This window comes from Rhipicephalus sanguineus, unplaced genomic scaffold, assembly GCF_013339695.2.
Source record: "Rhipicephalus sanguineus isolate Rsan-2018 unplaced genomic scaffold, BIME_Rsan_1.4 Seq169, whole genome shotgun sequence".
In the NCBI taxonomy this organism is placed as follows: domain Eukaryota; kingdom Metazoa; phylum Arthropoda; class Arachnida; order Ixodida; family Ixodidae; genus Rhipicephalus; species Rhipicephalus sanguineus.
Genome location: NW_023614670.1, coordinates 426 through 72514, shown reverse-complemented (window position 1 = coordinate 72514; position 72089 = coordinate 426). Strand labels below are relative to the sequence as shown.

General features: G+C 46.3%; 2 protein-coding genes across 4 annotated transcripts in view; both read left to right on the top strand.

The window, feature by feature from the left end:
* The window catches only part of LOC119376609 (CRISP/Allergen/PR-1-like), a 15280-nt gene extending 5682 nt beyond the window's left edge, over positions 1–9598 (top strand). The window contains exons 2-5 of the mRNA XM_037646391.2: positions 1566–1650; positions 5771–5925; positions 8381–8475; positions 9364–9598. Coding sequence (XP_037502319.2) covers positions 1566–1650; positions 5771–5925; positions 8381–8475; positions 9364–9598 — 570 coding nt within the window. The remainder of the gene's footprint in view (positions 1–1565; positions 1651–5770; positions 5926–8380; positions 8476–9363) is intronic.
* A 7485-nt stretch (positions 9599–17083) lies between these two features.
* LOC119376612 (sulfide:quinone oxidoreductase, mitochondrial) lies at positions 17084–42731 on the top strand. Of its 3 annotated transcripts, none has more exons than XR_007414604.1 (10): positions 17084–17265; positions 25031–25219; positions 25879–26049; positions 28202–28255; positions 28737–28931; positions 29984–30202; positions 31292–31478; positions 36069–36135; positions 40596–40774; positions 42340–42731. XR_007414604.1 is itself a non-coding variant. In XM_037646392.2 (10 exons), exons 1-10 carry the CDS (start codon positions 18773–18775, stop codon positions 42398–42400), a joined length of 1383 nt encoding a protein of 460 aa, XP_037502320.2. In that variant the 5' UTR covers positions 18758–18772; the 3' UTR covers positions 42401–42731. The 3 variants fall into 3 exon arrangements, 1 of the variants encoding a protein (XP_037502320.2); XR_005180609.2 differs by lacking the exon at positions 17084–17265 and adding an exon at positions 18758–18829; XM_037646392.2 differs by lacking the exon at positions 17084–17265 and adding an exon at positions 18758–18829 and having other exon boundaries at positions 36069–36139.
* The last annotated feature ends 29358 nt before the right edge of the window (positions 42732–72089 follow it).

Below are 72089 nucleotides of genomic sequence, written 5' to 3'. Positions count from 1 at the left end.
GGAAAAAAAGAAAAAAAAAAAGAACCGCCTTTCCCTTCTCTTTTCCTTCCTTTACCTAATGAGATCTAAATCAATTGTGCTTGCTATCCGGATTACATCAGATGTTTCATCTTTGCGCGCAAGAATTTTTCCTCCACTTGACCATACAAATTTCCATTTGGCAGATTTCTTTTTCGCTAAGGCTGCGCCAAGAAGCTGCTTGTTCTGTCGCGTCAGGTGCTCGTTAACATAAATAACGCTTTCCGCTCCCTCGTAATCGAGGTGACTAGAAAGGATCCTCTGTTTCTTTGCTTTTGCGAGCACCGCATTACGTTTGTTGCGCGAGATGAGCCTGACAACAATGTTCCGTTCATTCCTTTTTGCCGTCGACACCCTGTGACAGATGTCGATGTCATTGTCAGATATTGGCTCGCCCACAAGCTCACCTATCTTTTTCACGACGACAGTTGAGTCAAGTTCCTCTGGTACACCCTTTATCTCAAGATTGTTACTTCTTTGATATTGCTCAAGTTCTTCAACTTTCTTTTCAAGCCGATGGTTCTCGGCTTTTAGTTTTTCGTTCTGAGAAACCAGTTCTTTTATTTCCGCTCTTAGTGCCTTGATATCGGTTCCTATTTCCTTTACTTCATCACATGTATCGCAGCAAAATTTCAGGCTATCTTTTAGTGACCTTATCTCGGCTCGTACTTCCCGTTGAAAATCAGAGATTAACGTTGCGATTTCTTTCTTGTCACCCTTATTCATTATAGGAACTTCCGCTAACAAGTTTCAAAGCAAAAATGTTTGTCCGGCAGCAGTGCAAAAAAGCAAGGAAAGTAGTAGAGGGAGACCTCTTCCTTACCTGCAAAGAATTGCAGATGTGTTTTAGCCGTCAGATCGCTTTGTGCACTGCTGCCGGACTGTGCGGGAGACGAGAATCCCAGCGCTTATAAAGCCAGCCGAGAATCAGCTGACAGCCTTCTGCGCCGACTCCGTGATAGCTTGTTCCAGCAATCAGGCTAGCAGCGTCAAGATGCCGGTTCTCGATGCGTTGCAGGCCATACGTCGATGAAGGGTGGTTTTGCTGTAGCGTGCAACCGAAGCGTACACGTGGAAATTTCCTGCAAAGAATTGCAGATGTGTTTTAGCCGTCAGATCGCTTTGTGCACTGCTGCCGGACTGTGCGGGAGACGAGAATCCCAGCGCTTATAAAGCCAGCCGAGAATCAGCTGACAGCCTTCTGCGCCGACTCCGTGATAGCTTGTTCCAGCAATCAGGCTAGCAGCGTCAAGATGCCGGTTCTCGATGCGTTGCAGGCCATACGTCGATGAAGGGTGGTTTTGCTGTAGCGTGCAACCGAAGCGTACACGTGGAAATTTCCTGCAAAGAATTGCAGATGTGTTTTAGCCGTCAGATCGCTTTGTGCACTGCTGCCGGACTGTTACACAAGGAAAGCAACCCGAGTTAGTTGTACCGGCTTTTTTTAATTTTTACTGGCTGAAAGCTCTGAACCACGCTTCTGAACCCGTTGTCATTTGTATCCACTTAATTTGAGCGATGTAAGCATATATGCGTGCTGCATGCAGAGCTACAGTAATGAGCTGGAGGAGCTTGCCAAGACCCACTTGGAGAACTGCGTGTTCGAGCCTGGCTGCATTGGCTGCAACATCGGTGAGTTGGCCATATTTCTTTCTTGGGGAACTTAAACGCAGAAATTTTGGTCTGTCTTTCTGTCTGTCTGTCTTTCTGTTTGTCGGCACGTCCCTCGATTCAGCCACTCGGCCAAAGTTGAACCACTTGCCCAAGGGCCAGCCGTCTTGAACTGGTACGGCTGTTCATACTTGTGAACGTTGTCGATCAAAAAGTAAATATCATGCATATCTGAGGTGCAACATCACTAGTTAAGTATTAGGTGGCGTGTTCCTTCAATAGAAAATGCATACATACGTAATTTTAAGGACCCTAGTTTCTTAAGCTGCGCTGAAAATGCATAAGAATGGAAGCTTGAGCGAGTTGGTATGCGTTCATCTTTGTTGAAACAGCGCTCACTAGACGACGACGAAGTAAAAGAAGGCACAGGACAGGCGCTGCCTGTCGTGTGCCTTCTTTTACTTCGTCGTCGTCTAGTGAGCGCTGTTTCAACAAAGCTGGAAATGCGATGGCGCTGAAATTTGCCTGCCTCCGTGCCCTTCGCACGAGCTCATTGTTGTGTTTCGGTTTCGGTTCTGTATTGCACTGTACGAACGCCATGGGTTGGTGTTGAAAAACTTTAGTTTTGAGAAGGCCAAGAAGGTGAAAAAAAATATTTAAAAAATGAAAGAGCAGCGTTGTGGGCGGCCTTCAGGCTGCCGGTTGTGGGCGCCGCTCTGGCGTTCCTGTTTTACCCAGGCGACGTGTAAATAAAAGAGTGTGTGGAGAGTACTCGTTGAGTGCGGACGTTTCACTGCTTCAGCGATTCGCGCCAAACCGCGTTTTCGGGCTGGCTGGCGTCCCCGCCGGTCGCGTTGGTCACCGCCGGTCTTCGCCTGCTGCTGCGCCGGGACTACCAGCACGCAACACAGCACTCATGTTTCCCGACATATTGCCAGATGGCGTCCATATCTCACACAGCGCCTCTTCTATCGTCTTTACACGACATTTGCAGCGAAGCACGCAGATACGCGGCCAATTTTTAGTTCCTGTTTCTATATTGTGCAGTGGTGCATAATAATGCCTGCTTATGGATTTTGTGCGCACTATAAAATAACGAACTCGATAAAATCTGACAGTTTCGAGCTTTGAGATTTTACGAATTCCCTGTTGTCACCGAGTTCAGAAGATGAGAGCTTGTACTACGAGACAGTATCCGTTTGCCTAGCCGAATCTAGCGTGGTGCGGATCCTTTTTTTTTAAGGGGGGGGGGGGGGGGTGATTGAGGCGGTCGGGCTATATTTCAGTTGCCTACTAGCGAACAGAACGAAAGTCCTCTGTTAAATTCTGCAAGCGAAGAATGGCGATATGTCGTTAGCAGAGGCTCAGCGAGAAACTTTTTCGGGAGAGAGGAGTTTAACCACCCTATATGTATGTTCGTGCGTGTGTTTGCATGTGGGCCTCTATATGTACGTGCAAAATTGAAAATTTCGGGAGGGGCGGGTGGGCCCACTTGAACCCCCCACCCCCCTTGGCTACGCCAATGGTGGTTGGCCAATTAGTACAGGACGTTGTGGACTTCGACGTATTGTCGCACGTTCAAGATGCACGGGTTCAGAAGAGCGTACTAACGGGGCCGTATTCACAGAGCATGTAGTTTTTACTTACTATGTTTTAGAGTGTTTTCTGGGGGTTTCTTTGAGTATCTTTTGTTGCCGTCAGCTGGTCGCCCTTGCTATAGGAAAATCGCTATCTCTAGATTGACTGAGATTTTTTCTTATGCGATATTAAAGTGACATCACTTTCTAAGTTTTTTTAATACACGCTCTAGGCCTCGCCTTTGATTACAGCACATTGTTATCCTTTGTTGTCAATAAATTATTGATACAGTCCTTAGATGGCCTCCCGAAATCTTGCAGCGTTACGAAGAGATACGTTTCTCGCTTGACAAGCACGCAACTTATTAAATCTAGCCGAGTGTGCTCTTCCTTATCGTGCCTTTTAAGGGCAAGCACGACACCGTTTTCGCTTATCGGACGCGTGCAGTGCCGATACGCTGATGTCGTGTTTGCACTGTGTCAACACGAGAACTCAGGGGTGGTGGAGGCGGGCTGGTATCGCTGGTTCTCTTGAACCTTGCACGATCCCTTAAGATTACATTTCCAGCCGTTCTTTACAGCTACTTTTGCTTGCTTTAAAATGCTCCTTTCTTCCTTTCTTTTTTCGTTTTGCCAAAGTGCCACGCTTCGCATTTCGAGCACGGGTCTACCCTAAATTTCGTAATACGTCCTTGAAATAATGTGCTGGATAATTTCCTTACCTGCACGCAAGTATAGAGCTACAGTCGTGGGCACGCGGTCGTCGATGTCGGCAACAGTGAAAAAATTCGACGCAGTACGCTTTAATTTTCTTCTAATTCTTAACGAGCAAAGGCAAAGAAAGTAAAGAAGACGGTAGGCTTTGGTCTAAAGCACAGAACTCAAGCTATCAGTTGTGCCATGGGTGTGGTTCACAATCTTCCGCTGTCCTGCGGCTCTGAGGCCAGACTGGTATAGGTGTGTAAATGTCAGATTAAAGAAGCATGAGGCTGGCCTACGGTGTGATGGCCTATCGCAGATTGCTCAGCACTGCGAGAAATGCGGCTGCGCGCCCCAGTTCAACCTAACAAGTAATATTGCAAACCATCATGACGAGATAGCTCGCGAGGTTATCGAGACATGACATAACCAAAATCAGAAAAGAAGAATGTATCAGTTTTTCTTCGGTTGCGTTGCAGGATAAAATAAATCTTGTATCTTAATTTTCCTTTTGATTTCCGCTGGCTTTCTTTTTCTTTGTTTTGTGTAGCCACGTGTGTGTATATATTTGGTCAGCGCTTTTGAATAAAGCTTTAGTCTGCGCTTGTGTTCGCGTAGTTAAAAAGTCTTTTCGTCTTCTCTGTTGCGCCGTTTTCTCAAACAATGGTCTTAAACCTCCGCTACTGTTCTCCCTCTTCAGCAGCCGTACGAATCTGCAGTTTTGAACACTCCGCTAGGGTCGCAGCTTCCTGCAAGCACAATATTGTTGCGAGCTTTTCCACTTCGTTAGTATATTAATATGTACGTTAATGCTGCCTGCATCTGATGTCCTGCCCAAGTTCTCGTTTCCCGTAAAGTTTTAGCTATCGAAGACAAGCAGTTCCTGTGAACTATTAATCACAGTGTATGTATTTGTGTATGTATTTGTATCACAGCGTATGTATTTGACAACGCTTTTGCGAGATGATAGGGGGAAAAAACTCACAGGGTCCCTTTTGCATTCGCCTAAGAGGACTCGAAGGCGAAAGCCATCTTCTCAGTCGATATATTGATGCCCCCCCTCCCCGCGCTCTTACTATAGCTTTCTGCATTAACGTGGCTTTGCACTGCCTCCAAGATCGGAGGCATTGCAGGCTTTCTGCACTTCACCTGGTTTTACACTGCCTCCGTGATCGGCCCACCTTTGACCAAGCGACGATGTCAAGTGATGGCTTTCTTGCCTCACTCGTGTTGACGCCGACGTTGACGGTCAATTTTCGCATTTGATGAGGCATATAAGGCTTTCGCCTTAAGACAGCAGCAGAGGATGAAACAAGGATAGCTTCGCTGCCCCTAGTCCGCCGCGGTGGTATAGCGGTTACGGTGCTCGGCTGCTGACCCGAAAGTCGCGTATTCGATCCCGGCCGCGGTGGTCGCATTTCGATGGAGGCGAAATGGTAAAGGCCCGTGTACTTAGATTTAGGTGCACGTTAAAGAACACCAGATGGTCGAAATTTCCGGAGCCCTCCACTACGGCGTCTCTCATAATCATAGCGTGGTTTTGGGACGTAAAACCCCAGATATTATTATTCGCTCCCCCTATGTGGCTCCTAGCTGTCTTTACCACGACGGCAAAAGATACGTGTGACCCCTGTCAACGACAGAATGTCGATGAGCTGTGTGTGTACTAAGTATAGGATGAAACATATATGAATGTCTTTAAAATCTGTTGTGCCTGTAGCACCAAACTGACATAAGTACTGTGTTCACGAGCCTTTCTGTGCCAAAATGTCTTGCGAGAACTTCCCTCCAGCGTAAGCTGTATGTTATGTGAATAACGAAGCATCCGTGACATATCGTCGGGACGCGCGCCCGCGACCTTCCAGGTCTCGACAACAGGCCGGGACAGAACTTGTACGCCATGGCTGGTCCCGCCAACTGGACCCGTGCGGTTAACTTCTGGGGCCAGGCTCCCATCGACTTCGTGATGCCCAGCGGCCCCGGTATGCCCGTGCGCATGAAGGTCTCCGTGCTCAGCCAGGTAATTACATCGCCTGTCAGCCAACAGTTGCGTAAGGTGCGCAGACCCACGCCTCCGGGCTGCTGTTGCTAAGGCGAAATGCCACTGGCATATGCACGTGATAATAACAGTAATTGTTAAGGTTTTACGTGCGAAAAAGGCTCATGCACGCGAATGCCTAAGCATGATGGACGGTGCAAGAATGACATTGAGAACGCGCTCACTGTAGAGTGCAAAGCGAATAGCAGAGATGGAAACACGATTGTGCAGAACCAACCGCCAGGGGCGTAGCCAAGGGGGGGGGGGGTTCAAACCGCCCCGAAATTTTTCAAGTTTGCTTGCGTATATATACACGCACACATACAAACGCACGCACGAACATACATAAAGTATGGTTGACCCCCCCCCCCGAAAAAAATTTCTGGCTACGCCCCTGCCAACCGCTGTAGTAGAAATTGTTTATTTATTTTCATACATTGTCGTATTTAAAGCCCTAGAAATACATATGAGGCAACGATAACAGAATGCCACGCTTCCTTTTTGTGAAACCGAAGCCAAATGTGTTTATACATTAAAAAAACTAACAGTCGAATGTTCTCAACTTTTACATGAGCCAAGTCGCTCCGATTATTGCGACACTAAGTTCTTCAACAGTACGTGTTCGGCAGGTCTTCAGGAACTACGCTTCAAGCTACGTGTTGCTTGGTTGTACCTTTTTTCTTTGGTACGGTCGAAGAGACAGATTCCCAGCACCGTCACGACAGAGCGCCGTCAGTTTAAGACGAAAACCTTAGATTCCTCGTGAAAGGCGAAAATTGACCGTCAGCGGCGTCCCGCGGCGTCTTCGTCAACACGAGTGAGGCAAAAAATCATCATCACATGATGACGTCCCCCGTACGACGTCATCATGGCGTCACAGATCGCCAAGCACTGTGACGTCATTATGACGTCAGCGTCACGTCATCGTGACGTGGTGACGCTGCATCATTACATCATCACAAACGACGACGCTTGGTCGAAGGTGTGCCGATCACGGAAGCAGGGCAAAACCAGCTGAGGTGCAGAAAGCTTGCAATGCCTCCGATCCTGGAGGCAGCGCAAAACCACGGTAGGTGCAGAAATATTTCGGAGGGGGGCGGGGCAGACAGTACATCTACTGAGAAGAAAAAGATGGCTTTCGCCTTCGAGTCGTCCTAGGCGAATGCGCAAGGGACCCTGTGAGTGTTTGTTTTCTGAAGAAAAAAAATCGTAGCACAAAACGACACAAGGGCCGTGTGTTTATATCCGCATGCTTCTTCAAAAAACAACAGTTCGAAGTTAGCGCCAGTCCAGTGTGCCTGGCTTTCCCTGTGTCGTTTTGCTCTACGATTTTTTTCTTCAGAAGTCATGAACCAACTAGCCCAAAAAACGTTTTGTTTTTTTTTTTGGTTTGTTTGTTTGTTCGCATGCACGTAAATTCAACTTAAACGCCAGAAACACAACAAAAAAGAAAGCCGTCCTGTCTGGCATTCATATATTCGTGCTCACGCGTGCGTTTTCATTGTCCGCTATGCGTAGGGACCGTACTATGCGGGCCAACTTCCTGCTTTCACTGGCAGTGACGACCCTCGCCCGTCCGCATCGGGCCTTCGGATAGACAACGTTCGGCCTTGAGACATAAACGCGCTTGAGCGCTTGTCGCTAACGCAAACACGGACGGCTCGTGCGGCCGCCTGGGGATCATCTATGAGGTTAAGGACTTCTCTGTGGGTCCTTCCCTAACAAGAAGCTCACTAGTACTATACCTCACTTCCTAATTAGCAGACCAAGCCGCTGAAGTTACAGCGGCGTTCTGCCCGGCTTAGATAAACTGTAGATATACCATAGATATACTATACACCGAAGACTATAGATATAAGAAGAATCCTTGCCAGCTAGCTCAACTTTCTGTCACTCTACTGTACCAGAGCGTCGAATCATATTCAACATCATGAAATGATATATACCTTGGCGTATAACAAAGACTCGCTGTAAAGAAACATAGAAAGCGTGCTGCTAAGTAAAGGACAGATGATGTGAGGTTTATTATTGAAAGGTAAAACTAATGTGTTTCTCAAAATCCTAGTTTATTCGTCGGTATGTTTTGTAATTATAATGCAGAAGAAATGCAATAGCTCTTATATAGGTATATATGAAAATGTTCAAAACAACTGGCGATTAAAGGGGCACATATTTAAAACCGCATTGTACTTGCATGACTTTCGCAGCACTAATGTATAATTTTCTCCCGTTCTTTCTCTTGTTTTGTGTGCTTGCGTTTTGTGTGCTCGTGACCTCGTGACGGTTAGTTGTGCTATCAAAGCTGACAGTATAGGATATATTGAAATAAATGCACTTTTTATACGATTGTCCAATATTGTTTACGCCAACGGGTGTCCGTAATGTATATTGTCGCGTTTCGCTCACGTAGTCAAACTGCGGCGTTTGTCCTGCGCAGCTTCTCTGGAGCAAATCGAACAAGGTCGGCTGTGCCTGGAAAGACTGTTATGCCAAGACCGGCAACAGCTTGTACCTCTGCAACTACATGCCAGCGTGCGTTTGTGTTTGTTTTATCTTGTTAATTTTGCTTACAGCGGTATACTACGACAGCGTAACCATGAATCCCAGGTAGGATGTCGCGAATCACGTTCTACATATTACCAATTGAACGAAGAAGCGCTAATAATATTTTGCGGCAGGTTGTACTCACTCATCTCTGCGGCATCACAGCTAGTGTAGACGCATGAGATATGGTCGTTTGAGAAATTATTGTATTTGGTCACTGCTCACTCGTCCTACTTGAGCTGACCTGTGCGGAATGATCAGCATATAGATGTTCTCGGTTCATTGACATTGGGCAGGTTTAGCTTTTTGCCTTAATGTTGCAGCGCCTGCTGCAGATCAAGGTTATGCAAGCGGAGACGCGAATTTTTTTGTGAGCGCCAACCCCTCACCCAGCGTTGCCCTGACAACTGCCACTATTACAGTGCCACACGCAAGACGCTTACGTATAGTTCCTAACGAGTAACATGCAGAAGAAAGGGTAAATCAGATTTAATGGCTGACTCACAGCTTGCCGCTTCTTCTTACAAGTGTAAAATGAGTCATCGCGCCACCTAGGCTGGCTGGCAGTACCCACAGAGTCCCGATAGTTGTCTGCAGTGGGAGGTACGTACGGGTGGGGTAAATGAGTTGTAATTGCCTGGAATGTTCAATGCAAGGAATTCGACAGGATATCCCTAATGAAATATTACGTATGTCATTTCAATAACAAATTGCAACAATGTTTCCGTAAGACCATTACGGAAACATATGGACCATACATGGATTCCGTACGAAAACATGCGGAGCTGTTGGAATGACATAGGGAACTTTTCAGTGGGGGAGTGCCGTATGGTTGCGCGATTAAACCTTACTGAAATACATTTGGCGACAACGCAGGGGTAACGAGTACGGAGGTCACGTGTACATGAGTGGTCAGGCGTGCAGCCGCTGTCCCAAGGGCACCTGCTGTTCGAATAGCTGCCCGCACAAGCCGCAACCTGCCTACGAGGGTCTGTGCGGTGAGTTGACAGCCTGTTTATGCACAGTCAAGCACAGATGTTTACGAAGGACGAGGCTTATTATCTTGGCAGCTTCGGACCCGAGTCGGGTATTTTGGGATTCTAATCTTTGAGCATATACGCATACACTAGATTTATGCGGTTTTACTGCATAAACTCATGAATTGCTCAGAATTGAACGCTTTCGGAGAACCCGGTGTCTGAAAACTTACTTATGAGAATGTATGTGTAATTATGTAGAATCGTGTAACTTGGAAAGTCTGTTTTGTTCGTAGGCTTCATCGATATTATAGACATCGGAATAGGATGAGTAACAATGAAAGGAAACAAGCATCGACACTTACCAGTCCATTCTCGGCACAGATTTGTATAACTTGATTATTCGGCATCGGAAGGTGCATATTTGCTTATCATTGCGCGTATATGTTATATGTATATGTTATATGTTATACAGTTTGGACTCAATCTAAGGAAACTCGATTTTAAGTATTTCTCCATCTAACGAAGAAATTTTCAGTCCTCCGGCAGGTGCTCATAGGGTCCAATGTTGTCATCAACTCGAACTAACAGATTTACCATAGAACTAAACCCGATTTAACAAAGTTTTTTCTGAAATAAATGAGTGAAAATGCGGTACTTCTTTCTAATTTTGACACAGACGTGTTCTTCTTCGGACGTACATGCATTGTAATGCTATCGCATTAAAACATCTAGCAGCCCTAACTACTGCCCTAGTTTTATTTTGACAAGGCCGCGCCAGGCCCGTGCCCGTAACAACGGACTTAACATGGGAGGCTCGACGTGGGAGGTTCTCCGTCCGGGTTGCCCTCGCGGACATGCGCAGGCATGTGTTAGCGGCAAATAAAATGCCGTGGTAGCTTTCGTGTGTCCCTACGTTACAACCTTAGATTTCGAAGGACCGAAAAATTCCTTCATCGATATTACGAACTTCCCGGTTTAACGAAGTTATTCGAGCGCGCTCATCACTTCGTTAGATGGAGTTTCAACTGTATTCGCCTTCTTTAATAACGGGGAGAAGAAACGGTGAAAAGCTAATCACTAGGTCCACCGACATGTACTACAATGCATTAGCACAAGGTGGTTGAACTAAGTCTCGTATGTGAAAACCAGATAGAGGATAATGTGGTCTGTAATTTGCTCTGCACAAACGTGTAGCGCGCTGGTGGAACCACTCAAATGAGTAATAACACAGCCATTCGTACAAGCTGTTGTACGATACCTTTTATTAAAGGAAAATAAACAACATAGAAAGTACATCGCGAACAATACCACCTTCACGATAACGGCGATGGCGTGACCGACACTGAGTGATATGTCACCTATTGCGATGTCAGAATTGCTCATATACCGAACAAACGTCACCGGGATTTCCTATCTCCACCGTGGTCCTTGCACTCCTGTATGGCGAAGTATCATCGCAGTCTGGCGTACGTGAGTCGCAGGGGTGAGGCAAGAAAAGAGGCGCCCGCCGTCGACAAGGAAAACACAGCGCTGTGAACAGCACCCTCCTTCGTTGACTCCTTGGTATAGCTAGGCAAACACGCTGCCTCTCAAGAGTGCTTTGCATGCAAGGTTGCCAGCAGAAGGTGCAAGGGTCACATTACAAACAACGCAGTAATGCTACTGCCGAATGTATCCGAGGTCTTCACCGAGTATGTGTACGTTGCGATCTTATACTGGAAGGACAAGCCACCTAGGTGATTATTTTCTTTGGCAGTTATCTCGCGAATTAAGCAAAGAGACTGCCACAAACTGCACCGTACCCGTAGGGGTTACTCAAGTCTAATGTCCCCTGTAATGCACGCGCACATATGTGTCAGACATGGCTCCATGCGTTTATTTGGACCAGGGTTGGCTGTTTGGCCAGTTGGTGCACGTTAACGGATGTTACATCTGAGCGGCAGGAGATGGATCACAAAACGAAGAAAGATGATGTAGGGGACTAAGCTGGAACTATGATAACTAAACTTTCTTGAGGAAAAATAATGCGAACTGTCCAGCATCCTCATCGAACACGTATATACACGTGAACTATTGCGCAGAAATTCAAGCGCTTCTGCTCCTAAAAAGTTCCATAAGGCACAAGTATGAAAAGTTAGCTTTTGTTTATTTTTCAAGCTCACAGATGTGTCACTAACGAACGTGTATTATCGCCTAATTATATGGGGAGCCGAAACGATTTCCTCTTCTGGCCCTTTCACGGCCCATGACGTCTTCGTCACGTGCTCCGTGTATCACTGATGAATTTACAGCGATCTACTTGGTGTCCTATTTTATTTATTTTTTTATTATACATGCCTTGGCGGCAGATCCGCAGAGTGAAAAGAAAATTACGTCTTGCTCATGCATCGTCCATTTACTATCTGATTTATAATTAAATAATGCTTTAGTAACAGTGAACGAAAGAAGGGGAATGTATCAAGGAGGCTGTTTGTTTGTTGGCTACAATGTAATGAAGACAATAGAAAATGAACCCATGGCAAGCTAGGGCGTTAGTTGTAGGTTTTAGCTGAAGTCCAGTAAACTTGACATTGAAAGAAAATTAGTTAAGGTAGACAAAAAAAAAATAACTCGCCGCTGGTGGGGACCGAACACACTACTTTCACATTGCTCGTGTGATGCTCTAGGAAATACTGCTAATATTGTGGGATTCGTTATGTTTTTTTTTTGTCGTTCACTGTAACTTATTCTCTCTTTACCTTATAATTACTACCATTCAATTGAACACTACAAATGACAGCCTAGCTTTCCTTTGGCGCCGTGATTGCTCAGTGGCCATGGCGTTATACACTCCTGAAAACTGGGTTCTGCGCCCGCCGCATTTTGATAGGTACATCGGGTGCACGTTCAAAAAGAAAAGGTGGTCAAAATCTTTCTACAGGGTCATCCACTACTGTATGCCCCATAATCATGTTGTGCGCAACCTGGCATGTGAAAGCGCAGAACTCAATTTAAAAGGACACTAAAGGGAAACAATGAATTAGTTTATACGGGTAAATTAACCTCTGAAAACTCTAGTGTCGTCAATTTAACCACCATAGCTCAATTATCGATGAGAAAATAAATGTCAAAAGTATCCCTTTTAAGTTTCTCGCCGAAATCTCCGATGGTGACGTCACGAATTTCGAAGTGTTCTTTTTTTCGTATTTTCGCCACATTGGCTCAACGAAATTTCCTGAAACTGGGTGTGTTGAGTCTCTGTCTCCCTTAGAAGACAGAGTACTTACTTTTTACCGATTAGGACATCCTATAGGCCTTAGTGGACGCCGTCAAAGTCTATGACTTCACAGCGACTGCTGCGGCAGCTTCAAGGTTCCGTCGCCACCCGAATTTTCTTTTTGCGCCTTTTCTCTCTTCCTAAGCGTCTTCTTGAAGCAAGCGTGGTGTTTTCGCTATTGTTAAGGAGCAGTTTACAAATGCGAGAAAAATCGTTTTTCTGTTTGGTGCCCCTTTAATTCAATGCCTTACCAATGTCGATGATAATCAAAGGGTGGTGAAAACTTTTCCTCGCTGGAATGCCTCGGGCACCGTGGCCTCGGGGGTGATTTTCCGAGCGCGAAGTCAGTGAAAACTAGTTTTGCGTCCAAATTAATAACCGAACTTCCAGATGCCAAAAAAATGTGAAAAAGCTCGCAACACAGCGAGGGCTTGCGCTAGTCGGCACATGGCCCGCCGCGGTGGTGTAGCGGTTGCGGTGCTCGGATGCTGACCCGAAAGTCCGCGGGTTGGATCCCGGCCGCGGCGGTCGCATATCGATGGAGGCGAAATGCCAGAGGCCCGTGTGCTGTGCGATGTCAGTGCATGGTAAAGAACACCAGATGGTCTAAATTTCTGGAGCCCTCCACTACGGTGTCCCTCATAATCATATCGTGGTTTTGGGAAGTAAAGCACCAGATAATATTATTAGTCGGTACATGCTTCTAATGGAACGTGAGACAAAGAAGAGGAACATCGCTGTTGTTCCTTCCTCTTCTTCGTCTTACGTCTTTGCGTGATGTTCTCCTTAGAAGTGAAGAAGCTTAGTAAGCTTGAATGCATTTTTTTCTTCTAGCAATGCATGAAAAGCGTCGTCTTTTAATTTTCATTTTGACAGTGAGATAAAGAGAGCAACAGCAACGCAGATACTTCGGTCACTCAAATTGCCGATATATGTTACACATTTCCCACGGTGGCCTGTGTCAAACAGAAAACAGCATAACAAATTGAATTATTGGCGTTGTTTTCTTTTCAAGCTGCGATTTTAGTTTCAAACAGTGACAGTAGAAATGAGCAGTGGTCACAGCATTAACTGTACTTGTTAGTACTTTAAACCTTTCTGTGCTTTTTCACATTACTTGGTGGCACATTTTCAGGATTTTTTTTCACTGAATTAAGCGTATGATTTCACTACAGATGGAGTTTTTACGCGCCAAAACCATCATATGATTATGAAGCACGCCGTGGTGGAGGGTTCTAGAAATTTCGACCATCTGGTGTTCTTTAACATGAACTAACATCGCATCGAAATGCAGCCGCCGCGGCCGGGATTCGATCCCGCGACCGATTTTGCTACATCTTGCGTTTGACAGAAGAAAGAAAGAAAAAAGTAAGAAAAGACGCTTGAGGTGATAAAGGACTCGTGCAATACCGCGTCGTCAAGGACAAATTGCTGTGAAAGGAACAGACACGTTGCAATGCGGAACAATTTCCGAAACATGTGGAAATATGTACACATTGTTTCACACGACACAGCTGAATTGTGCAAGACTACTTGCGTGGTAAGTGGAAATACGGTGGAACAGCGAAATATTCCTTCTTTTTTGCGTTTTTTTTTTTCTTTTATTGCAACGGCATTTCTTCTCTCTCTCTGTCTCTCTTTCGGAACGACTCACAGCAGGAACTGAAAAAGCACAAGTGCGCGATAGCGTAATCTCGGCAGCGACTGCGGTAGAGGTTGACTTGGATGGGGAATTCCGCGCGTTTCCCTTCAGATACGCTTGTGCGACTGTTTTATCCATACCCGGTCACTGACATTGACATTAGGCTAGCACCGCTCGAAAGAAGAAGTCAAGTGTCCATGTAGCAGGCGAATTGAAAATTTTGGCAACGTATCGAGTGGGTAACAGTTCGAAAGATTTATGTGTCGACATTACTGAAAATAACTCGAACAGTTGCTAGACCTTTATATTCGCGACATTTATTTGAAGACTGATGGCGTCCGGAAGGGTGAAATTTCAGGCGCGTTTATTTATATTCTTCGTTTTTTCACTCTACCATGAAAGATGTCTTTTGCTATGAATGATAAGAATGCAGAACTTGGGACATCACTTCATATATCTTAAGAGGCTGACATTAATACAAAAAAAAAAATGTTTCAGGTTCCGCGTTCGAAATATAAGGCGTTTCGCGTGGCGTCTAGGTGTTAGGTGTTGGTTAAAATTTATGTCATCGAATTATTTACTTTCCTTTAATAATACTTCAATTCCCATAAGCAGTCTTTGCAGGGTGGAAATACACACATATCTTTCTAACGCAGTCGCAAAAGGCAGACCCAAGGGAAAGACGCACAAATTTCAGGAAATGAAACTATAAAAAATAGAACAAGTAACATAGTATATAATACACTACGATTCTCACTATCACATATATATAAATACAGTACTATGATTCTTACAATCACATACTAGCCCAAGAAGACGTGCTTGCGAGCTTTATAGTGTAATTATATGTCTGGATAACCTAGCTGATGGTTTACAGCGTAGTTTTACATACAGCGAGCAAACTTGTACATACACGTGTACATAACTATTAGGCCCTAACTTCCGTGAAACAGCCGTATTCGAAGTTGAGTCGGACTCTCTTGCATTGGTATCGACGCAAATTTTGTGTCAAGAAAATTACAAATATAAATAAGTCTTTCGAGTCTGCTAGTGCCGTCGGGATGGAGCTTATCTCCACATACCGATGCAAACGCTGAGTATGTGCCGAGTTTCCACGAGTTCTGTCTAGGTTGTGTAGTGCCCTGAACAAGCAGATAGCACGTTGTCAAAGAGACTCCGTGGAGATTTTGGGACCCTGAGTAGCACGTGTATAATAATGTCTGGGGTTTTACGCGTCCAGTTATGAGACACGCCGTAGTGGATGGCTCCGGAAATTTCGATGTTCTGGTGTTCTTTAACGTGCATTGACATAGCACAATGCACGGCCCTCTATAGCATTTCGCCTCCATCGAAATGCGAGCCGCGGCCGGGATCAAACTCGCGACCTTCGGCCCAGCAGCCGAGCGCCGTAACCACTGTACCACCGCGGCGGACGTTGTGTCACTGTTAAATCTGGCAGCTTGGTCCGTATTCACAAAAAAAAGCTATTACGGTAAAATCTTTCGTAATTGGAAACTTCCGACAACTTTGATGCTCACGTATTACTAACCACGCCGGCTACGCCAGCTGAGTCAGCCGGAGTGGTTAGTAATACGCCTTTAGGTTATTAATGCGCCTAGCGATTGTCCACCTGTTTTTGTCATTGGTAGAGTCTAGCAAGCAGCTGGAAGTTGAATGTGCTTTAAGGAAGGACATATGGAACGACAAGTTAGTGGTCTGACTGCTCATATAGTTAAACAACAATATTAAATTATAGGGTTTTGCGAGCAGGATTACGATATGATTATTGGGCGTGCCATTGTGGGTAATCCTGACTAAGTTTGTCCAGTTGAGGTTTGTCACAAAGCGCCCAGTGCATAATACACACGTAATTTTTTGGAATGGAATATCTTCGTGTATTGTGCACTACCTTTCTTTATTTCTTTAGATACCATGCACGTCTTGAAATGATCTAAGACTTAAGTGTAGAGCTCTTGATATTTCTTTTTTTCTCTCTCTCTCTCTTTTTCTTTTTCAGCTCCCGAGTAGGACGACGGCGAAGCTGTGGCTGCCTTTGATTTAAAGAATTGGAACTGGACAATAAAACACCTTTTCGGTGATAATATGGGGAGCACGTAAGGAAGAGTAAATAGTCACTGGATGGCCTAATGGAAGTAACGAAATCTTAATTTTTTTTTTGTCGTTTACTGGCTAGATTAGCGACACAATGAAAAAAGGAAGTCTTTATTAAGAACTGTAGGTGTTCGAATAACACGTTTCTTCTAAAAATTAAGAAAATAGGTGAGCTAAGCGAGAACTACAGATACATCAACAGCACAATAAAGGTATAGTAGACATAGTCACTAAAATTAATTGTATATATAGTCAATGAAATAATAAAAGCTGCTGCAGTCTCCCGTGCTGCTGGGTTCTTTACCGCTGGTTATTTTTTAAACCATCTTTCCCACATTTTCTTATTTCCCTACGTTCATATCGTCTAGATTAGGACAAGTTCGGCACTATTCACACGATGGCTGTTACCCGACTGATATCAGGCCGTCGAATAACAGCGAGACGGGCCTTTCCCTTTCGAAATATCCCGCTCGAGCTGTTTTTACTGAGCGGAAAACGCGGCGCGCGGTTAGGTTATCTGCGGATGTCTGACTATGACCTCCGAGATAAACATCGTGCAGGAGGCAATCACGGAAGGCCGCTTCCCGCCGGCAGTAGCTCCCTGTAATGCCACCAGATGGCAGCTAAGGCATCATTGTTTTCTTTTATACTTTAAATGCGCTTTCCATCTGCCGCTAGCGCGTCTGCCAGCGGCTGCAACGAAGACGACGACGCTGCGCTCCGCTAGCGTTGCCGGCGGCATTCACGATTTCCTCCTCTGCTCGGCGTTGGATCGGGCGCATATCAAGGTAAGCGTCTGCTGCCGCGGCCGGCTTTTATAGACAGCCCCATTAGATGACATGACATGATGCCGCGCTTTTCGTGATGTCACTACTGGCAGCGTAACAGGAGCACACAGAGAGCAAATTGTGCTAGGCGAGGAGATCAAAGTGTGCGCAATTGACGTGGTGCTGCACGACGCGTTGGCCGGAGCTAAAATAACGCGGCACTTCCTTTCCGCCCTCCGTCGCTGCGGCACAAGGAAACACCGGCAGTGAATGTCACGAGCGTTGTTAGCCAAACTGAACAAACCCTGCATGGCGGATAGGCCAACGCGCGCAGCATTTTGCTTTCTGTACGGCGCGAGCTGTTTTCATTGCTGTTGCAGCTGCTGCTGCTATCCTTTATTCACACAATGCATGCGCTGCGGGTTATTTTCGTAAAGCTTATTGATTCACGCGGCTTAACGTTCCCGAGCGACACCGACAATACGCGAGGCGCACCAATTTATGGGTCTGAACTGTCACTACATGGCACGGAGGTCTAAGCGCGCAGATTTTCTTCGCGTTTCATCTCATCAATATGCGGGATTTTAACCTGTCACGGTGTCTTCTGCAGCACGGAAAACACCAGTTGGTCAAAATTTCGGGAGCCCTTCACTACGGCGTCCCTCATAATAATACTGTGATTTTGGGACATAAAACCCTAACGATTATTATATTATTAGATCAGAAAACCATAGGTGCTGAGGTTTCGTCTTGTGACGGTTATGTCTTGAAAAATATTGGAATCTTGCCAAAAAGCGCTGCGAGGTTAGCCAAAGTATTCTTTACCCGCGACGACAGAACAGTAGCTTTGTCACTGCTATCTGCGATGTCGTGAATTCGACTCCAGCTTTCGACAAACGGCATGCAAAATCGCTTGCGCGTGATGCTCTGGATGTAAGGTAATAATGTTTAGTGGTGGAAATTTATACGGAGCCTTCCATTACGCGATCTCGTAGCGTCGATGCGGCTTTTGATGATGAATTCCAAGATTAATTATTTCAGTTATTCGATTAAGATACACTTTGGCTACATATAAATATTGGCCAAATGCCACCCACATACGAGAGAGATATTAGGCCACAGCGACGATACATACCGTTTTTTTTTTCTTAACAAGAATAATTTCATTGCAGGCATATTCCGTCTTAGAATGACAATCCCCGCAAAAGCGTTGTGTTTCTTTTTTGAGCGGGGGGGGGGGGGGGGGGAACAAAAAATTAAGCTAACTTCGTGGAATGTTTGTGTTAGTCGGCTTTCCTGAGCTGTGGAAGAAGCGTGACCGTCTCGTTGAGATTGCCCAGTAGTGATGCGGCTGTTTTCACGTCTTTTTGTTGCGAGGAAACTGCCATTTCGTGACCATCCGTTTAACTTTTCCAAGGACGCCTCTCCTGGCATGGTACTCGCTTCGGCTCGCATGACGCTTGACATTGTACGCTGGGAACGCGCGAGGAGGAATCATTTGATAACGCCATATTTTGAAACGCCAGCGATGGAATCTGACGCCGTCGGCGCATCAACATTGGTCGACGGAGTAGACATTGAACATGTGAGTTTACCGGGTGTAACGTATCAGCCAGTATAACACGGCTCGCATCACCTCTCTCACGCTGTATAACAGATGACAATGTGCTGTCTACCTCTAAATACACGGCTACGTGGCCATGTGACGAAAACTGACATTAGGCCGCCTGCGAGGTCTACTATCGTAGTGCCAGCTTCCACAAACCTTCCTTTTTTCATCTCTCTTTCTCTCTCTCTCTCTCTCCAGAAACAAGTTTCAGAGTGCAAGCCGAAAGAGTGTTTGCGTTTCAAGGTAGAACTTTCAAGTGATGTGGGGTTAGAACATTTGGAGCAATAAGCACAAGCGTGCGCTGGGCCCTCCATTAGGGGGAGCGAAGTTTCACAGCAGTCGTTTGCCCCTCCCCTCCCCCTTCTTTTTGGTAATGAAAATGAAAGGACGACCTGCCTCTGGTGCGCTGCTCTCCGGAGGTAAAGTTGGGAAGCAAACAGTCCTTGCATCGCAATATCAGGGTTCCTCGGCCGCCATTGTCATCAAAAAGTCAGTTTCACCGCAACGGCGAAGCAATGCATACGATAGCAGCAAAGTGCAGTGTTATACGAAGTGAGGCTGGCAGCTAACTCAGGTTCGAGTGAGAATCGAACCCAGGCCGTCTGCGTGGCAAGCACGTGTTCTACCACAGAGCGACGCTATTGCTTGAAACTGCATCGACAAAAAAAAAAAAGAACACTATATGAATCTCATAATATTAATGAGAACCTATATACCCCATAAAGGGGACAAGAGGATGACTGCCGCCGTAGCTCAGTGGTATAGCATCGGACGCGTTATTCGAAGGTCGCAGGTTCGGTACCTGCCGGCGGCAAGTTATCTTTTCGTCCACTTTACTTTCTTCACATTTATATTCTAATTACTACAAATAACACCTCCTATACTTTCCTTTGCATTATTGTCTGTTAATTCTCATTAATATTTTGTCTAACAAAGAAGAAAACGAGCCCTTAAAAGTCACCTTCTTTCCTTTATATGAATGTCATGTATAGCGGAAGGAGTCTCCTTACCGCATGTAGTGGCAGAAGCGTAAAATCGCGCCTGGCGTCAAAACATATGAATGTCATGTATAGCGGAAGGAGTCTCCTTACCGCATGTAGTGGCAGAAGCGTAAAATCGCGCCTGGCGTCAAAACATATGTGGATTGCGCAAAGAGTGGGAGTTTTAAAGGCCCACCCATTGCAAAGCGCTCAGACATACTTAATCACCATCAGCTCCAACAGCAGCAACAATGTGAGCAGCTGCGTAGGTTCGCGTGTTGCCATACGGACGCGTAGTGGGCCCTTCGCTGATTCGAAAAAGGAAGAATTATGGCGTAGTGGGCATTGCGCAACTGTACTTGCAGTTGGTATTCTAGGATAGTTTCAAACGGCCAATGTTACGCACACAGTCGTTCGTTTCCTTACGGCATGGTTGAGGCATGCACCGATACCCGAAGCAAGGCTAGCAGTTCAGAATGCGATGCGCACGGGGCTCGATTACGCTATCGCGTTCTACTCTTGAAGGCGAAGCTCAAGCGTCCTTCAAGTTTTTTCACATCGAAGCTGTTTAAGCAGTTTCCGACCCTATCTCGCAAAATAAACGGGTATGTGCCACAGAAATTGGGCAAATCCTACTACTCACCACTGGTTCACTAAAAATTAAGAAAACAACAGTTCGCCGAACAAGTGGGTATCTTAGAAATTCGGGCGGCCTGTCAGAAAACTTTCATCATCATAAATGAGTATGTGCCAAAGAAAGTGGATAAATCCCACTACTCACCACTGGTCCACTAAAAAAAGAAGGCAACAGTCAGCCCAACACTGGGGAACGGGAAAGGCTACGGCGGCTACAAGAAGACACCGAAGCGATGGATGGCCTACGCCAAAGACGACGTGCCCGTAGATCTATGAGAGGTGCGAACGCTTGGTTTCAACGCGAGTTTATACCTCTGGAGTTTGGACATCTGTGTCGCGTCTATGACTGTCTGTGGTTTAACTCGAACCTCTCTGCGCTGAGAATCAACGTACAAACAACCTAGCATCACTTAGCTAAATCCTGGCAACGACCTAGAAGCAACCTAGAAACAACCATCATCACCTAGCTAAGGCCTAGAAACAACCTAGAAGCAACCAGATTAGTGTTCAGAATCGTCCAGTTTCGCTGTTTCAAGGCTTTCGCGGCTTAGTGCTTAGCACAAGCTTCGCCAGTTTTTTTCTCTTTCTTCTTCTCTTTCTTTTCCTTGTTCTGTTTGTTGTATCTCTCTTTTGTATCTGTTTCTTTCTATTTCTTTCTCTTTCTTTCTTCTCTCTCTCTCTCTCTCTCTATTTGTCGCTTCCTCTTTATTCCTGTCTCTTTCTCTCTCTGTTTTTCTGTCTTTTTATCTTTTTATACCTTTATTCCCATTATTTCAATATTTTTTTCTCTCTTCGTCTTCTTTGTAATAGATTGAGCGCAAATGGACGGGACACAAGAAGACAGGACGACTAGAACTTCTTTCTATCGCTTTTTGTCTCTATCTTTCTCTTTATTTCTCTATATTTTCTATCTGTTTCTATATCCTTCTTTCTCTCACTTTTTAACGTGTTCGTTTCCGTTTGACACTCGTACCTGCTGTACACGGTATACTATAGTGGCGCTTGCCCAATTCCTGTGGCGCATACCCACCTGAGGAGTTTTGCACGACGGAGTTCAAGTTACCGATAGCTTAAACAGAGAATGAAGAGAACGAGTGCCGGTTCATGATGATGATAATTCTTTACGACGGAGCACAGGTTACCGACAGCTTAAACGTCTTCGTTGTTAAAACATTCAAAATGAAGACTTCAGCTAGAGTTCGTACTTGAATTTGAACTAACGTTGGCTGCAATCTATAGCGGCACCGCGCTTGGGGGAAACGGCGAGATTGCCACGTGGGTTGCAATAAAGATAGGGTTTATCCAGTGTGGCTTAGTCCTCTCGCTGTCGCAGTCTTAGTGAGCACTCAAACTAAGCTCAGTTTATCGGTAAGTTGGGGAGGGTGAGACATTGTTTGAAAGCGCGCCTGACTTCAGATGCAGGGACTGGCGTCCAATCTGCCGACGCACGAGTTTACTTCTCGGTAGATTGTGCACTTCCTCTTGGGACAGCCTGCCTTCTCGTAAATGGTTATTTGTGCCGACACTATAGCAATGAGCGTATGTTAGAGGTTGAGTGGTCGACACTCGTAAAGGTGGCGTTCAGAAGTGGCCGGCCCATTTGGGGGTGGAGCTTAAAGCAGAAGTTTATACTGTGTGTTCCACAGTCTATTTATTTATTTATTTATTTATTTATTTATTTATTTATTTATTTATTTATTTATTTATTTATTTATTTAGGACAATATTGAAATTGTCCTAGGCCACACGGCTGATGGTAATCATTGCCCAACTGGGCCGCGCCCGTCACATAGCCATTCACAAATGCATTTACAAAGCATAAAAGCACACATGGAAATCAATCAGGTCACTTATTTTAGACGTATGAAATGTACGATTCATGAAAATTAAGGGCAATAAACAAACATGGACAAGAACATCAACGTTATACAGTTTGCTGAGCATTTGCTAAGCATTCCAGAAGTTGAAGCAAAAAATGATTAGAAAGATATGGATGAAAGGCAACCAAAAAAAAAAAGAAAAGAAAGAAACCTTATAAAGCTCGCAAGCCACTTGCGGCAAAAAAAAAGAAGAAAAGATGCGAGATAATATGCCTGGTAGGTTAACTCTACCTTTAGTGTTTTGATAGCGATAATTATCGTTTTCTTTTTTTTAAGTTTGTAAGTACACTCCTTCCCGGCATTCATTCAGACGAATAGGGACAACCGCGCCAAGAACAAGCCACTTAGATCAGAACATTGTTACGCCTAAATTCGTAATGTGCGGGTTCGGTTTCCACTTGGAACAAGTTTCTTTGTGCACTATCATTTCTTTAATCTTATCATTTGCACATTACAGTTAACGCAAGAGCCTGTTTACTCCTACGCCTAGTTTGACTTCCCGTTCTATTGACTTCATTTGGTCGTCAATATAAGACATCGCAGCGTTACATTCCAACTTTTCTGGTCTTAGCAATAGGACTGTCAGCTCGGAAAAATCGTGCGTTGAGTCGATCCGAAGCCGATAGCGCGTGCGCAGTTAGGAATGAGGCATGAGCGCAGGCTAGTGATGCAAAACTATCGTCAAATCGACTATCTACAGCATCGATGGATTTCTTTGAACTATCGATAGTGTAAAGAAACTATCGATAATACTACTATCGATAAACCATCGGTAGTATTACCGATAGTGCAATCGACAGTACAGTCGGTAGTATTATTACCGACATTACTATAATTACTACACTGTGAATAATTATGCTATTGCTGGCTGGCGATATTGCCAAAAAGCATTTGCGATAACCTACTATCAGCAATACTCAGTTTACTCACTTCATGAGAATTTTATGGCGAAATAAAAATTATTTCAACAGTGAAAATGCAGGAATATATCCCTCAATAAATTCACGTTCAAGAGTAACCACTTGCACCTTACAATTCACAAAGCTAGTTCTTGATAATTTTATTTTGAAATCACAAAATGCAATGTAAATTTGAAGCTGCACAGTACCGTCAAATGTAACGATCTCGTTTCCTGTACACCTGAACAAATTCAACTGAATTGTCATGTGTCAGCCAAGAATTCCTGGTGAAGGAGCGCAAGCAGGTCAACTTTCTTGCTCTTCGGCCTGCTCCTCCTGTTCCACACACTTGAGGAACAAGTTTATGCTGCAATGAGTTCGCGCGGTTGATTTTATGCTATGGGTAGTACTATAATACTTATTATCGATAGCGCTATCGATAGTTCTTTTTTACCATAGGTAGTTCAACAGTGACTGAACTATCGATAGTATCGATAGTAACATCGATAGTTCTTCATCACTAGCGCAGGCCCCAGCTACGCAACCGCCGCCCCCCTTCCCCACCTTTCTCAGGTGGGGGATGGTGTTGCAGGGGGGCAGGCGGCACGCAGCCGACCGGAGGGGCGGTTGCGTGCCTCTGGTAGCACTTCCGTAATTTTATCAACCGGGCACGGTCGCGCGTGCTTTTATCTTGACAGGAATTAGCAGGCGGCTAATACCTTTGTACTGTCGGCCGCAAAAAAATGCGGAATCTGCAGCGCGTAGCGTATCGACGGAAAACTCCACTGCTGCTGCGCCGCCTACCGTCACACGGCGTGGTGTTGAGGTTATCGGCCATGGCCTCCGTGATTAGTTCCGGCAGCGGTGCGTTGGCGGAGCTAATCGCAGAGGCCACGGCGGAAGCCTCGACACCACGCTGTATGACGAGAGCTGGCGCAACAGTGTAGTTTTTCGTCGCTCCGCCACTCGCTGCAGATCCCGCAAACTTTTGCGGCCGACAGTACGTGCTGTCTCCTCACCGCTAAGCTTGCGTTCAAGCGATAGACAGCACAAAAGGTCGCTTCGCTCGCTGCAGTGGCCACGTTTTCGTAAGCCGGCGTTTTGTTGAGCTTAGCTATATATACGCCAGATTGGATGCTTAAGGAGTTATCTGCCGGCCTTACACTCTAAGAAAAAGTCGAGTACTTGGGGAGTATTTCTGCTACACAACAATAATCGTCATCCGACTGCTCGCGTTTCCTTTCTTGAAAACCCGGCTCTCGTCACTTTCCTATTGAATGCTATGCCACGCTGGTAATGCGCGCACCGTTTGTGACCGGGAAGTACCGAGACCGCGGTGATAACGCTAGGAAAGTATGCGAGGTCGATGACGATTATCGTTGTGTAGCAGAAATACTCCCCGAATACTCGATTTTTTCTCACAGTGTACAGTCTGAAAAAAAAAGCAAAAAGGGTGTATTTTTGTTCCAAAACAATAATCGCCATCTATCTTGTGTGTCTTTCCTTGCATTATCGCCGCGCGCCCGGCATTTCGTGGTCACGAACGACATGCGGATTATCATCGTGACATAGCATTCTTGACGGGGAAAGTGGCGAGCGCCGAGTTTTCAAGAAAGGAAACTCGAGCAAGCCAGATTACGATTAATGTTGTGGGACAAAAAGACGCCCTTTTTAGTTGATGTTTTCTTATAATGCAATTACTTAGTACAGCATTCCAGTTTGGTTTATCGCACTGATAGCTTCGTGCTTGCGGCGAAAGTCTGACTTTTCTTACTTTCGCAGATGATGCGCCGCTCCTCCCTGAGGCGCTTTATGCGCCAAGTCCGTCTCTGCTCCTCCAAGGCGTCCGACGGCGGAGAACGAAGCTACAAGCTACTCGTTGTCGGGGGCGGATCGGGCGGCATCGCCACGGCAGCGAAGTTCGCATCCAAGCTGGGCAAGGGAAAAGTCGGCGTGATCGAGCCGCACGATGTAAGAGGAACTGTTTTTGGCCTGTCAAACAATCCGCGTACGCACAAGTATCGGTATTTGAATGACAAGGGGCTACTGAGGACATCGATCAAGTCCGTGAACGACTTGAAGTAGCGCAGTGTACAGTGATTACAAAACAGAACAAGAAGCAGAATAAACGTACGACTAGTATATACAGAACACACGAGTTCCACAAGACGGCGAGATGTATTGCTTTCTACCATGCTACCCGGTTGCCATACACTGAATGGCAGTACTGTGTTTTGCCTACTTCTTCCATTCTCTAATGCTAAGTTTTCCAAAACGAGAAAGGTGCCTATTGCAGTAGGATACTTAAAAATGTGATCTAACATCTCCAATAAGATGTGAACACCACAGTGCCGGTATATAGTTCCCATGCCTTCGTGTGGTGCATGTTGGTTTATCAATTATCCAATCGCTAAAGTGTCTTAAAGTCAATGCGCATTAATGCAAGTATGCACTTAGCTGATCACCTCGTTTTGCGGCAAGTAATTATCTCATTTACACGAGTAGTCAAAATCTTCGAATGACTTCGCTTATCTTTTCCATCACCCACGTGCTCCTGAACTGCGCGGTGAAGAGGTGTGCGAATGAAAAATATATCTCGTTCTCGGTGTTTGCTTCTTCTTCGTCTCAAGACGCACTGCTACCAACCCCTGTGGACGCTGGTCGGCGGTGGCATAAAGCAGGTGTGCAGCTCCACCAAGCCGATGTCCGAAGTAATCCCAAGCCAGGCCGAATGGATACAGGATGCGGCCCAGACCTTTGCGCCGCAGGAGAACACCGTGGTCACCAAGCATGGGCTCAAGGTACAGGGTGCGATAGCCTCGCATTCAGCACAGCTTTGAAGATAAAAGTGGACACTCCTTAAACCCTAACCACACGTACGCGTTACAGCGCGTCAGCACGTGGCCCGTAGACTCGGCATCGCGTCGCGTTCCTATGGAGGGAGAGTATTAATAAGGGCGCGCGTAGTGAGAGGGCATGGCACGCGCTGACGCGTTGTAACGCGTACGTGCGGTTAGGGCTTTACTCATGCACTCGAATACCCTGACGGCATTACATTGGAGGGGGGAGATGAGACGGTGTAATTATAGACGTAAATGATGCGAAAAGCTTACAGCAGGCAGATACAGAGAATATGCCCCAGGGCTCAGAAATATATGTACGCAGAGATAACTACGCTACTTCCGTAATGCTCGTGGAAACTGAATGGGGCTGCATACAAAATAAGCATTTTTATGGACATAAGCGCCTGGTCACACAGCATGCGCTCTTTTTGTCGCTTAAACATTTCGCTTGCTCTTACACTCTCGCATGAAGTTCACAACACTTCCTCAGAGTGCAATGGGCCCTTACAGTAACAGTTTAATATCGGTGATACGATTCTGCGTAATACGTTCTTTTCGATAATCTACGAGCGTAGCGATGAGGGCTTGCTGGTGCATAATGGAAAGGCAATTTCTTAGCGCTAGTGTCTCTTCCTATGTGTCCTCGTCTACACCAGCGCTAAGAAATTGCCTTTTCGATAATGCTTTTTTTTTCCTGGCTCACGTCACACAGGCGCAATGTAGTTTCGAGCGGTTAATGTGATCATGTTTTCATTTAAAATGGATAATGCGAACGCAGAAGTGGGCCTTTACGTGTATTTTTAAAATTGGTAGCTGTATATTGCAGTGCTCTGGCTATAAATAACCTGCCAACGACCCACATCGTGTTACACGCCCGTAGCCTTGCAGATTCTGCACCGAGTGCTGATGCTCCGCAATAAGCGTTATGCTGAGCAGTATCACATAATGCCACACGTACCTTTGACACTAAGTACGGCTGTTTCATTAGCGTAGCCAGAAGGTGTGGGGATTCAGTGCCCCCCCCCCCTCAAAAAAAAAACTTTTCAATCTTTAAATGCAAATGTATAAATGAACACATGCAAACGCACGCACGAACATACATAGAAGTTGGTTGAACTTCCCCCGAAAAGTTTGTCTACACCCCTGGCCTACACTGTAAGAAAAAAAGGTGTCTTTTGACTCTGTTTTGCTACACATGTGACTCTCCCATGTATAACTCTCTTGAGAGAGTCACGTTGACTCTCTTTAGGAGGGTCGTGGGAGGCGCCACTCCCCAAAAGATAGCGTGCCTTTTAAAGAGAGTATAGCATTTCTTTTTAAAGAGAGTCATACATCCCACAACTCTATTAAAGAGAGTCAGCATGCCTCTCTAAAGAGAGTTATACACGGGAGAGTCACATGTGTAGCAAAGAAGAGTCAACGGACACCCTTTTTTTAGAGTACATCTTCATACTTGTTGGAGCTCGTTTTAGATACCACTGAGCTATAATCTAATGATACGCTTTGCTTTCCGGTTACCTTGCGCGTTTAAATCGTATCAACGAGACTCGACTGTACTGTTTCTTTTTCAACAACAATCAAAGGAACGCAGGAGGTTGAGTTTTCTTCTTATCCTTTGATTCATATGTATTTACGTTGTCAGCGCTGTTTATGCATAAAATGTATTTTAATTTTTCTGACACTTTACCTGGCTTCATTGCGTATTATATCCATATTTTTAGATTTTACTGTTTCCTGCAGTATGCTCTATGAATTGGCCGAAATTGCAAGCTTTACTGTCTTCTTTCCTTTCCTTTCTTTTTTTTTCTGTAATGCGATAGGCTTTGTCATCTCACGCAAAAGCTGTTGTATTGAAACCAACAGTGTGTTCTGCCGTTGTCGTCGTCGAAGCGTCAGTTAGGCAGCTCTACACTTCTAATGATTTACTCAAATTAAGGAGAACAGTTGTTTGTGAAGCTGCACTTCGCAGAATTCTTCCATTATTCATATAATATACACGTAATTAAAATGTGAAATTTGGAAAGCCAATGGACCGCGTTAGCCGATATATACCACTCGTGTCTTACTGGTTTCATAGGTCTTACGCCTTTTTTTCTCTCTTTTCTTTTAGATCAAGTACGATTTCCTCGTTGTAGCAATGGGAATCCAAGTGCGGTTTGACATGGTAAGAGCTAGGTAAATTCTTACTTTTGTGTGTAACCATAATTTGCCGCTGCTTCATGGCTTTGTTGAATACGTCAGTGCCATGAAGGCTAATTGTGAGGTGCTCGTGGGTGATAGGTGAAAGAGTGGAACGCTGTGTTATGCCGCATACTGATAGCGACACTTCTATATGCTACTTAGAAACGTACATTCTTGGAATGTCGCGGCCCATGTGTTTCACTGTACAGGTCATTCGAAACATTCAGCGGCTGTAAAATGGCGCGCGCAGATAGCGTGTATTGCAGTTAATTTCTGCTGATTACGGATTCAGGCTGCGAACTTTCTCAAGAAAGGAACGTTACATCTTACGCCTGCCCAACGTTTCGTTTTGTTTAAATCTCTTGCTCGGCTTAATTGCTTCATTTATGGAATTCATTCGTGGATTTGATTGCACGCTGCTAAATTGGCTGATGTCTTGGCGTTTCCTTGCCGACGTTGCACAGATCGAAGGCCTGGTGGAAGCGTTAGAGACGCCCTACGTGTGTTCCAACTACTCGTACAACACGGTTACCAAGACGTACCAGGCGATGCAGGCGCTGAAGGAAGGCAACGCCATCTTCACCTACCCGGCCACGCCCATCAAGTGTCCCGGCGCAGCGCAGAAAATAATGTACCTCACCGATGCATACCTCCGAAAAGTGCGTACTCGCCTTTCGCAGTAATCTTCAGTGCCTGCCGCATGTCCTCGTCATTCGAACTGTCATCTGTTAGCGTGAAGCAGCAAGATTTGACGATTTTTGCACCGCGAAACTCTGGTACGAGTGTGACATGGCTCAGAGCACACAGGTTGCAGAGTGGAAAGTATACAGGTGTATGCGAGGTTGTGTGTTCGTGTGACATATCACTGCAGGAAGACCCAGGGTAAAGGCCAGTTGGTTGTTCATAGTGTAAACTTTATCGCGCTGAGAGTAGACGAAAGCTACGTAGAAGGAACGACTTCTAGTAGCTTTCGTCTACTGTCAGCGCGATAAAGTTTACGCCATATTACTGCACTCTGCCTTTGGGTAGCTGCAGACCTAAAGTGAGTTAAAATGGATTTCCACATCTTAGCCTTACGTTGTGATCATGCGGTCTCAGCACAGCCCGTAGCCAACGCGAATCCGCCCTTTTTTCACGTTCCCGCCCTCTGCTGCCCTCTGCCGTTTTGGTAGGGGGGTAGAGCTTTGCGGAGGTGATTCGGGACAACAGGGATCTCCAAAACAGCCTCCGAGATCGAAAGGCGTGCGGAGACCCTACCAAATCGTTTCGCGACTTTCCCGCCTGGGGAAAGGCACATGCACCGTGGCATCTTGAGAAAAGCGGATTAGCATAGCAGCAGCATGGTGTACAGTGAAGCGTACACACAGCGTATACACATTGTGCGCACAGCGTAGCGCTGAGAACTGAAGCACAGTACTTGCTTGTCAGGTAAATACAGTGTTGCTACGTAATAATTATTCATTCGATCCAGGGCAGATTCAATGTGGTACTAGCTGATAATCTTAAGTTCGAATGGTAAGGCTCACGCTAACTGCGTTTAACTGTTATCCACGAAATAGTCTGTCCTCTTATTTTTTTTGTCCGCGTTAAGAACACTCACATGTGGTACTTAGCTTTTTCGACCCTGCTACGACGATTCTACCAACTCCGCTTGCACCACCCGAGAGTTTCATTAGATCACCTAACTTGTGTTGTCCTGCTTGCTGTTCAGGAAGGTCGACGCGATAAGGTGGACATCATCTTCAATACATCCATGGGTGTCATCTTCGGCGTGCGAAAGTACGCCGATGCCCTCTGGGATGTAGTGAAAGGACGTGGAATCACCGTAAACATGAAGCACGAGTTGGTCCAGGTGTTGCCGAACAAAAGGGAGGCTGTCTTCCGCCTGCTAGACAGCACTGCTAATCCGAAGGAGACAGTCACGTTCAAAGTGAGTACATTCAGTCTACGCGGCAGTGGAGGGAAAGCTTTGTTTTCAGTGTGAATATCTCCGTGAGCGAAATTCACTTATGGTATCTTCGACGAGTAGCACCGGTGCGCACCAGAACACCCAGGTGCGTCGATGATTGGACAAGCGAAGAACCATCGGACCACGAAGAAGGAAGTGAGACTTCCATCTTCGTGCCCCGTCCCGCCACGCAGTTTGACCAAGATTCAACTTATTATAGAGATTGTGATGCGAACTAGCCAGCAGCTGTTGTTACCAGAATCTGCAGCGCTTGTAGAGTGACAGCTGTCGTTGCAGAAGCCGTGAGAACTGCCGAAAAAGAGAGAACCCTGGCAGCACTTTTAAAGAAGCCCGCTTTTAGACCAGGTTTGCTTCCAGTGTCTACTAGTTATGGCACTGTACTCGTCTTGATCCTCTCTCTCACGGCTTTTCGCACGTATTCCTCATTGACATGAGACATTACTCCATTATTCAACTCTCGAGAGCAGACAGCGGACCCCTACTGCCATACGCGTGGGTCAGTTATGAGCCGCGCTGTACATGCGTGCTGTTAATGTCCCCGAGCTCTCGCTTCATTTCATATCGCTCGCGCGAGATCATCCCATTCATCATATACACATTAGTGAACTGCCCCTGCCCCTTCCCCTAATCTTTGCCCTTCTCACATCACCACTTTCGTCACTGGCGTAGCCATGAAAAGAGACCCCCCACTCCCCGAAATTGTTCAGCTCACTCCGTTCACGTTGTTTACATCTTCATGCGCAGGGCGACTGCGCCGTTGCCGTTCTCCATCACCAGTGAACAACTAGATAAGCCACTAGCCAGGCTTGAAGTTTCCTTCTTCGCTATTCACAGCTCTGAATCCTATTCATATGCACAAATGTTCCTCAAATTTATGCAAACACGCCACTTGACGTTCCACACGTTTCTTTTGCACACTTTGACAGGTCAACCACCGCGCACGTGCCGTTACTCTTTCTAACATGTCTATAACGAGCCGGCGATTTCGCACGAGCCCCAGTTACCACCGGAAACGAATACTGTCATTATCTCCTCGCCATCGATGTGCAGTACAACATGCTCCACGTGGTGCCCCCGATGACGCCCTCGGCGATCCTCAAGACGGGACCCTCATTCACCGATAATACTGGGTACCTGGACGTCGACGGCGAGACGCTGCAGCACAAGCGCTACCCCAACGTGTTCGGCATCGGTGACTGCACCAACGTGCCCACGTCCAAGACAGCGGCCGCCGTTGGTCAGTCTCGCTCCATTTGTAGCGCTAATTTGCTGACAAATTCACTTGTATAGACGTTTTCTTTTAAGGCGAAAGCCTTAAGTGTCCCGTTGCGTGGCTCCTTGAGCGAAACACGCCCCGCCACGGTGGTCTAGTGGTTATGGCGCTCGGCTGCTGATCCGAAGGTAGCGGGATCGAATCCCGGCCGCGGCGGCTGCATTTCGATGGAGGCGAAAATGTTTGAGGCCCGTGTACTTAGATTTAGGTGCACGTTAAAGAACCCCAGGTGGTCGAAATTTCCGGAGCCCTCCACTACGGCGTCTCTCATAATCATATCGTGGTTTTGGGACGTTAAACCTCAGATATTATTATTATTGAGCGAAACACGGCAGGCGAACGATGTGGTACAAAAACCCACGTGGCCTACGTTGCTAATGACGTCAGTTTTGACGTCACAGATCGCAGAAATGATGACGTCATATGATGACTACATAAGTGCACCTTGCGCTTTCTCTGGGGTTTTGGGGCGCGCGCACTTCAAGCAAGCGAACGAGCAGTCTGGCAGGTAAAAAAGGACGCGTGCGCGCAGTGCTCGCTCTCGAACTTTGCAACCGGCCTCAGAAGGCGCCGCGGTGCTGTTTGCCAGGCGCTCCCGGGATCTCTAGAATTTTGACTGCGGCTGTGTCTGCGGAATAAACTGCGAAAATTGAAAAACAGAAGAAGCTTCCACCAAACACATTTAGAAGAGTTTCCTGGCATGTGTACGCTTTTGTAGCACATCCCGAATTCCACGAGGTCCATGAAAAAAAAAAAATCTGTAATTCTACGTTAGGGTGGCTTTGCTGCGGAGCGTCTGTGCTAACAGAAAAACAGCGCTTATGTTAAAGTAGGCTGGCCAACTAGTTATTGAGAGATCTTGTGCCCAGAAAAAGGAAGACAAAGTACAACCAGTACTCGCTGTACTATGATAGTGGCGAGTATATTCGTCAGTCGTCCATAATCTGATCGTCGGCTTTTACAGATGCCTCATTGAACATTACGGCGTTATCGTTGGTGCTTGCGTAGGTTCCAGAATAAGCTCAATGGATCGCGTCATGCGCACTGTCTTGTAAGAGCTCTCTAAAACAATCGCGAAGGTTCCTATACATTCTGGCTTGGCCTGCGCCGAGTGGTAACACATGTAACAGGTTTTTGTAAGCGAAGCCCGGTCACGTGGAAATAATGAAACAAACGCGAGTGGCAATATGACATACTGAACAATCTTTTAGTAGGCTATGTCGTGCTACAGATATGCAAAACAGCAAAACATGGGCATAGTATTGCGGTGAAGCATACTTGCGCGTAAAAAAGGTGGAATTTAGAAACAGTTGAAATGACCACAGCACCTTTTTAATTATTATTATTATTATTATTATTATTATTATTATTTATTATTATTATTATTATTATTATTATTATTATTATTATATTATTATTATTATTATTATACAAGTGCGCTTTCGCCACCTTTGATGAAAGTGCGCGCGCCGAGATGCATACTTTCAAGCTTTCATAGCTATTTCTTATGGGTCTTCTCTGACTATCCAAGCCCTTGTTTTGCCCACCTTGTGTGCACCTTTTGTTTATGACCGTTACAATGTTTAGTACGTGTACCTCATGATGCTTGCACAGGTGCTGTCCCAGGTCAGGTACTTAGTTCAGTATGCGCACTAGCAAGCGTTGTACAGGGCGCACGCAAGTTTAACAAAACTAGGGGGTAAACCGTCACATTCACATCAGAAGAGCATGAAATGTTTTTGAGAACACTTCTTAGACGTCTCGGGGCTCGCACTGTGTCCAGAGAGAGAGAATGAAACATTTATTTCAAGCAAGTTGAGTCTCTAGCGGTTGGACCTCTTAGTCCGGAAGAACATTGGCTCTTGCCGCCGTCCGGTCTCGGTCGACAGGGCTTGTTGCTGCCCTGGGTCAGAGCTGGACAGGTGTCGCCTTCCCATTCGACTAATGCAGGATTATGTTTGGCTGACATATTGGGATTGTCTTGGCACTCCCAGACCATTTGGAATAAGGTTGGCCGTCTGGGGAGAGAATTTACATTGCGGATTGTACGCCGAAGGATCTATTTTGGACAATATATAAGGATTTGGAAAAGATAATTATTGTAATCGTCGCCACACGACCTGCGTTGTCCTTATCTAATTTAGGATCAGGTGGGGGTAGAGTGCGTCTACTCAGCCTAATGTGTTGCAGGATATCGGTATAGGAAAGGAGAGGCTGGGGGGTCGTCCTGGTCAGCGAGATGTTGCGCTGTGGAGGAAGCAGCGGAGGTCCGGTGTAAGAGTTCGCGGGCGGAGGCATGAGAAAGCTCATTTTCTCGAAATCCTTCGTGCCCTGGTACCCATAGCAGCTGTATCCACTGACCCTCTTGACGAGTGGCCGCAGCCTGCTGCAGTATTGAATGCGCTAAACGACCGACTTGACCTCTTGCGAAATTACGATACGCCGCCTGGGAATTCGCGTGGACAAAGGCGGCTTTTGTATTACACATGGCTAAGGCTATACCGGATTCTTCCATGGCTGTAATGTCGATTTCCGGTAGCCGAGACGCAGTCCACGACCTGTCCCCTGTTTACCACGGCTGCCGTGGCGCGGTTGTGCAGGGGTCCGGCGGCATCTACAAAGAAGGCATCTTCACAATCCGAATATTTGTTGTATACTTTGGCTCTGGCAGCTGGCCTGCTTTCGTGGTTGACGGGGTGCATATACGTGGCAAAGGGCGAATACTGACTTCCTTCTGCCATTCTGGTGGTAGTGACAGTTTATGGGCGACCTGCATTGGCGGATTGGTGCCGACGGCGTCTAGCGTGGCGCGACCAGCACTGTTTCCAGAGATGGCGCGTGCGCGCCTGTGTACATAACCAAAGTAAGCGACGTTTACCGTAGGCTTCGTTATGATCTCGTATAAAGGGAGCCCGCAAGGCGGCCAAGACAAGGGCTTAATTCGCCACAGCTACGTCGCAAACAGCTCTGCCGGCCTGTCAATTGCTTATTAGACATTTCAGTTTTTGTACTATGACCGTAGACGGCGCTTTCCTGCGTGTGTAATTAATAAATTCGTACTAAACCCAGTAACTGCACCGTCTTTACACTTTTTTTGTGTGTGTGTGCATGCTTTGCTGCAATACAAGTCTGCTTCACCACAATACAATCTCTATGCTACACCGCACAGCAACTTGTACTGCGGCGAAGCGTGCTACAGAGAACCAATCACTATGCAACGCATATGAAAGCCTTGCCCAACTGACAATTCGCATATAAAGCTTTCATTATTTTTCCTATATTTCCTTCTCTTGTCTGTAATTGGTTATCTTTATGTTGCAGCTAATATAGGTATTCAGGCTGCGTGCATAGTAAGGAACAGATCTGTTGTCGCACGAATGCAGTGGTTTTTTTTTTGTTGTTTTTTTTGTACTTTCTTCAGCCTTCGGAAACTTTATGCCTTATTTCTTGTAGATGAAGGTACGAGAATATGTCGTAATTTCTCATCAAACCATTCTCAAAGTATCTAGATAAAAGCACATGAATGAAACAGACTGTAATCGTCATGAGCCTTGTAATCGTTGCCGAGAAAAATGTGAGACATTGCATTCGTGTGCCTCGTAATTTCTTTTTCACGTTTCTAACACAGTGCGCAGATTTAGATGGAGTGCTCTTCAAAATGACTCGTCCACACCACAACCGATGCGTGTAACGAGCATTTATCAGCGCATCAAGGCAACAGCACAAGATCGGTTAAGGGGGGGGGGACACTGCTTTTTATAAGTTCTTCTCATTTCTTGATCGATTTTGATGATACTTGGTGAGTTTATGTATATTTGTGTGCTAATTTCAAATATGCAATTATTTTTCTAGTATACCAGTAGTTTTTAAAAACGCAATATATTTCATGTGCCTTTTGGGGAGGAAGATTTTTTTTAACAAAGAGAGTTACAAAGTAAATCAGCATATCACAATAACCTGTAATCAGAACTGAGTGCAACGAAACAAAAATAGATGTTCTAAGCCATTAGAACAAAAGTTATGATATGTTGAACATTCGCGAAGGAAATCGCGGCTTGAAATTGACGCACTCGTGAATGTTCAACATATTGTAACTTTTGTCTAATGGGCTTAGAACATCTATTTTTGTTTCGTTGCACTCAGTTCTGATTACAGGTTATTGTGATATGCTGATTTACTTTGTAACTCTCTTTGTTAAAAAAAATCTTCCTCCCCAAAAGGCACATGAAACATTTTGTAGTTTAGGAACTACTAGTTATACTAGAAAAATAATTGCATATTGAAATTAGCGCACACATATACATAAACTCACCAAGTATCATCAAAATCGATCAAGAAATGAGGAAAAAACATTTTAAGAGCAGTGTCCCCCCTCAAAGTCGGCCTTCGGCATCGTCTACATAGTATTTCATTTTAAGTACAAAAGCAAAATGTCTCGTCTGCCGAGGTAGCAGTGCTTGTAGACGTAAATAAAACATAGAAAGAGGTATATGATACCCTGTTTTTTTTTTATTTCACCAGAATTAACTTTCCGCTTTCCGGTTTTCTTAACAGCTGGAGAACTCGGCATACTGCGAAAAAACCTCACGAACGTGATGAAGGCAAGGCACCGACCAAAAAGGTATGTGAGACAATTTTTCAAACGAAAGAGCATGTTTTTTGGTCGTTTTTCTTGAAGCAGAACAAACTTGTCTAGTTTTGTGTTAACGCTGTCCTTAGCTGTCCTTTTCCATTCCACACATTAGCAATGTCTCTATATTGTTTTTTTCCCAACCTGCTTACTGCACTATGTCTTTAACGTGCTGCCAATTTCAAGCTGTCTGCTTTATTCTTACTTTTAACTGTCTGCGTCATTTCTGCTATTGTTTTCATACTTATGTTCCACGTGAATTTACTGTTATGTAAAAGCCGATGAGAACAAAAAATTCGGCAGATCCCACGCATTGTGGGAATCGATGTAATGCGAAGCAGCCAGCAAAGAGCTGCATATATCGCCTTGTTTGTCTTTGAGCCAAATGAAATCATTCATTTGACTCAAAATCATGGCATGTAAATCGGCATGTAAATCATGACATACATAACCTGCATGTCATGATTTCCATGTTACCACCTCTCATTTGCGTTCGTAATGCAGTCGCGTCGCGCAATACCAATTTTGGTGTATGTCAAGCAAGCGAAACGGCACGAGTGCGTCATGAGCATGACATGTAAATCATGTCGTGCATGTCATGCATGTCATGATTTTCATGTTACCACGTCTCATTTACCTTCGTCATACAGTCGCTTCGCGCAATACCAATTTTGGTTACATCAAGCTAGCGAAGCGGCCGCGAATGCATCATGAGCGTGGCAATTAAATCATGACATACATGACATGCATGTCATGGTTTTCATCTTACCAACTGTTATTCATGTTCTTCATACAGACACATCGCGTAATACCAGTTTTGGTGTATATCAGTCTAGCGAAACGGCCGCGAGTGCGTCATGAGCGTGGCATGTAAATTATGTCGTGCATGACACGCGTGTCATAATTTTCATGTTACCACGTGTCAGTTATGTTCGTCATACAGAAATGTCTCGTCATACCATTTTTCATATGTATCCCTTCACTTAAACGGCCGCGAGCGCCCCGAGACAAAGTCATGTAAATCATGCTGCACATGACATGCGCGTCATGATTTGCGTGTTAGAACCCGTCATTATGTTCGTCATAAACTCTTGTCACGCCGTACCAATTTTGGTATATATGAAATTAACGGAACGGCCGCAAGAGCCCAAAGGCCGTGGAATGTAAATCATGCTGTCCATGACATGCGTGTCATGATTTTCACGATATGACCTGTCATTTATGTTCGTGATAAGCCCATGTTATGACACACCAATTTTGGTGTAAATCCGATTAACGGAACGGCCAGGGAGCCCAAAGGCCGTGGAATGTAAATCGTGCTGTTGATGACATGCGTGTCATGATTTTCATGAGATGACCTGTCATTTATGTTCGTAATAAGGCCATGTTATGACACACCAATTTTGGTGTAAATCCGATTAACGGAACGGCCAGGGAGCCCAAAGGCCGTGGAATGTAAATCGTGCTGTTGATGACATGCGTGTCATGATTTTCATGAGATGACCTGTCATTTATGTTCGTAATAAGGCCATGTTATGACACACCAATTTTGGTATAAATCCGATTAACGGAACGGCCAGGGAGCCCTAAGGCCGTGGAATGTAAATCACGCTGTTCAAGACATGCGTGTCATGATTTTCATGAGATGACCTGTCATTTATGTTCGTAATAAGGCCATGTTATGACACACCAATTTTGGTGTAAATCCGATTAACGGAACGGCCAGGGAGCCCAAAGGCCGTGGAATGTAAATCGTGCTGTTCATGACATGCGTGTCATGATTTGCATGAGATGACCTGTCATTTATGTTCGTGATAAGCCCATGTTATGACACACCAATTTTGGTGTAAATCCGATTAACGGAACGGCCAGGGAGCCCAAAGGCCGTGGAATGTAAATCGTGCTGTTCATGACATGCGTGTCATGATTTTCATGAGATGACCTGTCATTTATGTTCGTAATAAGGCCATGTTATGACACACCAATTTTGGTATAAATCCGATTAACGGAACGGCCAGGGAGCCCTAAGGCCGTGGAATGTAAATCACGCTGTTCATGACATGCGTCTCATGATTTTCATGATATGACCTGTCATTTATGTTCGTAATAAGGCCATGTTATGACACACCAATTTTGGTATACATCCGATTAACGAAATGGCCAGGAGAGCACAAAGTCGTAGGGGCTAGATAGATAGATAGATACGCTCAAAGTCGCAGAAGTTCGCTAAGAAATGCTTCGCATTTAATATATAATACGGGCGCACATGGAGTATACGATAACAAAAATTCTGCTTACTACTAAGTAGAACAGCGAAATTGAGTTTTCATTATAATAACGTGAATTATTATCAGTCATGTTAAATATCTTAGAAAAGGCATTCGAGAAACATTCTTATATTAAATGGTCAGTTTTTCTCACGAGCGTCTCAACGAGCCGTTTTACGTTATTTTCCATAGGCACTGAATTTAATAGTCATAGCTATTGGGGTTACCCGTCGCGCGGGTCTAGTCGTTGAAGTGCTTGACTGCTGACCCGAAGGTCGCGGCGGCCGCATTTTGATGGAGGGAAAAGAGGAGAGGCCCGTGTGCTTATATTTAGGTTTTCGAACCCAGGTGGTCAAAATTTCCGGAGCCCTCCATTACAGCGTCTCTCATAATCATATTGTGCTATTGGGACGTAAAACGCAACAATTATTATTAGCGATTGGAGGTACTGCCTGTATCGTGTTTCGATACTTATTCGCTGTGTTTTATGCGGAACTGCTTTACTATGTTACTTAGATATAGTTATTTTCCTTGTTCAGGCTTTCCTAAACTCTTTTACTGTTACTAATCACCAGGTAATCGGAGCTATAAGTGGAAATAGTGGGAACAGCGGCAGTATCCTGCGGTGCTTTGTGCAACTGTACAATACGTCGGACACGTTTCCGGGCTGCACATGTCCTTGGTGACGTGGACCTGTCCAGTGATCCGTTAGTACGAAAACCGCAATACGTTTACAGGCAAGTTAGAACTCCACAGCGGTATTTGCACCATCGTGCGGAGGCTTCTTATTGAAGCATTCTTGTGACTAGATGGCAATTCCGCTAGCTGGTCGGCAAGCATAGCGGCGACTCCATCAATTACAAAAGCGACAAACAAAAACCGCTATCAGCGATGTGTGCAAAGAGCTGTCATGTTAAGCAGCTAAAGCAACGCCATTAAGTTGTTTCGGAATGATACTTTGAGCAAGCAAGAAGTACAAACCTTTTGAGATACTAACAGATATTCGTTCAAATGACGCAAAAGTGGTTACAATAAATTTTCAATCCAACACTTTTGTCCATAGGCTTTTAGGGCTACATTATATATTTATATAATAACAAATTGCGAATGTATCGAGGTATCTTAAAATGTATCGTATCGGATACAATCATTGTTGTAGTATCTTGTATCTGTATCTCAAATACTTCTTGCCTGAGTATCTTGTATCGTATCGCGATGCAATTTCAAGATATCTTTGCCCAGCCCTGATCCCAGCAAACTTTTTTTCTCTCATCTGCCCAACTAACTTCCTGCTTGCCCATCGCGCGCTTTCCTTCTCTTGGAATTCAGTCTGCTACACTTGATGACTAGCGCTTACGTTGCCTTCGTGCTACATGCCCTGCCCATACCCATTTCTTCTAAATTTCGACTAAGATGTTACACACAAGAAATGAACAGGTCTTCTGGGACTATATCGTCTGTAATAGATAGACACAATATTATTAAGAACTAACAGACAATAATGCCAAGGAAAGTATAGGGGTGTTATTTCTTTAATTAGAATATAAATGTGAAGAAAGTAAAGTGGACGAAAAGGTAACTTGCCGCCCGCAGGGACGGAACCTGCGACCTTCGAATAACGCGTCCGATGCTCTACCACTGAGCTGCGGCGGTGGTCATCCTCTCGTCCACTTTATGGGGCATATATGCGCATTTTAAACCAGGGAGTGTTAGCCAGCGCCGATCCCGGCCATGACGGCGAGGGTGGAACACTTTTTTCTGCCTGTTGGGCGTCACGTAGCACGTGATCTTTTACGAGCTGGCAGCTGACTCAGTGGTAGAGCATCGGACTAGTTATTCGAAGGTCGCAGGTTTGGTCCCTGCCGGCGGCAAGTTATTTCGTCCACTGTACTTTGTTCACATTTATATTCTAATTACTACAAATAACACCCCCTATACTTTCCTTGGCATTATTGTCTGTTAGTTGTTATTAATATTGTGTCGAACAAAGAAAACAAGCCCTTAAAGATCAACTTCTTTATAATAACACCTAATAGATAGGTGTTATTGGAAATCGCTGGTTAGCGGCCGTCGTCCTGAATAAATTGTCAAATTCGGTAAATGAGCCATGATATCATATCATTACGCCATCCGCAATACTTGCCTCCGTTTGTTCATTCGTATTCGTGATTTGTTGCACCGCAGTACAATGGCTACACATCATGTCCGCTGGTGACCAGCTACGACAAGTGCATCCTAGCTGAATTCGACTCCAAAGCGGAACCGCTTGAAACGTTCCCGTTCAACCAGGCTAAGGAGCGCACCAGCATGTTCTACATGAAGAGGGACATGCTGCCCTTCATATACTGGAACCTGTTCTTGCGGTAAGCGAACTTCTATAGACCCACGTTGCCACGCGCGCTTAATCCTTTATTTAATATGTGATCGTGTTTCTCCTGCATAAACTGTTGCCACCGCCCGTCTCAGGCCACGTCGCAATGTTTAGAAACTTGTTTTAGACTATTCTGTTAAGATTACACGCAGGACACAAGTAACCGAGTTTATTCTAGAGCTAACGCGAGCACCAGCGAAAACGCTGGAAGGTTTGTTAGGGCATGTATAAAATCCGATGCATTAAGCCAGTGTTTCTCAGCTATGAATATTTGGGGGGGCCTTTGTGGACCGGTGGAAGCGATGAGGGTCCACTTACAGTGAGAGAAAAAAGAAGGGGGGGGGGGCTAACTTAACACGACACGCAGCGTGAAACAGGTGCCTTTTGTTTCTCCCTGGTAAAGAATAGTCAAACTAAAGTGCTATACCTCCATTAGATCTGAACAGCTTGTTAATAAGTTGTGCGGTCTGCGGCCACATTCAACCTGTTTCTAGCTATGTTTGCTCTTCAAATATGCAAGCCTAGAGAAAGTATGCTCGCGTGCATATGGAATAAAAAAACTGCAACAAAAGCTTTACAAGCATATCATGGGGAAGGGGAAACATAAGTCAGCTCCGCCGCAATTTAAAAATGTTAAGCGGTGAAGCATAACAAAAATCAGAAGGGGCCGCTGTCACGGGACGTACTCTGCCTCCAAAAAACGCATTTTTTTTTTTCGGGGATGGGTTTCACGAATCACCGAAAATGGCTTCGCGGACCCCCTTCTGAGAACCATTCCGTTACACAGACGAGCAGATTGGTCGTCGCCCGACGTCCGTGCTCGTCGCTATCATTGCACAGCAAGTATTGCTTGTACTTTCTTTTACTGGGCACAAGATCGCCCATAAAGTGTTTTATCTTTACCAGCTGCGTTTGCTATCTTCACCGTCAAAGCCACGTGGCAATGTTTAAGCTCGCGACTCAGCTTTCGTGACCATTGCAGAAGCTCAGAAATTAGCGACTGAGTTTAGCGTAGAAGACGTGATTTAACTTTGGACATATGTCATCTGTTTAATTCATGTGGTTTATAAATGCATAACTATGATAGAAGCCGCCGAGTTATTATAAAAGCCTCCTGCAAGCAAGCTAAGAAAACAAGTAAAGTGCGTTCGGGGCCAGTTGGTACGAGACTTAAACTGAGTTAAAACTGCGCAAAGGACGGAACACAAATTGAAGACAAGACGAACGCAGACCAACAACTGAGCTGCTGTTAGTGTGCATTCGTCTCGTTTACTTCTACGCGTGTTCCATCCTCCAAACACACAAGGAGCGCTGTCGAAAACATACGATGACTGTTTTCATAGAGGGTGGGGGAGGGCGGACACTGCGTATTGTGAGAGCTTTTAGGAGTGTTTTTTTTTCTGATTTTCCTTCTCTTTTTCTTTGTTTAATTTTCTGGTGCCTCCCTCTATCATATTTTATTCTTAGCACAGGGTAGCCAGCTGGTCTAAGAGCTGACTAAGCATCGATTGCTTCTTCTGTTTCCGAATAACATGTGACCTTTTATTTCTATTGCAGGGGCTACTGGGAAGGTCCCGGAATATTCCGAAAAGCGATGCGCTTGGGATTCTCGAAATGAAGCGTCAATTTTTGTTCCCTTGTTTTAAGCGTGTCGCTAAAGAACCGCGTACGTTATCCGAATATTTGCCTCAAGCAGTGGCATACTCTTGTGATTCTGGCTGTTGCGCAAGGGTGCAGCGTATTTATATTATAGCAAGCGTTTGTGTATATAGTATCATGTCTTCCATGAACTGTGCTATGAAACTAAGTCATATGAGCTCTTCGTCCCACATAGTTTCATAGCTTGCTATATTTTTCACTTGTGTAAAAATTTATTTTGTTTGTAGTTCCACACACATATAACTTATTTTCTTTTGTGTTCATGGAATAAAATGAAAGTCGCTATTTAAGAGTATTGTATGTGTTCACTGATCAGCCTTCGAGAGCGTATAGCAGTTCTGTTCTGCCTGCGCAGTTAGTGCACACCTCTTTATTCAAATGAGACCGATGTGTATCAACATGAAACGCTGTAGCGTTTTATGCTGATATGCTGCACATATTGAACTGGCCAAAAGCCATCGAACGTGACTGTCAATTTCAGTTACAGCGCTAGTCTTCTTAGAGAGTAATAGCTCGGCGGGTTCGCGAACTAGCGCGCCCAGCGGTCGAGCGGAGAGGCGAACTGCACATGCGCGGTACGGTGCAAAAGCCGGCGTCTTTACGGAGCGAGCCGCTAGCCAGCTGATATGGTCTCCTCAGCGAAGCATGCGCAGCAGACGAGCGTGCGAGCGTTTTCTCAGACGGCAGCCCCCAACACAAGCGGCGGCGTCATGTGGTCGGCGGCACCTCCAATAAATCTAATAAAATCTAGTAAAAATGCTTTTTGCAATATTCTTTTCGCAGTAACTTCAATTTTATACGACAGGTGACGAAGCAAAGCCTCTGCTCGATCGACAGTAACTTCAACCTTGTTCAACAGGTGGCCCAGCCATGCGCTCCGCTGTAAGGTCCCTGTATTACTCCGCTGAAACAAGCGGGACGTCGCTCAGCTATCATTCGTCCTTTCGTGCTGCGCTCCGCTGCCCTCTCCGCTATTCCGCTCGCACCGCTGGCTCGCAAACCCGCCTAGCGCTTTATACAGGTGCGATGGAAAGAAATGCGAAGAAGGAGCGGCTCGTTGTGCTCCGCTGTTTGCATTTGTTTTCATCGCACTCTTACTGTTGTGGCAATAAAAAAGACGCTAGAGTCGCCCTTGAATGCATCATTGATGACTCCAGTATCTTTTAACACGAAAGTGTTTTATGCCGGGGTCCACCAAGTACATCCGTCACGGATATGACGTTGATAAAACGGACGCCAACGGGTGAGAAAGAAAAAAACCAAGAAAAAGATACCCCCCGCTGGGATTCGAACCCACGACGCTGCGGCCACGACGGCAAGCGCCCGACGCCCTAGCGACTAAGCTAAGTCGGGAGATGCTAGACGCGGCGCGAACGCGCCTTATATCTTTCACACACTCTCTTTCGCGGCGGGCGGAGCAGGGCAGTGCCGCCGTCTGTGAGATGTGAAAAGAAGTAATGCTTCACGATCGACACTTACTAGCGCTTACTCCGAGATTGCACGCGATATCGGAGGCCATGGTTAAAGCGTCTCGATACCAGAGAGGTAGACTGGCCGCGCTAGCGTCGCCGAGGCACCCTTGACGCACTTCGGCTTATCGGAGTAGTGCAGATTCCACGTGCACCAACGGGATTTCTCCGCCGCCGACTGCTTCGATTGCGAGAGCACCGACTAACAAAACTGCTGCAATATGTGTTCCAGAAAGGACGCGATTTCGACGGGCGAATGTCGTGCCTTGGTGGAGCGAGAGCAGCGCCTGCGAGACAGAGGCCAGCGGGATGCACGCGTTTGTGGCTCAGGCTACGTACCTCTACCTCCCGTGTTGCTGAAGCGCATTGTGTGTTAGTGTATGCATGAGCACAGGCGTCGGCTACCCATTACTAGAAAGCGCACACCGTGCCGCTTCTCTCCTTAATTGACGACGCTTTGAAGAAGTGCAACCGGGTACCAGTGTTGATTATGAGCTTGTTGATATCATCCTTACGCGGGATTCACGATTCGCTGTGTCTAAATATATGTTCACACCGTCAGCTACCACAACGGTTTAATTATGATCATGGGCGTTAGTCGTCGCGATAGAGACATGCTGTCAACATGGGTGCATCCACGTCAAAAATAGACATTGTGCAAGCTCTCATATATCACTACACAATAAGCACTACTTCTGTGAAGACGCGTTTCACTTTCGTGTTATACCGATTCCTATGACGGAGGGATCACCCATGTTTTTTATTACTATCCAGGTTACAACAACTTGAAAAGAAATGCGAACGGCGGAGCGCGTAGATATCGCATTGTTCGCATTTCTTTGCATCGCGATAGTCCATTTTCATGCCATCCTTGAACCACTAAACGTTTGAACGCGTCAACAGACACACTAAGTAACAATCTTGTTGCCAAAAATAAAAAAGGTAAATGATCTCACGGCACAGTATATCTTGTTGTGTACAGAGGTCGGCAAAAAAGCGTGCAGCTCATTCAGATTCACTCATGAAATATATTTGACCCTTAGAGCTCACTCGGACTCGCACTCACCAAACTTTCTCAACCGGACTCACTCAGACTCACTGAAAATTTTCTCAGCCGGACTCATTCGGACTCGCTCTCCGAAATATTACTCACTCAGACTCACGGCTCTACAGTCTGAGTGAGTCTGAGTGAGTCGACTCATGAGTCTGTTAGCGTATAATTCGCTTTGTCGACCATGGTGTGAATGCTCTTTAACACCACTATCTCGCATAATTGGTGCTCTACTTGGCGCCTTTTCATCTCGTACCTTCATATTAGTTACCAGTGATTGCAATCCAGTAAGGGCACTTTTATTGAAAGAGATGACTTACACGAAATGTTTTAATCAAGAACTTCCCGTGTAAGAGTTTGTGGGGGGAAGACACCCCCCCACCCCCCTCGCATCTACGTAACCCAAGCCTCTGATTAATAAATACTGAGTTGGCGTATGAACGCTAGTGCTTTGAAGCATGTCTGAGTCAGCGGGAGTATACACGTGAGCCGACATAAGTTTGATAGTAATGCTGAAGTTGTGTAGATAGAACCATGAGTCTGCAAAATAGTGTGGAGCGCACTCAGATTAACTCAAGAAATATATTTTGCACTTAGGGCTCACTCGGAATCAGACTCGCCAAAATTTTCCTCTACCGGACTCACTGGGACTCAAGCTCAACAAAATATTGCTCACCCGTACTCACTCAGACCTCTAACTCACGACTCGATCTGAGTCTGAGTGAGCCGACTCATGAGTGAGTTTGCCGACCTATGGTTGTGTACATAATATCTGAAATTTAGTCGTTACACTCACTCCCCGAGTACTCCGGCAGCAGCTTCGTCGTTATGGCTGTATCCATCAGTCGACCACGCTTGACGCAAAGGTGTTTGCTGTGGGTAGGTTAGCCTGTGAAGTGTGCTAAGCTTCTGGCTGTACCGCAAGATAATTGTACAATTTGCCACCCCTTATTTTACAATTCTGCCTTCCAGAGTACAGCGTCACTCTGGCAAGGGCTCCCAGCTTTATATGGTCGGAGCATTTTAATGACGTTTTTTCTCAAAGCTTACGGCAGACACTTCACTGTAGGGAACAGACAGTAATACCTGGAGGTAGGATGCCTTAGCTTCGCCTTCAAAACAAGAACGCGTAATCGGGCTCCGTTCGCTCGCCCTTCTGATTCGCAAGCAAAGCTTCGCTTCTTGGTGGACACACCAACCGTGGAGCGAGGAAGGGAACACCTGAGCTCGTAAATTTGGCAGTTTTAACATCTCCAGAATGCATACCTATTGCAAGTACAGGTGCAAAGTGCGCACTATAGTTCATCAGTTGCGAATTAGCGAAGTACACACTACGCATCCGCAGGCAATACGCGCACATATATACGCAGCTGCACACTTTGTTGATGCTATTGCTGATTATGACCGTTAATTATGCCCGAGCGCTTTGTAATAACCACCCACAGCGCTAGGCCCGTGTACTTAGATTGAGGTGCACGTTAAAGAACCCCAGGTGGTCAAAATTTCCGGAGCCTTCCACTACGGCGGTCTCACATAATCATATCGTGATTTTGGGACGTTAAACACGAACAATTATATTATTACCTACAGCGCCGACTACAGGGAGGCCACTCCCTCTTCTAAATTTCCCAGCGGAGATATTTTGAGGGAGGCATAAAAGTCCAAATTCGGTGAGGAATGCGGTCGCTCTGGGTCTGGACGGTCTGGAAGTTGCAGGAGCATTTTCACTTCTACGAGAGCCGACAGATGGCGGCGCACTCGCGAGTTCACCTCGGTAGTGGCGCTCAAGCATCTCGGAGGAAGGAAAGCAAAACCTCTCGCAATAAGTAATATAGACGAGGAAGAATTGTTAGGAAATTTAAAGTAATCCCAGCCTCCTCCTCAGCTGCCGCCTCTCTAGACCAGCTGATCTCCGGGTGGCCTTGTGGAGCGGCCGCGCGTGTTTTGAGGCGGCTCTTCGCTGGTTCGGACCCATCATGTTTATTATTAAGACGAAAGCCTTAGACGCCGCATCAAACTTCAAAATTTACTATTGGCGTCGGCGGCATCAAGAGTAGTGATGCAGAACATGATGATGATTATCACGTGATGACGTCGCGATATGACTCGCCAAAATTTGTGACGCCACCATGAGTTCACATAACTTTACGTCCCATGATGACGTCATCACATAACATCATCGTTTGGTCAGAGGTGTGCCGATCACGGAGGCAGTGCAAAGCCACGTTAGGTGCAGAAAGCTTTCGAAGGGGGCGGGGGTGGTGGATTTATACGTCAAATGAGAAGAAAAAGAAGAAGAAGAAGGCTTTCGCCTTCGATTTGTCTTAGGCAGATGCAAGAGGCACCCTGCAAGTTTTGTGTTCCTTCGCGATTTTTCGCTCACTACACCGCCGCCGGCGCCGACACTGGAATATCTACCACACGTGCTCATTAGTGCTGTCGCGGTATTAAAAGAGAATACATTCTGGTCGGCCGACACGCTGAAAGTATCTGATCAACAATAATCAATAATAATAAAACCCTGTGTATTATAGCGTAAACGAAATACTAACGCTATCTACCTCCATGCATTATCTTTCCACAATAGCTAAAAAGCAAAATTATTAATTACCTCATTCCCCTACAGTGTCATGGGCGCTTCTCTTCTCGGTACATAAGTTATCTTAGCCATTTTGCCGCTTAGACAGGAGCTAGATGAGGAAAGTGCTGCAGGCGAGCACTTCTATAATTTTATGCCCGTTTTCAGGCTTTGCACTGTAGGCGCGTCATAAGTGTAACAAGACCGCACATAATTACGTAACAAGACCTCACATAATAAACAGACGATGCTCTTCATGTCGCCATTTCTAACTTCTTCTTTATTCTCCCCAGTCCCCCTGGCCTGAATTCTGTCGTCTTCTTCCTCAACTGCTTGAGCTTGCTTCACTCCCCCACCCTTGTTTTCATCCCTCCTGGGATGATATTTGAAAACATTAGCTATAGACGCCGATTCGACGGTTCCATTGGGACCTATATACCAGATCGTCTTTAAATGTCCCTGCTGGCTTGCTGTCTTGACAACAGAAAATGGCCCTGTGTGATTCGCACCCGAGTTCGGCAATCCTTTTCTCACCAGCACGAAGTCTCCCACCTCTATTCCTGGGTCCATTGCATTCTGTTTTTTGTCGAAGTTCCTTTTCATCCTCTCCCGGTACTTAACTTCGCTCTCTTCAGTTCTTCTCTCTTCTGTCAGGCGGATCATCGCTTCAACTCCTAAGGTCGTGTCAGCTGGCAAATACGTTGGTTTTCCCGTAGCAGCAAACAGCGGTGTGCATCCCAGAGCTGTTGTATAGGACCGGTTATGATGCGCTACTGCAGCTTCAAGGCAGCATTTCCATCCACCTGGGAAGTTGGATACATACTTAGATACTGTTTGATATCTCGAATAGCTCGCTCCGCTAGCCCATTAGCTGCTGGATGATACGGCGCAGTAAACCTGAGCGTAACTCCTCGCCGCTTTGCCCATTCATTGAGTTGGTGACTCCGGAAGGCTGGTCCATTGTCTGTTACCAATACCTTCACGTTCTCAAACATCTTGCGGTTTAGAAAGGAGATCACACTGTTGGTGTCCTGCTTTCCAGCTTTTGCTGCCACCATCCTTGTGCACTCATCGACGCACAACAGGAAGGCTCGAGTTTTTTTCACACTCTCAGATTTTTTTCGAAGTTCCGCGAAGTCCATGTGAATCACCTCAAACGGTGTAGTAGAGTGCCTTGGTAATACCATCTGTTGAGTCGGCTGTTTAAACTTTACTTTGTTGATCTGGCATTCGTGACATGATTGCACATATCTTTTTGTGTCTTCTTTCATGCCGGGCCATGTGAACCGTTTGGTCAGCTTCATGTAGGTCCGCCAGAAACCATCGTGACCACCTGAATGACAACTTGTGTGATAAAGATCCAGAATTTTCGGTATTAGTGTAGGAGGCACTGCGATTCTTCCGGTTTGTGTGAGTTGTAAAGCTTCAGTCCCTTCCCAAAGTTTGGCTGCACTTATTGTTTGCCATTGTACATCAACAAGCCTGATGACCCCCAGCCTGGACATTGCATCGGCGTCTTTCATTGAAGCTCCCGGGCGATGGTTCACCTCAAAGTCGAACTGTTGTAGCTCGCTTACCCACCGTGCGACTTTTCCTTTCAGCTCTGCCATTTTCAAAAGGTGGGTAAGTGCCTCGTGGTCAGTGTATAACTTGAATTTTCGACTTTCCAGGTAAGAGCGGAAGTACCGAACAGCCTTTAGAACGGCCAGTGCTTCTTTCTCCGTTGTTGTATAGTTCACTTCCGCTTTGTTAAAAGTGTAGCTGTGGTAACCAATCACGCGGAGTTGACGATTACTTGGCTGGCGTTCATCTCGCTGGTAAAGTATTGCTCCCGTTCCGTAATGTGATGCATCCGTGTTGAGCTCGAACGGAAGATCAAAGTCTGGTAGTGTGAGGACTGGATCAGACGATATAACTCGTACCAGCTCTTTGTAGGCCGTTTCGCAGTCATCTGTCCAACAGAATGGTACATCTTTTTGCATCAGTCTTGTCAAACACCTCGTTTAAGAGCATAATCTTGGATAAATGCCCTAAAATGACCGGCCTAGCCCCAAAAACACACGCAATGAGTGGACATCAAAGGGCTTTCGCCAGTTTTGCGATGCGTGCCACTGATTCCTCCTTGGTGTTTTTCGTAGCGCCGTCCAGCACTCGACCCAAAAAAGTCACCTTGGTTTTAAAAAATTCGCTCTTCTTAAAGTTGACTTTGAGGTCGGCTTCTGACAAAGCTGTGAGGACCTGTGCCACATGCTGTTGATGGAGAACTTCGCTTTTAGAATAAACGATTATATCATCCACGTAGACATTGCAAAAGCTTCCAATGAAAGGGTGTAGAACCGTATTCATCATTTTCTGGAACCAGCTAGGCGAGTTCTTCCATCCGAAAGGCAGCCGGTTGTACTCATAAATGTCGAATGGCGTTATAAAAGCGGTGTACTGCTTGGTATCCTCTTGAAGAGGTACTTGCCAGAAGCCTTTACAGAGGTCTATTCCTGGAAAACCAGGAACATCCGCCTGTCTCGTCTATAATTCCATCTATTCTGGGCATAGGAAAGGGAATAAGATGCGTCTGGCTGTTAATGGCTCTGTAATCCGTGCAAAGTCGAAGGCTCCCATCCTCCTTGGGCGCTATAGTTATCGGCGATGCATATGGTGATACGGACTGACGGATAATGCCTGCATCCAGCATCTTCCCAAGCTCTTCCTTCAGCCATGCTTTCTTTTCCCTGGTGAGGTTGTATGGTTTCCTCCGTACAATCGTTGTGTCATGCAGTTTGAATGGAACTTCAAACTTTGTTGTACCTGGAGGATAGCCTCCTCTGCAGAATAATTCTGGATATATTGTAGGGATGTCATCGGATTTTGTCACAATGCGAATTTGTCTCTCTGTCTCACTGGTTGCACATCTTGGCTCACTGACACAGTGTCATCCCAGTGAATGTTAAGCTTCAGCAATTTCATGTCTGGACGAGAGAGTAGAAAGTCATACTCGATGCCTTCTATCACCAGTGCCAGTATTTCTACAGATTGTGACTGGTATTTCAGACGTATCCTTACCCATTCGCAGTGTTCTTTTTCACGGCCGTCATAGCCCCGTACAATGACAGTTTCTGCCTCTGAATATGTCCTCGGGTTTTGCTTTGCTTCTTTTCATAACTGAAACTGAAGCTCCGCTGTCTACAAGTGCTCGCATAGCTCGACCGTTCACTTCAAGTTGTATGTGCAGTAAACTCGATGACACAAGTTGGACGGTCTCATGCGTTGTATGTATGAGTTTAGAATTATTTTGCTCTCCAACGTTGCATTCATCTTTCGAGGCCCTATTCTTCTGTACGAGAGAGGCGCTTCCACTAAAGTCAGAGGTGACGCCTCTAAAATCCGACGGGTACTTTTCACCCAAGTGGCTAACGCTTGTCGTCTCTGAAATATTTTGTTTACTTTGGAAGCCTCTTTCAGCCCAGGGACGCGATAATAGCTTGAGTAGTTGGAGAAGCGCTTCGGGCGTTTTCGGACAGTGTATTAAAACCTGTCGTTGCAAATCTATAGGTAAGCCGTGAATGATAAGTGCAATAAGTGACGACGTTGACAATCCAGGTTCAGCTATGCGAAGAAGTCGCTGTTTTCAAGAAAATACTCGAGTGGCATTCCGGACTCAAACGGCAGAATATTGCCTCATGCCACCGCTCAAAGGGATTCCTGTTGAAAGTTGCAAGGAAACTTTCTTTCCATTTACAACCAAGGTTCAGGCTCCTGTTTGCAAAATCTCCACTCGTGCCACTTTCTCGGTATCCCGTGAAGGAACTGTCCGCTATTCATCACACAAGTCTTCATCAGACAGCCATCCATTGCTCCTGGCAGCTTGTTCATAGAAAGCTATCCACGCTTCTGGATTGTCGGACGCGTCGTCGAATATGTCTGGCTGGATTAGTCGCGATGATAGCTTTGCCCGCTTCGTCAAGTCTGCGACGAGAGTCTCAATGACAACGTTTTGCTGCACAATTTTCTGCTGTTGACATGCAATGGCTCTCCGTACTGTCGTTAACTCGTCATACGGCGCTGGACAGGTCGTGAAATTCCTCTCTAGTGGTGTTAGCACCAGCTCGTTGAACCTTCTTAGAAGAATGTTGACTTTCACGAAATCTCGCTTCAAAAGTTCCTCTGAAGACAGGGAGGCTTCGGTCAAAATGAGGTTTAGAAGCTCACCTGTAGTCACATATTCGGGAAGCTCCACGGCCACGTCGTCCTCGACTTGATATTTCTTGAATACCGCAGAGTCGCTGCGGTTGTCCACAAAGAAAGTCACCCACATGATGTCTCTTGTCGTCGGCTGCGCCAAATTATGTAACAAGACCGCACATAATTACGTAACAAGACCGCACATAATAAACAGACGACGCTCTTCATGTCGCCATTTCTAACTTCTTCTTTATTCTCCCCCAGTCCCCTTGGCCTGAATTCCGTCGTCTTCTTCCTCAACTGCTTGAGCTTGCTTCATCACTAAAGCAACTTCTCTGTCTGTAAATGCATAGCCTGCACTTGACAACTTCCTGTGTAGATCCATCAATCTTCCGAGGTAATCTTGCATTGACTCGTCTCTCTTCATTTTCACGTTGAAAAAATCACGCATCAGCTGGAGTATAGGCAAGAGTCCAAACTTGGTGTGCATGTCCTGTAGCGTATTCCAAGCGTCTCTGGCAGTCGTACATGTCCCAATGTCGTCCAAGTAGTTGTCTTCCACGACAAGGAAAAGAAAAGTCAGTGCCTTGTTGTCGATCGCCTTCTCTCGCTCGTTCACAGCTCCTACCGAGAAACCAGGGTCGATCGCCTCCCAGCATCCTTTCTGTACGAGAGCTGCTCTTGTCCTTATCGACCATGTGTGGTAATTGTCGGACGACAACTTGGGCAGTCTGAACTCGTCTGACGCCGACATGCTCGAACGCACTCCCAACTGCTTTTCAACTAGCGCGCACAACAAAAATTTGTCAGTCACTTCTCACCTGACAAGTTCGTCGCTAACGTCCACCGAGACCGGTACGTCAGTTGCACTTCTTCAAAACACTTCTGTCACTAGAACGCACGAGCAGCGTTGACACAAGAAACGATTTGCCAGTCACTTCTTTCCGACAATCGCAGATGTACTACGTCTCGTGCTTCGAACGGCAAACACACCACTTCTAGCACAGATTTCAGTCACTTCTTCCCGAAAGTTTTGCCACACACACGCCCGACGCGTCCTTGGCCCATCTTCTTGACGAGGAAAAAGACGAAACGCACCTCTCACTTTCGTCGTAGTCGCGTCTCTTCCACGCAATCCACTCACGTTCTTCAAAATAACGGTCGATGCGTCGTCCTGGGCCCATAACCTGTTGGTTTTTGTTGCAAACGCAGCGCGACCGAACTCATAAAAACGCTGATTGAGCGGATTTCTCCGCTCAAGATCACGGACGCGACACAACGCTGACAAGCGCCATTTCTTATTACGTCAGAGAGAGATAAAACAAAAAAAGAACGGCAGCAGCGAACTTCCGGGCACGTAGTACCATCTGGTGACAATCCATTACACCCTTAACAGAAGCAGCCCCAAAGGAAATAATATTTTTAGTACTTCCTGGTATTCCTAACTTTGTGAATGAAATTTCGAAGTACTTTTTTCGTTTGAATTATGAAACGGCGACAGCTTAGTAGAATATGGTCGAAGTTTTCACGTTCGTTGCAGCTAGGACGCAAAGGGTTATGGCACCAGACCAGATGTGTTTGAGTAAAACTTAAGCGGTGGAATACGGCATCGTAATTTAGTGATGGATACGCGTGAGACAGCATTTATTATCCCATGCGAAATGCACGTGCGAAAAATCTGGATTCGCTGTTTTAACCTTAGGGGAATCTTCTGTAACCCACCTTGGCGCATTGTGTTGAGGAGACGGTGAACCATGGCTCATACCAAGCCCGTAGCCATGAATTGTTTTTTTTTTTTTGGGGGGGGGGGGCGGGGGCACTTGCTGAAAACCTTGACTTTTTAAGAAAACACCCATTTTATTATTTATTTTTGGTAAAAGCACGTACTTCACCAAAATTTCGGGGAACGGGGGGAAGGGGGGGCTAAGCCCCCCCCCCCCCTTTGGCTACGAGCCTGGCTCATACCCACTACAATTGATCGACCAAAAATCGGCCGAAACACCTCGACACGAATGGAAGAACTGAATTTTTTTTTAATATTTTATCAGCGTTACAGCTACTAACTGCTTCACTAGCTGTTTTGTAAATAAGGTGATTTCGCATGCACAGTCAAAAATGTATCGTGTGCGCGTTATCTGAATTTAGTAGGAGACAAGACAAATGCGCCAGCAGCGAATTACAGAGGAGAGCAACTTTCGCATGCCATAACTCGAGAGCGCTATCTCGCGCCACCAATTACGCGGCTGCCTTAGATGGTTTATGCCACACGATAAGCATGCGAAGAGAAATCATGCTGACAATAAGCGTACCGGTAATAAGAAAACGAAAGAACCTCTTTTGGTTAGCCCTAACTTGTTCCCTATTTAAATTTGTCCGTGCAGTATATGTATGAGATGTATTTATCTGCAGAGAACTGTACAGATATTTCGAATACGGTATTGAACCACTGGTGTAGCAGGGGCGGGTTGTGAAAAGGGGGGGGGGGGGAGGGGTCACAGCTTACTCCCCGAAATTTGTCAGTTTTGCGTGTGTATATACACACGCACCACATACAAACGCACGCACGAACCTACATAAGGTACGGTTGAAAACCCCTCCCCCCTCCACCGAAAAAAGTTTCTGGCTACGCTGCCGTATTGAACGGATCTAGCACTGCACGCTCGCCAGTTATTGTACTGCGAATACGTCCGCTGCTTTCGTTGCCTTATAGTGGCCCTGTGATCTCGTCAAGCTCTATGCTTCTGGCGTTCTTACCAGGGTGGTCTTAAAGACTGTATGTTGGGATGGTGTATATGTGTTCAACCGTGTATATGTGCTTTTGCCAGGGTGACCTTAAAACACTGGATCTGATAGATGCAGAAGGAAACATGTGACAAAAATGAAATTGCACGTTTCCTTTAGAAAACCCCCATAAGAAAGACAATGCTTTGCCGAAAATTCACTAAACAGTAAAGACAAAATTCCACGGCAAACGCTCTTTTTCGTCAGAGGGGTTACATTACAAAACGGTAGATTTTCTTTAAAATATGTAGATCCTATAAAAAGCCAGCAATAAATACAGTAGACCGATATACTCGGGCTAGTGTACAAGTGAAACAGGGAGACCAGATAATGCAGTTTTTACTATGTTGTTCATGACCTTCTGTCGTTGTTCTTCTCGAGAGTCTTTCGGCCACTTCTACACTTTCCTTGCAGAGTAATATGTAGGCGGATATTTCTGCTCTGGAATAATAACCCTTCCCGACTAAGAAAGCTGTCACTCTGTCGATCTCCGTTCACCCCATCATACCATGCATGGCGGCCTGTTTAATTTCAATCGCTGCATTATTCGGTCTTCTTTGGACATCGATTGCCACATGAACGTGGACAATGATCACATCAAGGTTTTTTGCATAAAATGAAAAAAAAAATGATGGCAGTACACATGTTACGACTTTGTATAACCGATAGCAATATTCCGATATAATGAGGAGTCTCTCGATAGAAGACACGTACATACATACATACATACATACATACATACATACATACATACATACATACATACATACATACATACACAATCTTAATGAGAACTAACAGACAATAATGCACACATATACCCTATAAAGTGGACGGGGGGATGGCCGCCGCGGTAGCTCAGTTGGTAGAGCATCGGACGCGTTATTCGAAGGTCGCAGGTTCGGTCCCTGCCCGCGGCAAGCTATCTTTTCATCCACTTTTCTTTCTTTCACAATTACCTTACATTTATTACTAAAAAAACATCCCCTATACTTTCCTTGGCATTATTGTCTGTTAGTTCTCATCAATATTGTGTATAACAAAGAAAACGAGCCCTTGAAATTACCACTTCTTTCCTTCATTCATAGCGAGGGTCTCGTTCTGGCAGACTTGATGCTTTCAGGTAGTATGCGAGGGATTATTGGTCAGCTGCCAGCTCGTAATAAGTTCACGTGCTACGCGACGCCAACAAGGCAGAAAAAGAGTGTTCTACACTCGCCGTCATGGCTACTGGCGGCGCTGACTGACGCTCCCACGTTTAAATGCACACATATACCCTATAAAGTGGACGGGGGGATGGCCGCCGCGGTAGCTCAGTTGGTAGAGCATCGGACGCGTTATTCGAAGGTCGCAGGTTCGGTCCCTGCCCGCGGCAAGCTATCTTTTCATCCACTTTTCTTTCTTCACAATTACCTTACATTTATTACTAAAAAACATCCCCTATACTTTCCTTGGCATTATTGTCTGTTAGTTCTCATTAATATTGTGTATAACAAAGAAAACGAGCCCTTGAAATTACCACTTCTTTCCTTCATACATACATACATACATACATACATACATACATACATACATACGTGCGTACATACATACATACATACATACATACATACATACATACATACATGTCACTCCTTTTGATCGAGGTCCCTGGCAGAGCTAGCCAGACGGTGCTGCGCTGTGAGGGGGGAGGTAGCGATGTCATCTAGGATGGCACCTCTGCGCCAACAAAGCTTTCAACGAAATTTCGGAATTTCAGCAAGCAAGTATAATAATGAGGTATTCATTGTGCGCTGCAGTAATTACGCGTGGTACGTTCCAGCAGCATAAATCTGCAGAACATCATTCAGCCTCAGGCTGAAGACGCCCAAGGTTAACGGTCCACAAATAGATAGTGTGAAAGCAGCCCCTTTACTGATGATTGTGCCTGTACATACTGCGCACCCAGTCGGTGCCTAAACGACGCTACACATCGCAACAGCGTTTACTACAGTGCATGACATTAGCCGCTCGAAGTATTGCGCCGAAACTGTTATCGTCATCACAGATTGTCAGCGCGCCAACGACTCCGCCACTCGACAGCGATGCCGACATGCTATACGTGCGAGACAACGCCGCGTCGTGTCCGCGGATGTCCGTGTAAGCTGCTATAGTGCGAGCTGAGTCAGCTCTTGTGCGCATGCGCCTGCGCTAGTGTCCTTATGCGCCACAGTTGCATCAGCAGCACGAGGTGCACGACGGTCATTGTTAGCAGCGTCACCAGCAGGAGCGTCGGCGAGAGGGTGCCGCACTGGTAGAGGTAGTGACCCAGTCGGGAGGCTCTTGGCCGCCGGGGGGGCACAGGAAAACCCTCTGCATATGGAAGGAAAGCCGCTTATTTCCCAGCAGGACCACTGCGCAATACTTTCCGCTCTCTTAAGTGTGCTCGTTTACGTTATTTTCTACGGCTAACAGCACTGCGCTTAAAATGTGATCTAACTTGAGAGAAGTAGAAATCTATTTGTCTCGCTGAGTAAATGGACCTTTGAGGATACAAAGACCATCGCTCTTTTTGAAGAGAAAGGTGGCGACGCCGCCTTTGAAGTTCGCACTCTAACGCTCCGTGACATCATAAATTTTGACCTGTGCTTGTTCGGGTCAACAGGATTATTTATCGCGAAAAATGAATTCTATTGTGATCTAGGAGAGCCGATGACTTAACATGACCTTTTTTTTTTCAGGAAAGCTTATTTAGCCAAAAGTGCGGAAAAAGACTAAGCTCGTGAATACCGCACTCACAGCGAGGTTCGATATTTCGGGCGAAGGTTAAAAAAAATTAAATTATGACCTAAATTTTCTCTTGTAATCATTACCCTATAATGGAAAACTGACAATACAATTCTCATAAAATCAGTTATCACTTTAAATTGATTTCACGCTTTACTTCTCCCTCGCTTCACAGATGTAATTCGCTGATACATGTTACTGTTCATTACTTGCGTTCACCGTGACTACGGAGCGAAAAAAAAATCACAAAAGAGAAATAACGTCAAGCTTCAGACCAAATTTTATTATTCATATTAACAAGTTTTCTACTATATCCAGTTGTGGTTTAGTTCGCCAGGAGCTAAATGTGCTATGACGTCGTGAGGCAGAGTAAGTGTCATGTTTTTAATAGAGCATTGTTGCGTCTTGGCACTCGCTGTGGCGCGGATCTCTATCGTCTGCAGGGATTCTCAAACCTTCTGGCCTCAGGGAAACCCGACGGCTTCTCCAGAGCACCGCGGAACCCCTAACTTTTTTCATGTACATTTAGCACAAAGAAAATCGGAATGAGCGAGGGGGGGGGGGGGTGTAAGGGGTGATGACGCTTCTCAATGCACTCAACCACAGTATAACGCCGCCGCATTGGCCTGTTATCTTTAATCTCGAAGGCCATCGTTGCTGACATGAGACTCGCAATAATGCATAGATAGGACAGCGATTCCCCCCTCCCCCCCACCTCTTGCCCGCGCCGCGAGTCGCCGTAAGCTCCCGCCTATTCATACAGTGCATGATTAGAGAGCTAAAACGTTTGTTGCCAACAGCGCGTTGAAGTTTAGCGGGATAACGTTTACGTGCCCAAGCTGGGACGGTGGCGACACCTAGAGGAGGGTGAATGCGTTAAAAAAAGTGAAAAAAAAAACTGAGAGTGCTCGTGTGTATCCCCTCACGAAGTAATATTACTACTTTTTTAGCAACAATAAAAGTAAATAAATATGAACCACGCACCAAAGGTGAAAATTTTTACGTTGCAGATTTGTTTACACCGATCTCCTAGTTAGGCCTAGGAACTTTAGAAACAGGAAGCAATCTCAAAAACTACGCTAAGGTATCCGTAATACTCGGGCGCCGACGCTACCTGAAGACAAGCGAAGCCATTCTACACAGTCGCTTGCTGTAAAAGAAGTGAATTCCTCCACATCAACGCTAAATTCAGTTCGAAGCGGTCGTCCAAAACCACCGCCATGTTTTACGTACACTACGTTAACCACGAAAACACGGTAGCGCTAAATCTGAAAAATAGCGTGCGCACAGTAAACGCTACGTGTCATTTAGCGTGCTGCGCATGCGCATTTTGATCCCGCTATTCCGCTAAGCCCGCGAAACTATAACTTTCTATTAAGGCACTGCGCGCCGTAAGCGATGTATGCACGGAAACGAAGCGCCGGACGTGCAAAACCTGTTTCATTTTTTGCATATCTATAGAAAAGCATAGGCTTCAAATCAACGTCGAGCGGCGCCACTGCTCTTATCGCAACTAGGGGCATCCACGGCCACAACACTGCCGCCCCCGCTTCCGCGCACGCGCAGACGTCTCGGATTGCATCTGTGGTGCGTCACGATGTAAATATTTCTGAATAGGAGCGATCTGAGCCGAATGAGGAGCGCATGGGCCCACGTGTCCTTGCCGCCGCCGCTGGCAAATTCGGCGACAAACCGAGACGCCCCAATCGCTCAGCCGCACGAGCTTCGCGTCCAAGCTTGTGCTTGGGTTCCCTATGCCTGTCGCACTGTGAAACAGCCATCGATATACAGGTTGTAGGGCGCGTTCACACATAGACATTCGGCGGCGAGAGGGCGCGGAATCCGTTTCGGCGGCAGCGAGATCCGCCGGAAAATCCCTTTCCGCGTCGATCGGTCCTGGACCGATTTTTGCGGCAGCTGCCGCCGGATTCCCTCACCGCGAACCAATCGGAACGCGAGTAGAACATTCGAAAAATGGCGGCGTGCTTGTGATATTGCAGTCGTCGAAGCCCGCAGCAACAGCGAAGTCTTTCGTAATCATCCTGTAGCTCTCGACAACTGCCAAGTGTCGTCGCGATTAGCATCTTTGCAATACACCATCATGATCTCACAGAACGTGTAGCATTAGCTCGGATCGACCAAGCTTCTCGTGTCTTGCAAATCAGGGCGAACCAACCACGACTGCTTGCGTCGTTTCTTGTTCGGCGAACGCATGTATCTCCTCGTCAGACATCGCCAGAAACTTCCTTTCCAGAAGGCCCAGCAGTTCCACGACCCTGCTCCTGTTTATGCGCTTCGCCATAACCAAACGCGTACACAACGCAGAGCGCGTCGATGCCAGCGTTTCTTCGCGCGAAGGGACGATGACAACTAGGCGCCCTAGTTTCGGCGGTGCGGTTCCTATGCGGTGTGAACAATGTTGAATTTCGGCGGCGCGCGAATTCCGGTTGCTCTGGCCGGCGGATTCCCCAGTGTGAATGAGCCAGTAAGGATAAGTTTAAATGCTCGTGTAGCCCACAGATTGCACGAAGCGATGCCTCTTGCGCGTATAAAAGCTCTCGTTGCACGTTTTCTTTACAAAACGACGTAGCGCAGTGGCAAGTCAGCATGCACAAAAACTGAGCCACGTGAACGCCGGCGCGCAATGCGCTACGAAGCGCCCCGCGTGTTCGTTAATATACTGTGAACAGCCAATATCTTTCATATCTCGACTTGAATAATTACCGAACTGATCCCTGGGGCACACGTGTTACGAGCTGTGATCACGAACATGAATTATTAGCGCTCCGCGAACTCTGTCACCGCGGGCCCGTCGATCGCGCGAATTTCATGCAGCGCGCTAGACGACCGAGTCTTTAGTGCCGCCGCGTGGGTCTCTCTCCACATGGCCTAATGTATAATAATACCCGGGGTTTAACGTCCCAAAACGATGGTATGATTATGAGAGACGCCGTAGTGGAAGGCTCCGGAAATTTCGACCGCCTGGGGTTCTTTAACGTGCACCTAAATCGAAGTACACGGGCCTCAAACATGTTCGCCTCCATCCAAAATGCAGTCGCCGCGGCTGGAATTCGATCCCGCGACCTTCGGGTCAGCAGTCGAGCGCCATAGCCTCTAGACCACAGTGGCGGGGCTTGCCACCTGAATTCTGGTGTGCAGATGCGACGTGCGATGGCTTCGTTGAATTCAAAATGTCTTGCAAGTTTTCTCGTCGAAGTCATAAATTAAGTGCTAATGGGGGTAGAACGAATGTTCTGGCCGCTCGCGCAACCTTAAAATGCTCTTCGCAAAACCCACCGGTTCCGCGGAACCCAGTTTGAGAACCCATGGTTTATACTACGTAGTTGCCTATGAGTGAGCTCGAGCAAGTAGCACAACCATGCTATGTACTGCTCCGACGTGTACACACCCTGCTTGATGACGTCACGACGCAGTTGCTTCTTGAGAAACGAGAAGTGTAGACAGGCTCTAGTGAACCCGCTATATTAATGTATTTCGAATATTCAGTCTCACAATAGTTTATTTTTTCTTCGTGATGTAAAGAACCAAAACATTTTTCGCGTTCTTGCTAGCAGCATTTCGAAAGCTGAGACACGTGTTCTGAAAGCTTCGGCCAAGCAGGGAACGAACGGACGCAGTAACTACGTCACAAGTCGACATGCCTTCATTAAGACCCGGGCAGAACGGACAAATTTCCTACAAGAGCTGCTTTCTGCAGCTGTAGACTTTGGGCGCCAAGTGCATAATGTGGCGCCGCCTTTACAATTGCAGTAAAACTGATAGCTGGGCGAGTTGGTATGAATTCATGTTTGAAACTTTTTAGCGCTTCATGTTTGAAACTTTATTAGTGCTTATATGTTTAGTCCCTTTCAAAAAATAAATCAGTTGTGAGTAAGCGCTCGTTTGTACGTTCTTTCTGCGTCCTCGTCTTTTGTGCGCGCTAAAAAGTTTTGCAATACCTAGCTTGCAGTGTCGCTGAGATATTTCGCCTAGTGTTACATTTAACGATCGGTACCGTAATTTGTCATGCTGCTCTAGGATTACAGCCATAACAATACAGCTGGAACACAGAAATATTTTGCGGCAACTTTAAACAAAACGCGCCAGGGCTGCGCTGAAACCGCAGCGCAGTCACAGCGAAAGCTGGAAGAGCGGCGTTTCTAGAGCCCGTTGTAAGCTCTCTTGGTGCTACAATAGAAGTACACTAGAAAGGTACCCACTACGCCATAAATCACAATTTTTGTGAAGTTGGGAAGCACCTACTAAACCATTATTCGTCATTCGTCAGGCAGCAGCTACACGTCTGTAAGGCATTATGTGCACTTTGTTGACGCGGCGACTGATGACGATGAAGAATTATGGCTCAGCCCTTTGTAATGGGTTGGAAGCTTTAAACGGCCCACCAGTTATGTAATTTGCATTGGGTGACGCCCGGTCGCCATTTCCCTCTCCCGTCATGCTGTATAACATACGTTGACGTGGGAGAGAGACGGGGGTGGGGGGAGAAGAACTTTACTGAGACCCCGAGGAAATGGTTCATGCGCTTATCGGCTTCCTCGGCAACCAATACAAGTGCACTTGCGAGGAACCCACTACGCTCTAAATCATTGTAATTTTGAGAAGTAGAATAGCAGGCACTGTGCAATTTTTCTTCATTCTACGGAGAGCCGTGGTACCTGCTAAACGCATGTAAGGCATTATGCGCACTTTGTTGATGCTGTGCCTGATGACGACGAAGAATTATGGCAGAGCACTTTGTAATCGGTTGGAAGCATTCAACAACCTACTCGTTGCGCAGTTCGCATTGTGTGACGCCTGGTTACAGAATTCGCGTTGGGCGACGCTTGGTGCTTATTTTACTCTTCTACCACGCTATATTGTATATGCTAATGTGGTTCCTTCCCGACATGAAGCCTGTATAGGACCATTTTGCAAGGCAGTTTCAAGCACCGGCATGGCTCAGAGGTGGAATAGTGGGCCTCCCACACAGAGGGCCCGGGTTCGAACCTCGTTTCACCCTGGAATTTTTTTTTCTTATTTCGTTTTTTTTTCTTATTTCGAGCGATACTGGTTACGGACACCGGCGGCGGCGGCGGCGGACAACTACGGCGCCAAAAACGGCCGGTGAAATGATCTCATAACAGCTTTCGCTGTAAAAGCACACAGTTGTCCATTACCTCTACGTCCCTTCTGGTAAATATTACGCAGCGCAATACAAACACGACACACAAGAAAGGTGTGCACACGACACACCTTCCTTGTGTGCGGTGTTTGTATTGCGCTAAATAATTTTGGTCAGCATGCACCAAATATGCCCCCGAAAAGTCCTATTAAGTCCCTTCTAATACTCCGCAGCGCATAAAGCAATCCTCACATTCCCAGGATTTGGGCACCTTCGTGCGTGGCGCCATCACTCGGCGGTAGCAACGGCGTCCTGCCATAACTTAATAGGAAAAGGGCGAAAAAAAAATCATATCTCTTGAAAAAAAGCAAGCTACCAAAAACCACTCAGGGTGCTATACAGGAGACACCTACTCGAACGTTTTGGTAAAATTGCCGTATCGCCCTACAAAGCGTGGGGCTTCCAGGAGAACTGACGCAACCCATTAGAAACACATGGGGCCCCATTGTAAAATGTTGAACACTCTGGGAAGCCACGCGGTTTGCAGTGCGACACTGTAATTTTAACAATGTTCAAATAAATCCTCTACGTATAGAACCGGGAGTCACTTTTTGATAACTAACTTTTTTCGTCAGATATGATTTTTTTCGCCTATTTCCCATTCAGTTACGGCAGACCACCGCAGTCACCGACGAGAGATGACGGTACGTGCATATGTCCCCAAATCCTGGTCACGTGTGTTGCAAAGTCTTGAATAGCGTTGAAAAAAACCGTGCCTATTTTTATACGAGTATATTTTATACCTGAGCTTTGCTGAATTTCTCTGTCAGCTGCGATGTTCCTGTTTTGGTGGAATTTAAAGAGATACTGAACAAAGTTTTCGCCGCCAAGGTTTAGACCCTAATCGAAAGATTGGGTGCTGAAATCGATAGATACAATCTTCATTTCAGGCAGAAACTAGAGAAATATAATGAATTTATTGCGTTTTTCACAAATTGCCGCGCCTAGCGACCGCGCCGTGTACTAGAGGAGGTGACGTTTGGTGGCGTTTCATGCACCAGAAACGGGCATGCCAACAAAGCCAGAGGGCACCCGCGTCTCTGAACCGCTCAGCTACCCCCTGCGGTCACCAGAAGGACTACGAACGTCATCGGCAGCGAGCAATGCTACCGGCTGGGTTTAAGTCCCTCAATTGTGGGTCAAGCCTCAGCGCTTTGAGGAGGGAGGAGACTGCTACATTGACACACTGCGCCACTGTCACACACTCTGGAAGCTCCACAAACGCGCCTTTTATATCTCACACTTTCCACTCGCACAATCTAAGAAAAAAAAAGAGCATAGGTGACTCTTTTCGCAGAGTTCTGATTTGCCACGTATACGACTATCTTTAAAGAGTCGTGGTGACCCACTTGGCGGGTGAAAGTCGGCGCGCTCTAGGAGAGTAGCCTGACACTCTAGGAAGAGTGGAAGGACTCTTATCCGAAGGATGACATTACCACTTATGAGAGAGTCAGACGACTCTTGCCGGTAACACTCCTACAGGGGTCAAATGACACACACCCCCAAGCGTCAAGCGATTCCACAACTATTTAAGTTACTCAATTGACCCAATCCCTACTTCTTTGCGGCTACTGTTGGAAATAGTGAAGTGTTCATTTTAAGCAAGTCCAATAATACTTGCCGTTGTACCCAGCTACTGCAAAAAAAAGAATAGTTCGATTTTAGCATTAGTTTAATGAAACAACACACCTTTTCCAGCAGAGCAATCCAGAAATCGCGAGAAAATGGTCTGTGATTTCCAATTAAGCCGTTGAGGTATTCCTTATTTACATGCTTGTGTGAGGATAGCCAACTAAATTGTGTGACTGCGGTGTGCGTAGTGTCATATGGTGCAAAATGAACAGCAGAAATCGGCATTATGTTTTCATATTAATTCATCATGATTATGAATAAATCAAAAAGTGGTGATGGCTGGAGGCATCAGACTGGTGACTTGCTATGTTGTCGCTCCTGTTCAGCGTGAGCAACCACGAAAAATTGTACCTGGAAAGGAGAACGTGATATTATGTTGAGAAAACGGAATTGCAGTACAAGTTTGCAAAACCTACACAATAAGTGATTTACAAAGACATAATGAAGGCTCACAAAAACACAACAAATGCAAACAGGCATGGTAAGGAACCGAGTTTTTTTGCCGTAATCGTGTAAAACACAACTTGCAAATAGTCGCTCTTGTAACACGTCATTTAGCGACAAACTTGTACGACAATGTGATGTGAGCCTCTTTTAAACAACAAATTAAACTAGTTTAGGCTCCTTTGCATGGGTGACACTCACCTCTTTTCCTACGTCGTGTTGTCGAACCAAAGGAAATGTAGGACCAACTGTGTCGTTGACAGGACGAACGCCGCTGTTGATATTCCCATCACGAGTGGTGAGGCGCCAGACCATAGCGACACCTTCGTTTCCCCGAGTGTAGCTGTCAACTGGAGGGAAGAGGCGGTAGATGCGATCCCGGATTCTGGAAATAACCGATACACACACACTGCGCACTTGTATTTAAAACCACCATTTGTTCTACACACCGTTACTGCACACACATCTGACACAAGTGCTTCGTTTTAAATAATTTTGCAAAGAAAACAAAGTTTCGCGTAAAAGATGGACGGAACTTGGTTTTGCAATAGGCACTGGCTATGCGCGAATAAAGCGCTTCTTTTCTGAGAAATCGCTTAAAAATTTGCTTTCAAAATAAGATCGGATTTGCGCCGCCATATTCCGACACCCCAAGCGCATCCTGCAGCAGCCAGGGGCACGCCGTTAGTGGTTACTGACCGCGTGTTTTACGAACGTAGCCCATCCTTAAATACTCGGATAAGCACATGCGAGTACGAGCGCCCAAACGACTCCCAGCGCGCACGGACGCCGTCTACATCGAGATCAGACATGTCATCTGCTAGGATTACCGTACGTAGCTCCCACAGTCACGTACGCTAACTCCATTCTGTTATAACGTCCAACATCATCGCAGTGTAGGCAAACCACGAAAACAGCAAACAGAAACGAGGGAAAAGAGTGAACGGCGGCGGCCGCAACAACGCCCGCCGTCGAAAGTCTCGAGCTTTTCATCTTACCGGCAAGGCGGCGAGACTACCGCGTACGTGCTGGAATCATCGCGCTATATCTGCATCTCAATATACCGTCTTTAAGCCAACAAAAACCCTTATATGTAGTGCGTCTAAGGGTTCTGTACACAGACTTTTTTTCACGTTCCCGCGAGCGGAAGCACGCTGCACACTCAAGGTCGATAGAAATATTATTACGAAGTAGAGTAGAGCGCATCTCAAAACATCTTGCACTTTCAGCAGGCAGACACAATGTGCGATCAGCAAACAATAACCCTTTATAATTGGTGGCATCGCTCATTTTATGGGAGCTTGTACAGCAGCGCGCATAACGGTGCCAAATCGTTAACTGACAGCTTTAGTTGGGCATTCGCAACATCTCCGCGGACGCAGGCTGCTGCAGACACTTAGCTAAAGCTCTATGATTAGTACGTACGAAAGCAGTACACTCACCGTTAACAGGCGCACGTTGTGCGTGCCCGCAGCTCCATGAATATTCCGCCCTACAAGCGTCACTTCGAGTACGGAGCCTGGCGTCAACGCCACCGAAGATGCGCATGCTTGCTCGAACACAAACCTTCAAGACGCGCAACCCGCGCAATCAACACAACAACGCAACGCATTCCAATAGACCGAGGAGACTGAGAGAGGAGGTGGAGGAGGCGTGCCACTCCGGCTCCGTCGGCGAGCAAGGCGATCCACCGTGCTACAACGGCGCCGAACGGCAAATGCGCGATATGTTTGGCGTACACGACGGCACCTTCATCAAGGAAGCCAAGCGAAACGCACTTCAGGAGAGTCCAGTGACTCCTGCCGAAATGCTTACTCTCTTTTTCTGCTCCTACTTTCCGAAAGAGGTCAAATGAACACTCGAAGAGAGTCACGGTGCCGTGACCCTCTTTTGACTCTTTTTTTCTTAGAGTGCAGTGCTCTTGGCCGGCGGGGTGGTGTCGCCGTTTGGGAGCAGTAAAGTGAAGTAATGTATCATAACCGTGGCCTTCGCGATTAACTCCTGCAACGCGTCCTTGCTACGCCTCCGTCAAATTCGACGCCTTTCCAATAGGAAAAGTGCAATTTTGTGAACGCCTTAACACACCGCGAGGTGGCGACATTAGCCCAAGCCTCAGCCTCGCTCAAGCATCCATCTATATTAAAAAAGTCTCTACGACGCGCGCTTGCCTTGGCCTGAATCCTTTCCCCACTTACGCTCGCCCCGAGAAAAGTCGTAGCCGGGCTAAAGGGGAGACACGACGCGCGTAGCGTTTCCCTCTATTCCGGTTGAGGGGCGACCTTAGCCCAAATTCTTCGTCCTATAAGCGACGCTCTTCTGGCTGTAACACCGCTTCCTCTGACTACGCTCTGACCGTTGACTACTACAGCTACCGTAAAGGTTTATTTAATCATCCATCGTAGACGTTAGTCGCCGGGAAGGAGATATGCCACAAAGCGTCAACGTTGGTGCGTCCACATTAAATGGTGCTCTAGCTGCAAAACACCAATAGACATTCTGTAAGCTCTGTTATATCAGTGTACTGTAAACCTTCAACTACATTCGTAAGGACACGATTTAGATTCGTGCTATACCGATTACTATGGCTGAGGGATCAATCGTGTTTTTCATCGTTCTGGCGCCGATACATAGCATGGCAATCACAGGGTTACATAAACGCTTTTCTGCTGGCGTGCCTGGATAGCCGAGTGGTTACGACGCTCGCTTCCGGATCGTGGGTACCCCAGTTCCAATCCGGCCTCACCAACAAATTTTGTTTTCCTTTACTTATTTATCTCCTCCTTTTCTTCCTCCAGCGCGTTGCTAGGCCGCGCACTCGGCGAGTCAGTCGCAGCTGTGTCAGGTGGTTGCTAGGTACCGCCAGTGCCTACGAACGATCGAGCACCAAACCTCCAGATTAAACGGCTCTGCTGTTAACAAACCGACGTCGTTGCTACTCATATTAGATATTAGTTATGGCGCACGAAGTGCCAGAATTTAAACAATCGAAAGTCAATGAGGTATTTGCAATCCGAGTCCCCTTGCCTAGGTCTCGGTCAGGTGGTTCCCGCGGAGACGCATTCTCCGGCACTAGTGAACTTTCGCTGTTGTCTGCCTGCTCGCTCGTGTAGTCTTGGGTGTCGCCGTCGCCGTTACGCCGCAACCTTGACGGGTCTACAAGTGGAGTGGGCGGCGGTGACCTCGAGGACCCGTCGAAGGCGTCCTCTTCGATTTCGCGCAGCTCCGGTCCTTCCGAGAGCAAGGCGCGGTCAGATCTCATGTTCTCGCTGAAGATCGAAGCAAGAAGCAATTTCTTTGCTGCGCTCCAACCTGCGAGTGTCCCGCGTACATTTGATTTTACTTTAAAAGCTTGTGCGCGCCTGTCCCTTGATACTGCTCATTTCGGGATCAATGTTAGACGTTTGTAGAACTGCGGAAAGTTCGCTTACCTGCGCCTTCGGTCGTCGTCTTCTTCGTCCTCCTACACGCTGCATGTCTTGCTCCGTTTCACGTTGGCGTTTCACACGTTCGCAAGTAAAAGATATGTTATTTTCAGGGTATTTGTTTAGAAAATATTAATTTTGGTTAAAGTACTGTGACAGTAAGATAATGATGATATATGTAGTTTATTGGCGCAAGGGCCTTTTGGTGGCCAAAGAGTGCCAGGACATGATAGCGAATGTGAGCAACGTTTATGTTAAGTGGCTGTACCCAGGCAGCACGCCGCCATTGGACCGATCTCGGCCCAACGTCGGCCAATGACGGCAGCAATATTGGCCCCACGTCGGCAAATCACGCTCGCGCTACTTTCACCCGCATCGGCCCGACGTCGGCTAGCCGCCTTTGGGCCGATGCGGGCTTGCCGGCTTCGGGCCGACGTGGGCTAGCCAGCGTCGGTCCGAGACGGGCCTGCCGTTATTCAGCCGACGATGGCAAGCCGTCATTGGGCCTATGTATGCTAGCCGATGCTGGCGCGGCGTCGGCCCCGCCGACGTCGGGTAGCCTCTGGCGTGACCGTTTACACCCGTTATTATGTTTTAGCAGTGGTGGCTTACCGTGCGTTAAGTACAGTAGTACTGTACCGTCGTGGTCGGCACATAGCTAGTTTATATGGAGACACCGGCGGTAGTTGCTCGATGCGTAAAGTAACCTGATCAGACAGGCTGATACATGTGCTATAAAGTAAAATGGCTGCGTGCCGACCACGGCAGTTCGGTATTACTGTGGTTACTGTACTGTAAGTCAGCAGCGCTAAAATAGACTATTCGCGGCCCAACGACATTCATCGACTACCATTGGTGCCATATTAGAAAAATGCTTCCTAATTAGAACGACTGCTCCACTGATGTCTTAGTGTGCGATTAAGACCCACAGTTCTGTCGAACCGTGCAAGGCCGAGAACGAAAGTCAATATTGTCTCTAACAAAACTAAATTGATGAAAGGCCTGCTGCACCAACTGTCTGAGAAATTAAGGAGCAACACATTTGCAAGGTGATAAACACAAATTTATTCACAGATATCAACACACGCCAGCAGTTCCGGAATAATTATGCCATAAAGGAATATCTAAACATCTATAGATACCGTAGCCAACATCTAAAACAACCCCACAGCCACCGTATTCCTCAAAAAAAGCAGGACAATCCTAATCGAGAATGGGATCAGGCGCAAAATCATAGGCGTGAGCAGGGTTCCCCTTCAGAGGGGGTGGGGGGGCGAAGGTTCATCGCCCCCCCCCCCTCCCTATTAAGTCAATGTGTTTGGCAGACCTTGCGCCCACCTCTTCTTAGGTGACTACGTGGGCCGGCCGCCCCCCTGCCCCACTGTGCGCACGCCTATGCGAAGAGTTACAATGTCTTCAACGTTATGCGCGGCACATTCACTATAAATATTGAAAGAACTAAAACGGACAAAAATAGGAATAAGGATTAACGAAGAATACCTTAGCTACTTGCGTTTTGCGGACGATATCGCGCTTTTCAGTAACGACGGTGCCGAATCACGAAAAAAATTCTGGAGATGTAAAAGAAGGCAGCATTAAAGTAGGATTAAACACGGACCCGAAGAAAAGAAAGATAATGTTAGGCGGCTTGCCGAAAAAGCGAGAACTAGACTATAAGATTGGATTGTGTACACGCGTGAGCTAATTACGAGCAGAGGAGCACCCCCCCCCCCCCCCCCAAGTTTATTAAGTTCACCAAGGAACGGTAGGCATTCGCAACACATGACTGGCAATTAAATTAGCGTTATCCTTTAAGCGGGAATTGCAATTTTTCAGTGATAACTTTAGGGCCAAAAAGATGGATAAACTGCTGCACACGACGCGAGAAACATTGCGAGCGGTACCACAAGATCCCATGAACTCTACATCTAAACAAGATAGACACGCACGCATTCCTAATCTAAAGGTAAGATTGTAACAGAGAGGAATCGTGCATAAAAACCACTCACGTGTGCCCGTTGGATCGCTAAAACACGAGCGAATAAAAAATGCAAGCGCACCATATCAGAATACACAAAACACGATGGTCAATAGAGAATACGCGAGAAGAAGAGAACAAAAATCTGATGACACGTAACAGTAGTAAACGCGTGGTGGCCTTATATGAGGTGAGCGAGTTCAACATGGACGCAGGGGGCCACTGGTTTCTCGCTGCGGTGATCTCTGCCGAAAACAATGCCGGAATCCTGCCGCGTATCCGTCTCGTGCACGATTTTGACTTTCCACCACACATGTCCACACACCGCACTTCTTGAAGAATTCTGCTGGTCGGAGTGAAAAAAACCTGCTCCCGCAGCTACGATTGTCCCTCCGTCTGGACGGCTACCCTACCCTGCCTTGTCAAGCGAGTTTCGAGACAATGACGCTGAACGAGGGGAAGGGAGGGAGGGGTGGGGGTAGAGGTTGAAGGAGACGAAAAAAAAATGCGAATTCTCCCTTCTTGAAAGCATGGCTCAGCCTACCACAATGGTGTGCGATCCCCCCAGCATGTCTATGGGCATGCCGTTTGAGAAAGGCGTTCGTCGAATTTTCAATGCATCACTTGTTGCCACATGTCGCTACATGAAAACTGCGTACACCACGTTGGAGCCGCATTTCTCATCGTATTTCACGTGCCATAATAATTTTATACGACTGTTTCTGAAAGCACGTGGGAAGCAATCGTTGAGCGAGATTTTTACTTGAAAAAGATATGTATGTCACAAAATGGACGGCAACGAAGTGCAAATGCGAACTGACAAACACGTGGCAAACACTTGTTTGTCAGTTCGTTAAAGATGGTCAGCGGACTAGTTGATTTGTAAACATTCAAACGCCAAAAAACGTGTCTTCACTTCGCCCGGTCTTTTTTGCACCATACCTATTTTTCTCAAGTAATGAACCAACTAGCTCAGCAACACGCCTTGCTGAGCTTTTTACTATTTTCATAAAGTAAAATTATGTGACATCACTGAAGCAAATGCGCTTGTTACGCTTGACCCAGACACGCACGTGAGTAAATACGTGTAAACACAGAGATCGGAAACTGTCCGTGTAGTATATGAGCGCTCGCGCCAGACATTCAGCGGCTGAAAGGATATAGCGCTATAAATATGATGACAGGCTCGATTTATGCACAGAATTAGTATTCACATAAAACTTCTTCCGCTAAAAGCATTCGTGCGGGAATGTTTGGGTGAATTTTGATGCTGGATACATCAGTGAAGTCGGCCGACCAGTGGCAAAAACATTTACAAAACAGAAGTACTTCGAATTTGGCCCATGAAGTTAATGGTATGTGTTATAACGTTTCAACATTTTTCATAGCGCTGAACAACTGGTCAACGAAGTGGCCATCTATTTTCAGTCAGTTTTTCTTCAAAGACCATCTTTTTTGGTAGAAAAGTAACTGTGCTAGTGATAGTTGTTAGTCATTGTCATAGCAGAAACTAATAAGAGAATGCAAGCTGTTCAGTCGGCGATACTTCGCGCCCCGAGTCGTACGTGCGGCATTAGCACGGTACAATATTTGAACTTTGTTATTTGTGCTAGTACAGCAATCCTTGTAGCGGTATTCTACAGCTTAAGCTACAAATATTCAAGCGCCTAATGCTCTATTGCATTACGATTGTATCCTAGGCGGGCGAGATGCCGTGTTTCTTCGGCGGGCTGAAGGTAGAGCGCAACGTCGAGGTTATTCTCGTCACTGACGGCCGGCAACACGGCGTCCAGCATCGTTGAGGGGCTTCCGTCAACTAGATTGAACGGCGTCATATGTGCGCCATTTCTTACACTGCCGTGTTAACTTCAGGTTATGTGCGGAAGATATTATGGCGTCCCATGTCATGTGTTCGACGTACGTGCAGTATATTGCCAGCATGTCGGCGAGGGCTTCATTTAGCCGCTCGGTGAGGCCATTCGCCTTCGGGTGATGTCGGTCGGTGACTTGTGTGGCTCTATTTTGAAGATGGTTTGCGTTAGCTCTGCCGTAAAAGCCGTACCTCTGTCGGTGACGAGGACTTTTGGAGCGCCGCGACGCAGGAGGACGTTCTCAACAGGGCATGTATAACTGTCTGAAGGGAGACAAGAAAGTTCCAACATCGTCGAT

Coding starts and splice junctions, on each gene's coding strand:
- LOC119376612 (XM_037646392.2), top strand. CDS start 18,773: ATGGAATCTGACGCCGTCGGCGCATCAACATTGGTCGACGGAGTAGAC. Junction 26,050..28,201: donor TCACCAAGCATGGGCTCAAG/GTACAGGGTGCG, acceptor CTTTTCTTTTAG/ATCAAGTACGATTTCCTCGT. Junction 40,775..42,339: donor TACTGGAACCTGTTCTTGCG/GTAAGCGAACTT, acceptor TTTCTATTGCAG/GGGCTACTGGGAAGGTCCCG.